At 38.2% G+C, this 72,089-nt stretch overlaps 4 protein-coding genes across 5 annotated transcripts; all 4 read left to right on the top strand.

Moving 5' to 3' along the window:
- Window positions 1-2,800: 2,800 nt before the first annotated feature.
- On the top strand, window positions 2,801-21,165 carry LOC133882009 (UPF0613 protein PB24D3.06c). The gene is made up of 9 exons (XM_062321097.1): window positions 2,801-3,200; window positions 4,649-4,725; window positions 5,048-5,153; window positions 5,735-5,827; window positions 5,941-6,006; window positions 9,519-9,664; window positions 19,774-19,882; window positions 20,251-20,315; window positions 20,601-21,165. The coding sequence occupies exons 1-9, from the start codon at window positions 2,937-2,939 to the stop codon at window positions 20,746-20,748; spliced, it is 1,074 nt and encodes a 357-aa protein (XP_062177081.1). The 5' UTR covers window positions 2,801-2,936; the 3' UTR covers window positions 20,749-21,165.
- Window positions 21,166-24,641: 3,476 nt separating this feature from the next.
- On the top strand, window positions 24,642-27,852 carry LOC133882019 (uncharacterized). Of its 2 annotated transcripts, none has more exons than XM_062321109.1 (2): window positions 24,642-25,248; window positions 25,431-27,852. In XM_062321109.1, exon 2 carries the CDS (start codon window positions 25,515-25,517, stop codon window positions 27,345-27,347), a length of 1,833 nt encoding a protein of 610 aa, XP_062177093.1. In that variant the 5' UTR covers window positions 24,642-25,248; window positions 25,431-25,514; the 3' UTR covers window positions 27,348-27,852. The 2 variants fall into 2 exon arrangements, with proteins under 2 accessions (XP_062177093.1, XP_062177088.1); XM_062321104.1 differs by having other exon boundaries at window positions 24,643-25,248; window positions 25,478-27,852.
- Window positions 27,853-35,321: 7,469 nt separating this feature from the next.
- LOC133882028 (uncharacterized) lies at window positions 35,322-47,385 on the top strand. Its single transcript, XM_062321119.1, has 9 exons — window positions 35,322-35,701; window positions 36,818-36,879; window positions 38,240-38,294; window positions 38,632-38,730; window positions 39,032-39,118; window positions 45,106-45,222; window positions 46,055-46,147; window positions 46,415-46,445; window positions 46,949-47,385. Exons 1-9 carry the CDS (start codon window positions 35,606-35,608, stop codon window positions 47,131-47,133), a joined length of 825 nt encoding a protein of 274 aa, XP_062177103.1. The 5' UTR covers window positions 35,322-35,605; the 3' UTR covers window positions 47,134-47,385.
- Window positions 47,386-48,838: 1,453 nt separating this feature from the next.
- On the top strand, window positions 48,839-49,915 carry LOC133882046 (uncharacterized). Its single transcript, XM_062321141.1, has one exon. The coding sequence runs from the start codon at window positions 49,037-49,039 to the stop codon at window positions 49,538-49,540; it is 504 nt and encodes a 167-aa protein (XP_062177125.1). The 5' UTR covers window positions 48,839-49,036; the 3' UTR covers window positions 49,541-49,915.
- The last annotated feature ends 22,174 nt before the right edge of the window (window positions 49,916-72,089 follow it).

Raw genomic sequence — 72,089 nt, forward strand, 5'->3', positions numbered from 1 at the left:
TTTTCGAGGTTATGGTACAAGATCTTGTAGAGACAATTCATATGTACATTCTTATAATTGTTGTAATTGAGAGATAATGCAATTAGAGGCTCTAGTACTATACTAATGATGCAAGGGTAAATAGTAGTAAGGTCAAATTTTTTATTACATTTCCGCTACATATATTTTGAAATTGTGATAATAAAGATGGCATCTCAGATTAATTAACAATTAATTAATTTATGAGCGTCACACGTTAAGCACATAATCATAATTTATTACAAGCCTTTCTTGTGGGTTCAAAGCACACATACAATTGCTAAAAAAATAAAAAGACAAAAATCACACATACAAAAACACCAAGATCTTCTAATTATTATTATTATTATTATTATAAAAACAAAGAAAATGAGTAGTGATAGTTTTAGTTGGATCAATATTCTAAAATTTTTTTTTTTTGATATTATATCATATAGTTTTTTTAAAAAATCTTATTATTATGTGAGTACTTAATATTTTTAAAACATGATAAAAATATGATAAATATTGATATAAAATACTAGATGGAGAAGTCTTTCGATTTAAAATTAGGGTTAAATATATTTTTCTCCTATGAGTTTTAACTTTTAACAACTTTATGTTGTTATCACCTTAATTTCATTTCGTATCATAAGTGGTACTGGGGGTGTACATGAAAGGAGATATTAACTGCCCGCATCCGCTATCTGTACATGCAAATAAGGTTAGCGAAAATTACTATCCGCATATGCGGACGTAGATACAGTTATTCTGCATACCTTTTATATATAATATATAAGGATCTACATTGAATCTCACATGAATCGCCCCATCTATCCTCCTAAGGAGAAGTTTGGTTTCAAACCCCAGTTCGAACAGGAGAAGTATGCCATGCTAATGTGCCTTGGATGAGCCACATCTCAAGGTCAAGCGCTGACGAGCACATTGAACTATCCATGTGGTTGAGAGCCCTCACAGCCCAAGCACAACAATGCAATTATTAGGGGGCGCTCTCTTTCCCTTTTTTGCCCCCATGTCGCCATAACCTTGGACAGGCGGTGGAAACCACCAAGCTGGAGTATGGTAGGGGCAGAGGGAATTTCCGGTAGAACGGTGAAATGCGTAGAGATCGGAAAGAACACCAACGACAAAAGCACTCTGCTAGACTGACACTAACACTGAGAGACGAAAGCTAAGGGAGTGAATGGGATTAGATACCCCAGTAATCCTAGCCGTAAACGATGGATAGCATCAGGTACATGTATCTTTACCTATTAACCAATTTCTAAATACTGGAGTAGATCCTAAAGAGATTCCACTTCCTCATGAATTTATCTTGAATCAGGATCTTTTGGTTCAACTTTATCCTAGTTTTGCTGAGGGAGCAACCCCATTTTTCACCTTGAATTGGTCAAAATATGCGGAATTTCTTAATTTTCGTAAAAGATTAGATCCAGTAAGTTTTTTATTTCTTATGAAAGAAAGAATTTTTCAAATATTCTATAAAATTTTGTATATGAAACCGAGATAGTTACCTTTTTTAAAATTCTAATGATAGTGAAAGACGAGTCTCCCAGAGCAAATCATAGACAAGCCCCTAAAATGTCAAGATTGGTACGAATTTAACAGAGCATGGTTCAACTAGTGGGCAAGGCACTGGGCCGAACCCCTCACTTCCAGAGAATACAAACACAAGCCTGGGGGATAGTTTGGAGCTGGGCCAGGGACCCAATATCCCAAAACAACAACCCCTCCCAACTAAAACTTAGAAGCAGAGCTTTCAACTTGCGAGGAAGGAAGATGGATTACCACATCAAAGGCATTCCAGCTATGCCAGTGCTTTGCTAAGCCATCATTCTTGCCAGGTAAATCCTTCATGTCATACTTGAGCAAAAAGACGAAAATAATGTGAAATATATTTTCAAAAGATTAGGTTTAAAAAAAATTCAAAACAAGCTCAAAATACTAAAAATTTGTCTAAATTATTTTTTGAAATCATTTAAAATATGCCATAATAGAGACTCAAAGAATGTCTAACAAACTAAAATATCCCAAAAGGCCCATGGCCTAATATGTAGATAATAATTGCATATAATAACTACACGAATATAGTTTATAAAAACATGATTTTGATACGTATATCTAAAAGTGATATCCGCATTTTGCAGATGCAAATGTGAATATTGCAAATAATCATATCTACACCCGCATGTACACCCTTAAGTGGTATCTCATTTATGAGTATATACAGAATACAGAAAGTAGTACCTTCGTCTATCTGTCGTCAAGAAAACTAACGATTTTTCACGTCAAACCAATCAAAACTTATAACGTTATATATGACTCATTAAAAAAAAAAATAGTAAATAAAATTTAAATTTCAAAATCAAGGAAAAAATATAATAATTAAAAAAGATAAAAAATGAAAAATGAAAGGATGGCTCAACCACTCCCATTGGCCAATAGGGGTGGTTGAGCTCATCAACCCCTTCATTTTTTATTTTTTATTTTTATTTTTTTTAGTTATTTCTTTATTATTTCTTGTTGTTAAAGTTTTCATTTTTTTTTTTTTTTTTTAATGTGGCACAACTTATGACAAAGAAAATTTTGATCGGTTTCACGTGAAAATTCGTAATTTTAGTAGATGCAGGAAGATGATTTAACCAAAGTGAGGCAATACTTATGATACAAAATGAAAAAAAAAAAAAAAAAAAAAAAAAAATGTCAAATCTCACTTACTGATAAATGATTTAACCCTTAAAATTATTTTCTTAAAGATTTAAGGAACTTTTTAGAATATTCTCCCAAGTTGTGTAGACACTAGACACTGTGGCTCTATAGTCGATACCATGCCTTTCCTCGTCAGACATCTAATCCTTTGGCCTCTGCAAATCCAAAACAATCTGGACAACAATGGTAGGTGAATCAGAGCCGTTGACATGAATCTCGCACCCACTTCCCCCACTTCTTTGTCGTCCCTATCATCGGCCCACTCTTCTTCTTCTTCGTCTTCGTCGTCCTCGTCCTCGACGACGACGTCGTGGCTCTCCGGCATTGTGCGCGGCCGGACCGAACGGCCGGCAAGCGCCAAGATGGGTAGCAACTCCGCCTCCGGCGGGGGTAGCGGTGACAGCACCGGTCCGGTCGTGCGGAAGAACCAGTGGCGGGGTGTGCTCTTCAAGTACGGCCCCAAGCCCATTCAGGTCCGTGAAAAATCTTTCATTTTCTAATCTAATTACTTGATGGAATGAGAAATTATAAATGTTATTCGATTTCTTTTTGGGTTCAAGTGGATGATTTGCTATGAGACTCGGTCAGTCTTGTTTTTGGCAATTTTGGAATTTGGGGAGTGAAAAAAAATATAGTTTTGTTTTTGATGTGGGCCATTTCCAGCTGAAGGAAAATGGTTGTTGTTGTGGGACGCTTCAAGAATGAAAGAAGTTAGGAACTTTCAAATTTGCACTACCAAGAATGAAAGAAGTTAGGAACTTTCAAATTTGCACTACCAGTCAAATTTACATGGAATTTATTCTTTTTTCTTTAATGGGGTTCTTTGATGGTGATTTGATTTGATTTTAAGTTTAATACATTTTTTCGATAAGATAAGTAATGTATATTCAATCAAAGCACAGGGCGCAACCCTAATACAAATGGGGTATAAAAGAGAATCTCTTAAATATAGAAAATAAGCACATATCTAAAAAACCCCAGAAAAATTAGAGATATGCACACTATTTCATGGCACTTTCCATGTATACAAGGATTGTAGCATCATCTTGATGTTAAGTTTAATACTTGGTGAGAGTTCGAATCTGAAGAGAAAGATGCTTCAAATGTTGTTTATGTGGAGAGATAGAATTAAGTTAATGCATGAATGTTCCTATTTTGATTTCTTAGATAGATGTTCTCTATGTTCTTTACATTAGGGGTTCCTTGTATACATCCTGTGTACTTTGGGTTGCGCCCCTTTGCGCCTTTTGAATATATTTTACTTATCAAAAAAAAAAAATACTTGGTGAGAGAGATATGGATGTTTGGATTCTTACCAATTCTAATTGTGTCTTGTTGGTTATAGTCTTGTCTATTGGAACATATCTTCCTTATCCACAGCAAACAGAATTAGCAAACAGAATTATTGAAGGATCAGTTCAAAGTTTGAACTCAAATATTGTGGATACTTCAATAAGTTGTAGTTAAATTCAATCTGTTTGTAATTATCTACAATGAACTGATAAGATTCATCTTGTAAATGTTTTGTTATAAATACAACTCAAACCCAATGTATTCATTGGGCTGATTACAACATACATTCTGTGTTATTATATTGTCCAAATGCTAATCTTGGAAATTTGGGGGGAAAAATTTTAATTTTGGTTGTCTTCAAACAGTTTTGGGATAATGGAAAATTTAAAAATGGTGCAGAGAGAGGCAGAGAGAGAGAGAGAGCATATCTCGTGGTTCACTGATTTCATGATTTGCATGATGTAAAAAACGTGTTTGCATGTGCATGTGCCCACATTTTTCATCTGTTTTGTGTTGCTATTTGTGGCTCAGTTCCCATGATTGTGCTCCCCAGAAGGAATTAAACTTCTGTGAACTTGCATTTATTTTTCAACACAATGACCTCGTGATAGTTTTCCTTACTGTGCAGGTTGCATTTAAAACAGGTGATTATAAACAACAAGTAATTTTTATTGGTGGATTAACTGATGGTTTTCTGGCAACAGAGTATGTTTTACATAGCTGGTCTAATCCATTGACTTAATTACTTTGATGGAAGTGATATATTTCTGAATACTTTTTTTTAAAAATTTTTTAATTTTAATTTTTATAGATATAAATATATATTTCTGAATACTTAAAGAACTTATGTCTCTCAGTCTTTCTTTGCGGTGAAAATGAGATCTTATCTTCTACAAGATGGTCACTGAGAGCCAGTTCTTCAACTAATTTACAAAGATCCATTCTATTTTTATATGATTTTGAATGCTCAAAACTTAATTTAAAAACATGAAATTCCTGATTTGTCTTTTTATAATGTGATTTGCAGATACTTGGAACCTCTTGCAATTGCATTGGATAAGGAGAAATGGTCACTTGTTCAACTGCTTCTGTCATCCTCATATAGTGGATTTGGCACCTCAAGCTTGCAACAAGTAACTTATCTTATTCTACTTTAATGTTATTGATGTCAGGTCAATTGGATTTCTAATTGTTAGTTCTTATTTCCTGCAGTATGACCTGCTATAGGGTATTACAACTATTCCTATGGACTGATGGGTTATTTTCTTCTATTTGAATTGTAGATCATGCAACTCCGTATATCTCTGGATAATATGCTTTCAGAAGAACTATATATATATATATATTTGGGTTTATGCTGATGTGAAAATTCATGTCAAAAGGATTTTTTACACTATAAATAAAAAGCCACTTGCTCCTCTCTAATTGTTTAATGTATTGTGCTTGTGCAAAAACCCTGAAGTGAGAGGGAGATATGAATTTCCCTTTCATGGTGAGTGTGGACATTTGACATGGATATTTTATATGGTAACATATTATTCCAAATATTCAGATTGTAGATTATTTTGATATTCAGCTGAGTTTTAATTTCAGACTGAGTTAACTCGGAAATTAATGTATTGAACTTGGTCTACCCCCTTTTTATTTTGGGTATGTGCTTTCGAAATTACCTTTTTGCTATTTAATGACGATGTTGCACCATGTACACTTGAAGGATGCGATGGAGCTTGATCAGCTGATCAGTCATTTAATCAACAAAGAAGATTCTGAAGGTGCGGTACTACTGGGGCATAGTACTGGTTGTCAGGTTAGTAGTGGTTGTATTATAAACTGAAGTGGATCTGAATTTTATTTGAACATTCGCCACAAGTGCTTTTTTAAGACTAAGTTAGCCTTCGTCTTCTTTGAATATGAATGTAGGACATTGTGTATTACATGCGTACAAATGCCGCATGCTCGAGAGCAGTCCGTGCTGCCATTTTGCAGGTACTCATCCATTGCGCCGTATAATGTAAAAACTTCAAAGATCTGTCTCTTTCTCTAAAAGTGAGCCATTAGTTGTGGCATCTCGAAACCCGAAGTGGTTGGCTCAAGTGGTAAGAGCCTTGGTCTTGATGGCATTTCCATAAGGTGTAAGGTTCAAATCCTCTTGGGTGCAAATAATTCCTTGGGGCCAGCTCGTTGGCCAAGTCAGAGTATTATCCAATTCGTGTGGAGGAGACACTTTGCACGGGTTCGAGGTTTACCCGAGATGGGTGGGTAAACAAAGTAGCCCTGCCTTAGAAGGGTTCCTCATCATTAAAAAAAAAAAACGTTGTGGCATCTTGATGTTTGTATGAGTTTCTGCAATGAATGAGTAGCTTTTAGCTAATGACAGAGGCTTATTCTTGTTGACCTTGTTTAATCTTTGCATCTAAATCCTGGGTCTGCGCACTTGGTAGCAGTTGCCATTTAGTGGTGCTACTGTGTCACTGCTGCAAGATATTATAGCTATAGGGAAAATTTGCTTAGAACATGTGTATTAATGGAGGTGAGATATAACCTCAAATCAATAATAATATGAACATTTGTAGATCAAATGAAACAGAAGTGGAAGGTTATGAAATGTGAGATGCTAGAAGTGAAATACTTAGTTTGAAATTAAAAAATTGAAGTCTATCTTTTCATCTAAGTGTATGTTTGGCTTCCAACATTTTCTTCTATACTAATCATGAACACCTATCTCAGAACCCAGTATAAGTTTTAAATTAATTTGAAATGTGGTTGTAAAGATATTTTATTTCAAAATAAGAGGTGTCTTCTTGGATAGTTTTGCAAGATATATTTTTATCAAGAGCTAACTCTGATCCTTGCCCAGTTGGCTCTTTTCTGGTGGCAACTTTGGCTCACTTAGTGGAATATTGTGGGATATTGGCAAATAGGTGGTCATTGAGGTACTCGGATGGGGATATTACGTTCCACTAGTTTCAACAATTTATGGCGCTCAATTGAATGCAATGTCGATATAATCTTTAAGTAGCCAACTTGAGATTTTTGAGACTTGAAGGTGCAATGACAATACAAAATTGATGTGCCAAAATTGAATAGTTGAGATGATCTGAGTTAACTTGATCATTGTTTACTTCTTCTAATAAGAAGTGTGGCAGTCCATCTACTTAATTCTTGTCTATAAAATTTTTGCGTGTGTGATATTCTTTTAGAAAGCAAACTTTTCTTTTCCATGATATTCCATTTTGTTGATGTGCATGTGACTTGAACCAACAATTTGGTGGGTCCAGCCACAATTACTTATTGAAGGAGAGGACTTCTCCTTTTTCAACTGACCTTGTTTTTCTATAAAAGCCTCTTTTTCTTTTTTATTTTCATGAGCTGCGTGAAAGAGTCTTTGGATATAAGCGCTGCGGGGGAAATTGAGAGTGTGGAGAGAAAGAGCCCAAGCAGTGCAACAGTGAGAGAGAACAAGAGAGGCCAGCCGCCTTTTGTCCCAGCAAAAGAGACGTTTATTTTTTTTTGTTTTCTTGTTTGGGGAGGAATCTCTTTTATGTAATAGTGAGATTTTGGTGCATCAGGGCTTTGGGTTCTGAGTGGTTTCGTCTTTGCTATTTGTATTCCATCTTTGTTAGCGAATTTCTTCGTAATTGCCTCCGCCTTTGGACATACCTTACATTGAGGGAACCACGTAAAATTTTGGTGTTCCTGTACTTGATTGTTTTATCTTATTTACCGTAATTGTGGTCTTTTGCACAACACATTTTATGTGTCCAACTGTCCATTGGTTTGTGGATAGTGCCTTATTGCCTAGTGGGTGCCTTGTTCGCAGCGGATGATGAAATTTGTGATGAGTATGACCTTTTTCTACCACCTTACTGGTACACAGGAAGAATTGGTTCTTTTTTATATAGGTAGAGAAAAGAGTATACTCTCTCTGTAGCAGGTAGGCTACATAATAAGAATGGGGTGTTATATATGGACTGAGAAGAACAATTATCTTGTTGGGCGTTAGCCAAAGTTATAAGAATGACAGTTCATTGGCCAGGCTAAATGCAAAATTTCCTGCTGGGAACAATCCATTTGTAATTTGAAGGACATATGCATGAAGATTGATGTGAGTCCAAGGAGATTGTGAAATTGACATGATAATATCCAAAAATTATTTGGTTATTTTTTAAGACTTATCATTTATGCATGCACATTGAAGGAAGGGGTGGAGTTTGTTTTGTAGTCATACAAGATTTATTTTGGGAAATGGGTATAGGATAAGATTTTGGGATGATGTGTGGTGTGCAGAGATGTCCCTCAAGGAAGCTTTCCCAGTTTTGTATGGCATAGCTCGTGATAAGGATGCGCTCATTGCAGCTCACTTGATTTCGGAGAGTGGTTCCTTTAAGTGGGATGTTAGCTTTATTCGAGCGGCCCACGACTGGGAGGTAGACGTATTGGCTTCCTTCTTCACCTTGTTGTATTCCTTTAGAGTGGGAAGTGAAGGGGAAGACTAGCTTTGGTGGTCTCCTTCTCACAAAGGGAACTTTGTTGTTAGATCTTTCTATAAGGTCTTTACTTGCAAAGAGGTAGTTCATTTCCCCTAGAAAAGTATTTGGCGAACCAAGGTTTCTTTAAAAGTGGTTTTTTTTCGCTTGGTCAGCGGCGCTAGGGAAGATCTTTACCTTGAATAATCTTAGAAAGAGGCATGTCATTGTGATTGATAAGTTTTGTTGTGCAAAATGAATGGGGAGTCTATGGATTACCTTCTTCTCCATTGTGAGGTTGCACGTGATTTTTAATAAAACAGTTCTTACTTATATAAAAAAAAAAAAAAAAGGTTGCACACGCTTTATGAAATGCTATCTTCTGCTGCTTCAGTCTGCCTTGGGTTATGCCTTTTCGGGTGGTAGATTTATTTGCTTGCTGGTGAACGAGTGGTCGCTCTCGGAGTGCTATTGTGTGGAAGATGGTTCCTTCTTGCCTTTTTTGGTGCTTGTGGAGGGACGAAATGATAGAAATTTCGAGGACAAAGAAATGACGATTGAGGAGCTCATTACTTTCTTTCTTTTTTCTTTGTTCTCTTGGACCTGCTACGTTCCTAGCTCCATTAGTGATTAGCTTTAATGATTTTATTTTCTTTTTTTCCTCTCCTTCTTAGACGCTTCTCTTGTATACTCCTTGTGTACTTGACTGTGCTTTGCATTTTTCTAATGATATTACTCTTATAAAAAAAGATCTCTCGTCTCTAGGTGGGGGATGTCTTAGTTATTGATGGTGATGCCATTTGAGAGGAGGTTTTAAAGACTATTCTTAGTTGTACAGGGAATGGCACACATTCAGGCCAAAGCTGGATGGCTTTAATAGGCTTCTGCTTGTACAGACCCTTCACTTTTGATGTCTGATGATTGATGTGTGAAGTTACTTATTCTTGCCTTTATCAGTGTTTTATTTCTTGCATTGTCTACAAGTTGTGCATTTAAATGCAGCCTTTGTCATAATGGCAATTGGATGTTCAGGCTCCAGTCAGTGATCGGGAATATAGAGCAACTCTTCCAGAAACAGCTGCTATGATTGACTTGGCTTCTACCATGATAAGTGAAGGCCGGGGGTCAGAATTACTGCCAAGGGAAGCAGACTCAACTGCCCCAATCACTGCTTCTAGGTTGGTATATGACCATATTATTGCTTTTTGGACTAACGAGATACAATTGGAATTGGTTATTGTTAGATAGCGCTGATGCTTATCTTCATAATATATTCTTTTTCTTTATTACTATTTCAGTCCAAAATGTGAATCCCTTCAATTGAAATTTTAGCACGAGTCATCTATTAGTGATCATGTTTGCAGTATTTGGTTTGTCTTCTTGATTCTTGCATTTGATTGTGTTCATATTTGTGATGTTGAACTGAACTGAACTGAGCCAAGCTAGTTTTATTTTTGGCTTTGTGGACCCTTTTCTGGAAATCTTCATATTTACTTAAGATTTTAAACTTCAAAGCTCTTTTTGTTTCCTTTTCAGTTTTTAAATTTGCAGAGGCTTTGAACTGTCTAAGACATTTGATGGGGTTCCAATCAAAGTAAACCAGCGAAACTCAAGAATGAGCAAAAAACAGAGAGAAACAGATAAGCAACGAGTGTTAGAAATAACTCCTCTTGGGGCAGGAGTATACCACAACACAGTCCAAAAAACAATATGCGTCACAAAATAACTCCTATTCCTCCTATTCCACTCAACTATATACAATAGCAGTTTTCCACAAATTACTCACGATGCTCATAACTTCTCCTTTCTGTTTAGGCGCACATCTGCTCGTGTAACCACCTCGTCATCTCCATGTACCATGTTCATTGTAGTGGATGCAAGCTCCATCATTACATCACATACTTTGGGTTGAGTTTTACGTGTGTTGTGGCCTATCAACCTTATTGAGGGTATTCCTCACAGTACACATGACATTAGGTTAGTTAGAACTTATAAACAAAACACAATATACTTTACATTTTGGGCTTCATATGTAGAGTAATTCATTAGAGCATCTCCAGCAAATTAGGTAGAGAGTAGGTAAAATGCAATTTGTGCTACATGAATAGCAACCTCTGGCTATTCACTGCTGCACACTAGATAAATATTTTATTGTTTCTCAATGTTACTTTTTAGTTGTTTATTGTTTCTCAATTTGTGAAACTTTTCCTCTAGCTGTTTTCCTATCGCCTATGCCACAATACACTGAACAAGGAGAGTGAGAAATTAGGGCAACACAAACACACACGCACACACAAAGAAAGATTGGTAATTGAGCACCTGAAGGGGACTATATTAGGAATTTTTTTGATAAGGAAATTGAGAGAGGAAGGCGAAGAAGAGAGTGATGTGCTGAGGGATTCAGATTTAGAGAGAGAGAGAGAGAGCACGGGCTAGGCTTCGCACTGTCTTTACTGGCGAAGCAGAGCACGGGCTAGGATTCGTTGTTTTGTCGTCGGTGTAGAGATGGAGTTTGGTGACTGAGGAAGGTGGAGTGAAGTGGTTGTTATGGAGGCATCAGAAGCTTGGATGAAAATGATGGGATTGAGTATTTGAAGTGGTGGTAGTAGATGATGAAGATGGTGCAGTGGCTGACCATGGGGCTGATTTGAAAATGGTGGCGTTTGAGGTTGGGTCTAAATGGGAATATTGGACCATGGGCTGAAAGTGAGGTGAAAATGGTGATGATGGTTGTGTATGGGGAGTCTTTGGTTGTGAAATTGGCCATAGGTATTATATAAAAATAGAAATAGGAAACTAAAAAATTGAATGGTTGATGAAGCCAGATTAAAGGAAAGGTGTGTTCGTGGTCGTAGGAGGTTGAGAATGGGATTCTCGAGCAGCTGGTCGGTGGAAGCTAAAGACTTTGAAGTGGTGGTAGTAGGAGGAGAATCAGGGGTTCGAATTAAGGAGAGTTGTAAGGGCAGACAAAGGTCGAAATTGTTGGATAGAACGGAGTTAGCCTGGCTGCTTAAAATCCTCGAGTCCCTGGTGTGCGTGACAGACTCTTGAGTGTTTTGGGATCAGTCTCGGCATGGATTTCCGCGGATCATTGCACAACGGCAATTCAACAGACATGGAGGATTCATGGTTATAGAAGAATTTAATGGGTATCGAAGGAAGGACTCGATCTTCATCCCGGAGGGAAGGGCCGGGAAAGGCTGGATAAGCTTTCGAGAGGAATTACGCCTGGTTTCTGAGTATCTAAGAGCCGGTGCCAGAGCCAGGAAGGATGATTCGGAGGTTCGCGCGTTACATAGAGGGAGGAGGAGTTATGCTGAGGTTTTGGCCTTGAATGCATCCTCGCTGGAAGCACCTTTTGGAGAGATTAACGGCCCTGTAGCTAGAGTGCCGAGATGGGTAAGCGAAAGCTCTGTGGGGATGAAGGGTGGTCATTACCCGGCAAAGAGTGATGCTTTTTGTCTGGCGAAAGAGCATCACACTCTGGAGTCTATTCCGGCGAAGCGGATATGTACTGAGGAAAAGATCTCCCATGCATGGGCTCCTGTGAATCGGCAACGTGTGCCCATGCAGACGATTCCGAAGGACATGGCGAGGAAAGGAGCAGCGGCGGGTGAGACAGCGCCGGTTCCGGTTACGGCTCCGTTTGCGACACCGGCTCAGGCTAGACCCTCTGTGGCGTTGGGAAGGTCGTCTGACATTAGGCATGGTGCAGCTGAAGCTACGGTTCTCCCTGCAGCACGCTATAGCCATTCTGGTGTAAGTCTCGATGTGGGTGCCCTCAGAGAGTCGTTAGAAAGGATGCAAAAGGAGATTGACTTTTGTCTGAAGGGTTTGGCCTTGGTTGATGGAGATGGTCTGGGTCGTGCAGCTTCTTCTAGGGCCCGAGTGGTGGGTTTCAGAGTGGCTCGGCCCAAATCCAAACTGATGCCCAAAGCGAATACCAGTGCAGTATCCAAATCAGCCGGGGCCTCCAAAGGAAAAGGAATCTTGGAATGTCCAGACCAGGCTATGGAGTGGAGGGCTAAGGTGGTTCCAGGCTCCCGCCCCCCTTGGGCCCATGCGAGTTCGGTGCTTCTTCATGGGGCTGCTTCGACTCAGGGCTTGGAAGCCGGGACCTTCACGCCAGGGGCTTCGTCCTCTACGTGGGCTCCGGCTCTGGAACATGTCGCCGCCAATTCCTCTCTCGACGGCCAACAGCGTTCACCGGTGAGGGAGTCTTCTGCGCTGGTGTCGGTAGTCACAGAGCCAGACGCACAGGGGATTGGTTCTCTGATCAGTCCTCAGAGACTAGTCGCTGACTCTCCGATATCGAATCCATCTCCGGGTGTAGGTGCAGAGCAGCTTCAAGGACAGCCTAGGCTCTTGGATAGTTGCTTCTTGCCCCTCTGAAGCTCTGAGGTGCAGGAGGAGGCAGAGGCGGTGCAGATGGAGGGGCCGGGTCAGCGGAGGGAGGGGGAGATGACAGTTGGGTTCGGTGCAGTAGGGAAGAAGTCTTTTCCGTAGCAGGAGCAGGTGAAAGGCAGTGATGTCCCTGTCTTGTGTCTAGAGGGTGGTCTGGTGAGGGTGAAGGACTCGACATCTTCGCAGCTGAGGAGTGTGAATTTGCTGAGCGTGTCTCGGGAGTTGACAGGGGATGTGTTTGGGCATGAAACGGTGGATATGGAGATTGTTCCATGCCCTGGCAGTGCTGGAGGGGAAGGTTGTGAGTGGATGGGGGGGGCCAGTGGTGGACTCAGTGTCCCCTGGTCTGCAGGTTGGAGTGGTGGGTGAGGACTCTAGCAGCTTTACTCCAGGGGGTGCTGGTTGGGTGGAGTTCAAGGAGGGGGGAGGGGCTGGTGATGTGGTTTCTCCTCTCAATGCCTACTCTCTAGACTTGGGTGGCTTGGGGTACTCGGACTGGGTGATGCAGAGTGCTAACGAAATTTACCCCATTGTTGGGATGACGTACGTGGGGCATAAATTGCAATTGTTAGCTTTCCTTACTTGTATAGAAGAGGAGAGGAAAGAGGAGCGTCGCTTGGGTAAAGGACGCACGAAAGGTAAGAGGGAGATTAAAAATTTGGAGAGCTCTATTAACTATGATGCTAAAGGTTCCGGTTTGGTTAGCGGCAAGAGGAGGGCAAGGGGGCTAGTAGTAGTGTCATGAAGCCGAAGATTCTTTCTTGGAACGTAAGGGGGCTGAATAATAGGAGTAAACGCTTAAGGATTTGTAATTTGCTCAGAGATTGGAAGGTGGATCTTGTTTGCCTCCAAGAAACAAAAGTTAAGGATCCTTCTAGGAAATTTGTGCGTAGTCTCTGGGGGTGTAATTATGTGGATTGGTGTTGGTTGGATGCTAGTGGGGCTTCAGGGGGTATCCTTATCATGTGGGATAAGAGGGTGGTGGAAAAGGTGGATGTGTGCGTGGGGAGCTTCACACTTGCAGTTTCTTTCAGGAATGTTGATGATCACTTTGAGTGGGGTTTTGTGGGCGTGTATGGTCCGAATTGCAGGGTTGATCGGAGGGGTCTTTGAGAGGAGCTGGCTGGGATCATGAGTTGGTGGAGTTTGCCTTGGTGTATAGGGGGAGATTTCAATATTACTAGGTTCCCTAGCGAAAGATCTGGAGATGGTAGTGTGTCTGCCATGAGGGACTTTTGTGATTTTATCTCTGACCAGGGCCTTATGGATTTTCCGCTCGTTGGAGGTTCTTTTACGTGGTTGATTTCCTGTGATCCTCCTGTTTGGTCCAGAATTGATCGTTTTCTTGTCTCTCCTGGTTGGGAAGATAGGTTTCCTGAGGCGTCTCAAAAGAGGCTTCCCCGCCTTTTCTCTGACCATTTTCCTATTCTCCTCGATTGTGCTCACTCTTCTGCAAGAAGGAGGCCGTTCAAGTTTGAGAATATGTGGCTCAAGGTGGATGGTTTTGTGGGGTTGGTGAAACAATGGTGGGATTCATTCTCTTTTCATGGCTCTCCTAGCTTTGTGCTTGCTTGTAAACTAAAGGCCCTCAAATCGAATTTGAAGACTTGGAATGTAGAGGTCTTTGGTAATGTGGAGAGGAACAAGAGAAAGCTTCTTGAGGAGCTTTAGGCGGTTGAGACAGTGGAAGACAGTAGGGCTTTGGTTGAGGAGGAAATTCAAAAGAAGCTGGAGATTGTCAGTGAGTTAGAGAGATGCTTACTGTTGGAGGAGGTATGCTGGAGGCAAAAGTCCAGGGTGAGGTGGTTGAAAGAAGGAGATAAATGCACAAAATTCTTCCATTCTATAGCCAATTCAAACAGGAGGTATAATTCTATTGATTCCTTATTGATTGGAGATTCCATTTCTTCTAATCCGGCAGAGATAGGGGAGCATGTGGTTCAATTCTATCAAGATCTCTTCTCTGAGAAGCACAGTTGGAGGCCGCGGTTGGATGATCTTTCCTTTGATGCCATTTTAGAGTCAGAAGCTAGGTGGTTGGAGAGAGACTTTGAGGAGGAGGAAGTTAGAAAGGTAGTGTTTGCTTTGAATGGCGACAAAGCGCCGGGTCCGGATGGCTTCACAATGGCTTTTTTCCAAGCTTGTTGGGAGGTGGTGCGATTGGACATTATGGAGGTTTTTTCTGAGTTTCATGCTAGAGAAGTTTTTGAGAAGAGTTTGAATGCTTCTTTTATTTCTCTTATTCCTAAGACTCCAGGAGCCTTGTCTCTCAAAGATTTCCGGCCTATTAGCCTTGTAGGAGGTATCTACAAGATTATTGCTAAAGTCTTGGCCAACAGATTGAAGACGGTCATGGATAAGGTTATCTCCAAATCCCAGAGTGCGTTCATCAAAGGGAGGCAGATTCTTGATCCAATCCTTATTGCAAATGAATGCCTTGATAGTCGTATTAAATCAAGGGAGCCGGGAGTCGTTTGCAAAATGGATTTAGAAAAAGCTTATGATCACGTCAATTGGGATTTTCTGTTGTATATGTTGAGGAGATGCGGCTTTGGGGGTAAGTGGTGTTCGTGGATAGCTCGGTGCATTTCTTCTGCAAAGTTTTCGGTGCTAGTTAATGGCTCACCATATGGCTTTTTCAGCAGCTCGCGTGGCCTTAGGCAAGGAGACCCTTTGTCCCCCCTGTTGTTTGTGTTTGTTATGGAGGCGTTGAGTCGGATGATTACTGCGGCAGTGAGTGGGGGTGTGTTGGATGGTTTCAGAGTGGGCGATGCTTCTTTTTCCCACCTTTTGTTCGCTGATAACACTTTGATTTTCTGTGATGCAAGCTCCTCAAAGATTCGGTCTTTGCGAGGTCTCTTGCTCTTATTTGAGGCTGTATCGGGTCTTAAGGTTAACTTGGCCAAATCCAGCATTATTCCAGTGGGGAATGTCGCTCATGTGGGAAGGTTAGCCGAGATTTTAGAGTGTGAAGTTGCTCATTTGCCTGTGATGTATCTGGGTCTTCCATTGGGGGCTCCTTACAAGTCTATTCGTATCTGGGATGGAGTTATTGAGAAGGTTGAAAAACGGTTGGCTAGTTGGAAAAGGTTATACCTCTCTAAGGGAGGGAGAGTGACCCTTATCAAGAGTACACTCTCTAACTTGCCTACGTACTACATGTCTTTGTTCCCTATACCGGTGAGTGTTGCTTCTCGCATTGAGAAGTTGCAACGCGATTTTCTTTGGGGTGGAATGGGTGAAGATTTTAAATACCATTTGGTGAGTTGGGAGAAGGTTTGCACTCCTATTTCGAATGGGGGGCTGGGCATTAGGAAGTTGGTTCAGTTCAATCGAGCATTGCTAGGTAAATGGTTATGGCGTTTTGGCATGGATAGAGATGCTTGGTGGAGAGTCGCGGTGGATTCCAAATATGGAAGTTTGTGGGGTGGGTGGTGCTCTCGAGAGGTTGCTGGGGCGTTTGGAGTAGGGTTGTGGAAGTTTATAAGGAAAGGATGGGAGAATTTCTCCAAATTCCTTAGATTTGAGGTGGGGGATGGGAGCAGGATTAGATTTTGGCATGACTTGTGGTGTGGAGATTCGATTCTGAAAGAAGTGTTTCCTGATCTCTTTGGCATTGCTCGGGTGAAGGATGCGTCAGTGGCTGATAATTTGGAGAGTTTGGGTGGGTCCATTCAATGGAACGTGAGCTTTATTAGAGAGGCTCATGATTGGGAAGTCGATGTTTTTGCCTCTTTCTTCCAGGTGCTGGGCGCTACCAAGGTGAACTTTGAGAGGGCTGATTGTCTCAAATGGGTCCCGTCCAAGAAAGGTGTGTTCGGGGTGAAGTCATATTTTGGTTCTATGATGGGTTCTGGAGGTACGTGGTTCCCATGGAAGTGTGTGTGGCGGTCTCAGGCTCCCCCGAGGGCAGCCTTCTTCACTTGGTCTGCAACTCTAGGTAGAATTCTTACCTTGGACAATCTTAGGAAGAGGCACATAATTATTGTGGATAGATGTTGTCTTTGCAAGCGGGATGGGGAATCAGTGGACCATATCCTTCTGCATTGCGATCTAGCCTCAACTCTTTGGAACAACATTTTCTCCCGCTTTGGTATTTCGTGGGTCATGCCTAGGAGTGTGCTTGACTTAGTTGCTTGTTGGTGGAAGTCTGGGAGATCTGGGAGCGCTACTTCATGGAAGATGGTGCCTATTTGCCTTTTTTGGTGTATTTGGAGAGAGAGAAACCTTAGGTATTTTGAGAATTTAGAGAGCTCCCTAGAGGAGGTGCTAGAGTTGTTTCTCCATACCTTGTATGTCTGGTCGATGGCTTATTTGTACCCTTTATCTATCAGCTTTGCTGAATTTCTTGCTTCTTTTTCGCTTTCTAGTTAGGTGTTTCCTGTTGTATACTTCTAGTGTACGTAGGGGCGCCTTACGCTTTCAATAAAACTATCATTACTTATAAAAAAAAAAAAATAGAAATTAATAATAAAAAAAGAATGAGAAATAATATTTAAAAGAAAGTAGAGAAGAGAATAGAGAATTTGTTGGAGTATGTAAAGAAAAAAATTAGCTAAAGTAAATAATTGCTCTTTTTGAATAGGTATTTTACCTAATACTGCTAGAGATGCTCTAAGGCCACTTCTATTTGGAATGGAATTATTGAAAAAATGGAACGTTGGTTGTCTGGATGGAAGAAACTTTATCTATCTAAAGGTGGTAGATTGACTTTGATCAAGAATACTCTATCCAATCTACCTATATATTACATGTCTCTTTCCCCTATTCCAGTGGGAGTGGCCAACAGGCTTCAAAGGGATTTTTTTATGGAGTGGTATTGGGGATGAGTTTAAATTCCATTTAGTGAATTGGGCAAGGATTTGCACTCCAATAAAATCAGGTGGGTTGGGAGTTAGAAATTTTATTCAATTCAATCAAGCCTTTTTAGGAAAGTGGCTGTGGCGGTATGCTATGGATAGAGAGGCATTGTGGAGATTGATGATAGAAACTAAATATGATAGCATATTGGGAGGTTGGTGCTCTAAGGAGGTAACATAGACATTTGGAGTGGGAGTTAGGAAACATATTAGAAGGGTTGGGAAAAGTTTTCTGAATTTGTTAGATTTGAGGTGGGGGATGGGTCAAAGGTTAGTTTTTGGCATGATGTGGTGTGAGGATAGTCCGTTGAAGATATCTTATCCGGCCTTGTTTAGTATTGCTCAAAGAAATGATGCGTGTGTGGCGCATAACATGCAGTTTCGAGAAGGGATTATTCAGTGGAATGCAATTTTTACTAGGCCAGTTTAGGATTGAGAGGTGGAGGTGGTAGTATATTTCTTTGAGAGGTTGTATTCTTTCAAACTAAGATGAGGAGAGGAGGATAGAATAGGACGGAGTCTATCTAAATGGAGAAAGTTTGAAATGAAGTCATTTTTATCAAGTGTTTAACTAGCAAGAATGGATCCTCTTTTCCTTGGAAGAGTATATTTAGAGTCAAGGCTCCTCGAGTGGCATTTTTTGTGTACAACATGAGGGAAAATATTGACGCTTGATAATTTGAGAAAGAGGAATGTTGTGGTGGTTGAGTGGTGTTGCATGCGCAAGTATAGTGGTGAATCCATTGATCACTTACTGATTCATTGTGAAGTAGCAAGGGATTTATGGAGTTCCATTCTTAACTTGGTTGGTGTAGAGTGGGTTTAGTCTAGACGGGTGATCGATTTGTTTGTCAGTTGGGGAGGACAAGTTGGACGTGGTACAGTTATAGAAGTATGGAGGTTGGCTCCATTGTGTTTGATGTGATGTATTTGGCGCGAGAGGAATGCTTGGAGCTTTGAAGATGTAGAGACTTCGGAGACAGAGTTACGGAAGATTATGGTCAACACTTTTTATACTTGGATATCTGCCCATCATAAGTTGCTTGTTTCTAGTATTGCAGATTCTTGGAGTTTTTGTTCTTCTTTTTCTTCAGATTAGGAGTTCTCTTGTATACTCCCTGTGTATTAGGGTTGTGTTCATTTGTGCTTAATTAATGATAATAATAGGACTTATCATTTTTTTTTTTTGAACTACAAGTATCAAAAGCTTCATGGATAGCATTTCCTGCGGATCATGATTTAAAAACCTAAGCAAATTTCTTATATCAATTGGCTAAATTTTAGCAGCACCATAGATGATCTTAATATGGAAAAAATTGGACCAGACTTTATCTATAAGCTTCTAAAAATTTTCAGAATGAAGAAAGAGAACACAATCATGATTCCTGATTCTAGTTAGGTGGAAGAGCACTCCTGATTTTGCAATAATGAAACCATGGCTGTTCTGTGGTTGGCAACCCAGCTCTACTGTGTGACAAAGTCTGCATGAAATAGTGTTTGGAGAATCTGAGCCTAAGTAGGTAAGAATTAAGATGTCTATACCTTTGTACAATCCCATCAGTTTGTTCTGACACAACATATATATCTCATTGTACTTATTCTCTCCTGATTATCAATTTTGGAAGGTGAATGCTAGAGTCCCTGAACCTGCATGAACCTACCTGTTACATACTAACCGTTTGCTGCTCTATTACTACAATTGTCCAAATCTGCGGGTTAGTTTAGATATCATCGTGGGTAGTATTTATTGATAAGATAAAAAAATATTTGTAGATTGGCTTAAACAGAATACAAGTAGTTGGGAATCTAGTCATGATTTGCCTCATGTATCGTGAGTAAAAATCCCGAGTATTGGAGGCAACAAGAATAGTAAAACACAGAAAATTTCGCAAGTTGTAATCACTCTTTTGATGTGTCTGCAATTTCTACTGCCTCATAAGGTAATCGGCACAATACACTGCTACTGCATACGTGTGATTTTAAATGATACTGCTCCCTTTTCTAAAATGCAAATTACGCTATAGGTATCACTCCCTTTGTGCATATATGGGGGACGATGACATGTTCAGTTCTGACCTTAGCGATGACCAGCTGCGAATGAGACTCGGCCACATGTCCAACACACCTTGCCAGGTATGGATTTGCCTTCTTGAATTCTCTTGTTAGATGCAGTATAAATTTATAACCAATATGAAGAGAAACTTCATCCAATATTTTCATGAATTAAATAAATGAACTGTTTGGTTGTATTTGGGATAAAACATTTTCTTTTTGCAATTAGTCGATCTATATTTTGGGGATAGATACCACACCAAAATAAATAAATGTATAGGAATGTATCTTAAGAAATCAACTTAGTAACTATAGACTATATAATCAGCGTCCTTACCTCTTGCAACATGCAAGCATTTTGTTTGCCTTAAAACCAGAAGGATGCCATGTCCTTGTATAGTGCATGGTATTATCCTGTTCAATTTAGTTTTCTCATTGGTTTTCTGCAGGTGATCTATTCCATGGCCGATGAATACGTGCCGGAGTATGTTGACAAGAAGGCATTGGTTGAAAGGTAAGACTGAAACTCTTGCTGCCGTTTACTTTTTTGCTCACGATTTTGTTAATATCTTTTTCACTTTGAAAATTTTGCAAGTTGGTCGTTGAGACATTGACGGTTGGTCTCAGTTGATGACATACTTGTCTGAAACAGTACCATTGTCACTACTATAATGTGTGCGGGTGTGCGTACGGATGTGTGATGTGAGAGAGAGAGAGAGAGAGAGAGAGAGAGAGAGAGAGAGAGAGAGATCTTTGATTTGATCAAATGCACTTGTCATTAACTTTTGAACTCATGCAGATTGTGCAGAGCAATGGGTGGGGCAGAGAAAGTTGAAATCGAACATGGGAATCACTCCCTCTCTAACAGAATCGATGAAGCTGTCCTGGCCATAATTGATTTTGTTAAAAGAGATGGACCTAAAGGCTGGGATGATCCATGGAACTAATGTGGTGCCTTTTCAGTCCTCTTTATGATCGCCATTTTCTTCTCTTTTTTTCCCGTTTATTCTCATATATTTCCTCTTTCAGCTGCGGCTCAGCTTTTTCAGTTTCATTTTTCTCTATTAAAGGGTGAGGGAATCTTAATCTTATTCTATTTAATGAAGGTATGATTTTAGTTTGCATTAGTAGACTTGGTCAAGGGAGAGAACTTTGTGTTGGCATTAATTCATCAGAGAAAATTTTGCCTCTTGTCCACCATTCCTATGTTCTGGGCATTGTTTGTTGTCTCACTTGTCTGTATATCCAATTGGTTCTTTGTAATACCCATTAAAGTCTTTTGCTTTAACCCTTGCCAGCCTACACCAACTGTAAATGGTAAATTGTTATGAGTGGACATAACATATTCGACATCTTTTGGGAAATTGTGCTCTCTCTCTCCCTCTCTCTTTTTTTTTCTTTCTCCATTACTGCTCGGCCTTGTGGAAATGAAATCCTCTGATAGGAACCGATCCTTAGGGTTTGGTAGATTATGATTATTAATTGATGCGAGATTTCTAATTGGATGTATAAAAAATAGGGATGAATGTAGAAATGGAATGGAAAGATGATAGTGAACTCCAATTAATGGCTGGAGACAGACCCCAAGTGAATTCAATTAAGGCTGGAATCAAACCACAAGACAAAAGTCTATATCAATTCTTTTCTTCCACAAGTTTTTGAACGTCAGTTTCCAGCTTTTCGATTCGGTCCTTTTGGGTCGACATGGCTCTGATACCAATTGATGACTCCTTAATTGAACTTGCAATACTCTCCAATGCTTTGTCCACATCTGCAAACCTTTTGGTATTTTCTTCCACAAGTTTCTGAACGTCAGTTTCCAGCTTTTCGATTTGGTCCTTTTGGGTCGACATGGCTCTGATACCAATTGATGCGAGATTTCTAATTGGATGTATAAAAAATAGGGATGAATGTAGAAATGGAATGGAAAGATGATAGTGAACTCCAATTAATGGCTGGAGACAGACCCCAAGTGAATCCAATTAAGGTTGGAATTAAACCACAAGACAAAAGTCTATATCAATTCTTTTTTTTCACAAGTTTCTGAACGTCAGTTTCCAGTTAATTTATGAGGCTCTTGTCTAGACTTGCAGATGAATCAACTTGCAACGAATTGGAATCTACTCAAATTATTTGTCCAATAGAATTTGGTTAGGTGATTGTAAAAGATCACTTATAGGACCTATCTGATCAAATAAAAATTAGGTTGTCAAATCACTTATCCGGTCAGGTGGATCTTATAAGTGGTCTTTCACAGTCACTTGTTTTTTCAAATAATTAAAAAGAATTCTCATTTGTCTTGTGTATTTTGTAATTGACGTCTTACGTCATCCGTTTTATATGGAACGGTGGTAAAAGCAAAAGCTTATTTTCAAGCATCTTATGATATGAACTCTGACAAATACGAGGAGGAGCCAGTTTTGACAATTTTTGTTCAGACTTGTAGCAAAGAAGCGTCGAGACATTGAAGACGTTTCGTCGTTTGACACTTTGATCCATGAACGGTTGAACCTTCTCCTCTCAACAGGTAGAAATGCATGGTTAGTTGTGTTGGCTGGTGGAGTCGGTGCCAACCCAATAACACTTGAGATTTTTTCATGGGAGAAAGCCAAATTCCACAGCAACGTTAACAATAACCAAAGACAGAAATCATATGGGGTTTTGAAAAAAGAAACCTAACAGCTGTCTTCTAAGCGAAAGTACTTTTAGATCTTTACACACACTTCAACATCACTTTTTCTCGAGGGGCCACACCTCCACCATCCATCTCCATTCATTTCCTTTCAACAACCAGTGCATTTGAGTGCAGTGCATGGCATGGTTGCTTTCATTCCGATCTGCCCTCCCTATAATGGGTATATCTTAAAAAATGCAAATTTATCTTAAAAAATGTAAATTTTTAAATTATGTTAATTTATGCCATTTCATGTATAGAACGGCATAAAAAATGTTATATATTAAAAATATGACATTTTAATAATGAGAATTGAGTATATTTTTATAGATTCTTATATTTTATATTGTATAAAAGCTTATAGCAAAAAATTGTTTTTGGTTTAATAAGGAAAAAAACATCTTTTTTAAAGTGAGAAAAGTTTCAATAACATATCATATATTTAATATGTAGTATTTTTCACATTATTTAATGTAAAAAAATATATTAATTCACATAATTTGACAATCTAATTTTTTTTAAAAAAAATTATAAAGGATCTTAACCCACTTCTTTGCCCTGCAAATTCAAATAAGCCAATCATTTACCATATCAACTGACGGTCAATTTTCTTAACGTTTATCTCAAAAATTTATAAGGCCTTGTCTTTCATCTGACACATTCTCTTTTAATTTGTGTTTACTTCCATTAAATAGGCTGTTTTAAGACTTGTTTTTTTTTTTTTTTAAGTTCTGGAGCTCTTTTTATATGTTTATTAATGTAATTTTCATCCCAATTACTGTCTGTGGTTTGTAATCTCAAAAAATAAAAAAATAAAAAATCTACATAAGCCCATCTTGTCAATTAATGATAGTTTTCCTCGGTTGTGTAGTTGTTGGTAGGTGAGGTGGCATTTAATTTTTGTCGACAAGCTTGAAAGCAGTACTGTCACAAGTACGAATATGCACCCCCTGTAAATATAAAATATGCACCTCTCATCTCTCTCCTCCAAAAACTTGAAAAGCTTTAATTTTTTATTTTTTTATTTATTATATTTTATCAGGGTATACATTGTTATTATATATATCTTTATCACATCCCGATCAACATTCTCCATTGAAATTTCTTCATCTTTATCTTCGTCAATCTTCATCTTTGAATTATTTCGGTTCTGATAGGCTTATCAATTATCTTCCAGGTGGAATAAAAAATGAAAAAAAATAAAAATAAAGAATATGTCCATCTCAGCAGAGCACCACATCGTAGCACACGTACGGTCCTTGATTCGTGACATTCCTCAACATTAGCAGCATGTAAAATTGACATTAACACCATGAAATAATTAAAAATTAGCAGATATAATGAACAATGATTTGCATTGAAATAGCCATGAAAACTGCTTAATTAAGCTTTTATGTCCCTTTCTCTAGCTAGCAGCAACTATAATAATATTATTATTTACAGGTTTGGCGACGGGTACAAAGCAAATTCTTTCAGTTCACATCCTTTCACATATCTAATAATCTAATCTACCTAATTATCAAGAAAAAAATACACCAACTCTCATCAATATATATATATTATTAAATATGTAAATTCTAATATAATTGATGAGGACAAAATCCTAAATTTTGATTGGTTACTATTGCTTATTAGCTTGCATGAGCCTAAACCAAAGGCTTAAGTAAGGTCACCTAAGACAATACTATTCCAACTATTTACTAATTTTCTTATGGATATAAATTTCTTACACTTTTTCATTGCACGTGAGAAATAAATATTTTTTAATTATATATATTTTTTTAATAGCTTAAATAACATGTCGTTTTCAGAATCTGATTTGTATAAATTTCCTCCAAAAATTTCTCATTTGATTTTTCGTGTCTATTATTCAAACTTGGTAACTAAAAAAAAAAGATTTAGGGAATATAAGTCAAAGTTAGAATTCAGCTAAAATTTCAGGAAAAATGTGTTGCCAAACATTCCCTTTGGTATTTCTGCACAAAATTGTTCATGCATTATCTGGTCTACAAAAATAAATATTGATATTTTCTGACCACATGAACAGAAGCAATGCTTTCTCAGAACCATTCTGATGGGTTTTCTTGTCGTTTTCTTAATTTATTGTCGCGTTTGGACCCCATGCAAAGGCCACCCGTTGGGAAGCTTTAATTAAGCATTGTCATCGGCCAGGCAGATCGATCAGACACCGCACGTGAAACATGGTGGCGCTGAGCTTTCGCCGAGCCACCATGCACATGCACAGAGCCCAACAATAATGCTAAGACATAAATGCCCCCACCGCTATCACCGACGCCTCTCTGATCAACGCGCCAGTAACGAATGTCAGTCCCTCCATTATTCAAGGGTATTCCCGTCCCAAGCGTCCCAGTTCTCTTCTACTTCTAGGGCTTTGTTCCCAAAATATATATAGGATTCCACGTTCCTCCGTGACTCTTCTCTCTTTTGCTAAAAATACACAACCATTTTTCTTTTGCTATTTTTTTTTTTAAAAAAAAAAAATTCAGAAAGCAAGTCTAATATTCATTTACAAGTAAACACAACTTTTCTAATAGGAAAGAAAGAGTAGAAGAGAAAGGAAGAAAAATCTCTCCGTCTCTCCCTCCCTCTCCGTCTCTCTTTCTCTTGTTGAGATATACCACTGGAACGAAAAAGGAGGACAAAAAGTCAAGATTTGAGTGTTGCACCGTCCTTCTCTTACTTTCTCGGACCGATTTTCGCTCTCATATACAGTTTTGAAGAAGCAAAAGTATCCTACCTTGAACCGTATCTTGTAAGTAAAATTCCATTTCTTCTTCTTTTTCTTTCTTTCTTCTATTTTCCTAGTAAAAATAAGAACTTGTTCTTTACCCCAAGAAAAAGAAAGGGATTCTTTTTTCTTTGTTTTTGGTTTCTGGGAATGTGCCTGTTTTCAATTTTCTGGAGAAATTAATTTTTTGTTTGTTTTTCTGCAAGAAAAACTGTTAAGCTGGTTTTTTGGTTCTCTTTCTGGGTTTGTATAGTTTGTTGTCGTTGTGGTGGTGGGAGTGGTGGTTAGAGATGCCGGAGAAGGCAGTGAATTCGCTTTCTTTCAATCCATTGATACCAAGGTCGAGTCCGTTGCTTCATTGGCGTTTTGGGGTGCTGACGGCTCTGGTTTTTGTTGGGATGGTCGTTGTTTGGAGCGTAGATGGGTGCACCATAAAGAGCTTTCTCGAAGCTTGGAAGTTCAGGCAAGATTACATTATCATGAAGCTAAACACTCGCCCGGTTAATCTCACCCAAACCTATCAGATTTTGCCACTTAACACCTCGAACAACCTAGCTAATCCGACTCAGAAACAGAACGATACGACCCACCTTGATTTTCCCCCTTTTCAACCGCTTCCTGTTCAGAATCCAGTTGGTATTCCTCAAAAACCAGCCCCGAATCCAATGCAGCACATAGCTTTGCGAAATTTGAGCTGGGTTTCAGCTGAATTGGAGCGCAACTTGACCTCCAATCTTCTCGCCAGGTGGTTAGCTCCAGGAGGTGAACCTTGTAGGGATTCCAAGACAGTGCAGATTGCTATTCCTGGTTTGGATGGTGGGAACTTGATCGATTTGTCAGCTGGTGAAATCCATGAATTTGGTTTTCAATCGCTGGATGAGTCTGGGAATCCTCGCTGTTTAGGTGGGGATTACTTTGAGACTGATCTTTCAGGGGATTCTTGGAAATCAAGGCCATTAGTCAAAGATTTTGGTAATGGATCTTATTCTATTTCGCTTCAGGTTCATCCGGATTTTTCTGGGGAATACAATCTCACGCTGATCCTGCTCTACAGGCACTTTGAGGGTCTAAAGTTTTCGCCTTGGCGGTTTGCATTTGACCGAGAGCTTCGCAAGATTCCAATCAGGTTTTACAAAGCGTCAGGAAAGTTGCATGAGCTACAAACTTGTAAAGAATCTGATTTTAGCAGGGAAATTTGGTCTGGGAGGTGGACTCGGCTTGATAAGAATGATGATTGCCAAATTGGTAACGATGGTCGGTACCGGTGCCTAGCGCCTGACTTTCCATGCCGGAGTCCATGGTGTAGCGGGTCATTGGGACTGTTAGAGAGTAATGGTTGGGTCTACTCGGCACATTGTACGTTTAGATTGTTTTTTGCTGATTCTGCTTGGAATTGCTTGAACAATCGCTGGATTTTCTTCTGGGGCGATTCCAATCACGTTGACACAATAAGAAACATGCTCAATTTTGTTTTAGATTTGCCTGCGATTCCGTCAGTTCCAAGGCGGTTTGATATGAACTTCTCCAACCCGAAAGACCCAACTCAATCAGTTAGAATAACTAGCATTTTCAATGGGCATTGGAATGAGACGGGGAATTATGAAGGTTTGAATTCGTTGCAGGATGAAGGATTTAGGAATTTGTTACAAAAGTACTTTTCAGAAGACACGGTTCCAGACTCTGTGATCATGAACTCTGGATTACATGACGGTGTGAAATGGAGAAATTTAAGAGCATTCTCTGCTGGGGCAGATTATGCAGCTTCGTTTTGGGCAGGGGTTATGGAGTCGGTGAAGCGGAGGGGGTTGGCTGCGCCGAAGGTTTTTTACAGGACCACTGTGGCGACCGGCGGATATGCTCGGTCATTGGCATTTAATCCCAATAAGATGGAGACGTTTAATTGGGTATTGTTGGAGAAATTAAAGAAAGCTGGGGTGGTTTCTGGCGTGATTGATAACTTTGATATGACTTTTCCTTGGCATTTTGATAACCGGTGCAATGATGGTGTGCATTATGGCCGCGCTCCGGCAAAGATGAAGTGGAGGGATGGCCAAATTGGGCACCAGTATTTTGTAGACCTCATGTTAGGCCATGTGTTGCTTAATGCACTTTGCACAGGATAGCCAGTTATAGAAAGGTTTGTGTTGACATGTGCAGTGGATGAATTTTGCCGCTCTTCCTTGGGAGGTGGAGCTCCGGACAGTGGTGGATAGAGAGAGTGCGAATTTCCGGTGGTTTATATCTTTGAGCAAAAGGAAAAATGGATTGGAGGCCATCATTGCTGCTAGAATGCAGATATGCAATTTCGCTGGTGCTTGGAGGAAAAAGTATGAGGTAGTGAGTTCTATATATTGCTTCATATATTTCATTAGATTAGATGGCATTCTTTATTTGTTTATAAACTTCCATTTGAATTTAGATAACATATGGTTGCCAGGCTTGTAGAGTTTGAGGGATCCTTGAGTGTCAGGATTAGAAAATATCAGTGTTGGTAATATCACAAGGTATAGCACATTTCTGGTGCCTGCTTTGCCTTTTCTCTTACCTTATTATCTGCTTGAACTGCATCAAAACTAGCATAATTTATGCTGGTTTTTTTTTTATCGATAAATATATAGTTGGGGGCAATTTGCTATGTGATTAATTTACAAAGTATTTTATGATGATGAACTGATTACATAAGGTCATCCAATGCTTTCTGTTCTTGGAACCCTTTTTGAGCCGGAGTTGTTTGTGGCTGTCAGATGATTAAGTATTGCAAAAGGTCTGCTAGTTCATATTAGTTCCGGCTACTGACAAAATTTATGGTATCGGTCAAAACGGTGACGGTGACGGTAGGGTGTATTCCGCCCACCGTCCTGCCAAGGTCAGTGAAGTCTGTAATTTCAACCTTATAGGTTATTGTTATTGTTATTGAGATATCAGATAATGATCAACCTTCAACTAACTCAATCAAGCTAAGCAAGCTTCAGTCAAATGGAGAGATAAGGATAATCATACTCAACCACAGGAAGATAAAATAACCAAACCAAATATTATTATATATACAACTTACTGCCTCTCGGATCGAGTCAAGAGAGGGCATTCCAAACTTCTCAATTTCATCACTTCACATAGATTTCCATATGTTTCATTAAATTTAGACATTATGCTTTTAATAACATCAATGGATTCTCTTTGTTAGTTGTGTAAACATTTGTCTCTCGGGGTCGCCTACAAATGGGGTATGCTCGCATTTTTTTTTTTTTGTCGAGATTCAAATCCCTTGACTTACCCCAACTATGAGGATGAGGAACAATTCAAGTGTTTGGGCAGGAAAAAAGAAAAAACCCAAAAAATCAAAATAAGTTTAGTAGCTGACCACCCTATAAGAGGGCTACTGGGGGTGGGTCAACTATTTCAATGACAGTGGCCGAACGCCCCCTCAAAGGGTCAATCGTGGCTGAACACTCCCTTACCCTTTGAAGGGTGGTCGGCTGGTTGTCACGCCCCAAAAATATGATCAGGGTGGGCCGACCACTCCCGGATCCAATCACCTCTTCTTCACCCTTTTTATTCTGATTTTTTTTTCTTCCTTTTCAATCTGTTAATGAATGCGGTTGGCATGGTCATTATGGTCTTGGATTGTGGAAGGGAGAGGTACAACTCTCATTAACGTGGGCATAGTGACTAGGCGTGTCGCGGTTGTTTTACGGTGCGATGAACCTCAGTATCAAATCTGGTCGTAAACGACAATCAAAATCATGTCATTTTGTGGTACTGGTGAAGAAGAAGGATGCCGTTCAAAATCCAAAAACAAAAGAAAACGTAAAATCAATCATTCAATTGCAAAGGGAGAAAAGAATTTGTCGTTCTTCATTGTAATAAACGGCAACGTAAAATCTTGTTGTTTTGCGCCGTAGAGAGAGCAACCAAAATGGGTGTAGCTTGTACTCTGTAATGTGACAAACGAAATAACAGGGCATTATTTCTCTTTGGACAGAAACTTTACGGGGTTGGAGGAAATTTCATATAAATTATATGGCATATGAGACGGTGAGAAGTGCACTTACATGCTTTTTTAATAGCATTAATAAGAAAATATGTGCTTCTTATGTGTTTAAAGAATACATGTCATTTTTATACATGAGTTATATAAAATTTTTTACAAACCAGTTTGTAGAAAATTTCTGTAATTTTTCTACATAGTGAAATACACCAAGTGTTGTTATAGTCGGTGGCGGAGTCAGGATTCTCACTCACGAGTCAAAGATTTTTTATTTTTATATATTTTTATGAAAGAAAAAAAGAATAAAGTTAAATAAAAATCAATTAAAAATATTAAAAAAATATAACTAAAAAAATTCAATTATTGTTTAAAACATATAAATATAACATACAATTTATTATGTCACGTATAGTCTTGCCTGTTACTTTATTCAATTATCTTTGACTAGTCTTCATAATTGGTTGACAAGGTTTTGTTTTTTTTTTTTTTTTTTTTTTTTAAAAAAAATGTCATTTGAATTTAGTTTCTATTACTAGGATGATAATAAAAAAAAATTCTTAAGCAAATGTATGTTTTTATATTTGTTAAATCTACTTCGGCTTGAGCTGATTTAGAATTTGAATGGAGTATAATGAAATCATTGTTGTTCTTTATAATTTCAGGTAACTACTATTATATATTTCATACAATTAAAATATGAAGGAAAATATATATATATAACAATTAATTTAATTGAGCAATCTAAATTTAAAAGCTTAATCAAAATTAAAGTTTGATTACATACTTGAAATTTTTTAAGAAATGAGAAATTTTAGAAAAACAATTGATTTAAATTGTTAAAGGCTTGAATAAAAAAGAATCGGCAAACTAAAAGAAAAACTTTAGAATTTCCAAAAAGTATAAACCGTAATTCTCAATTTGCAAATCTGTTTTTCACTGTCAATTACCATGTCTCTTGCTCAGCATTTCCTTTTAGATTTGGGCCTTAATATACTATTTGCTTTTTTCTTTTTTTCTTTTTAATTTTTTTTCTTTTTTTAAGTCAGCAGGACCTATATTTGAGGCTTTATTTATTTTTATTTTTTTGTAAGCATATCTTTAGAGTTTAGACACCATTGTTTTGTGCTTTTTGTTTTTAAAAAGTCAGCACGACCCATTGGCCCACCCCACCGACGTTTTTTTTTTTTCCCCTAAGCCCACTAACTCAACTTACAAAAAAATAAAATAAACAAAAGAAAGAAAGAAGCTGGCTAAGGGAGTGGCCCACAGGGCCACAAGGACACAAACAAAACAATCCAACGAATTTATTAAAACGGTATGGTTAAGGAGCATTATGATTCTCATCATCTTCTTCTCCATTTTCATCTGGTTCTAACTAAAATTCAAAAAAAAATTCAAGACATTCCCGCAACTGAAGTTTGCTCCTAAAGTTTGGTGACTGAGTTTTGATTGTCCTTGATTTTACAGTTGAGGGTGGACAAAAATGACATCTAGAAGATTTTTTATCATGAATAAGAAATATTTTTGGAGGTCGAGGGGAGGGGAGGCATGTGTACCCTCTCGACCCCCCTGAATCCGCCCCTAGTTATAATAAGTAAAAAAGACGGCATCTTTTCCCTCGTTGTTTAAGTGAATTTTGTACTTTTATGTGGCGCCAAGCATATATAACAAAGGAGTAATGCTTATCTTATTTTTATCCTCTTAAAGTTGATGTAGCTTTTAAATTTTTTATTTAGTCAAAATTCAATAATGATCAATCTCAAAGTCGATAGTGGTTTAAAACCACGTCAACTTTAAGATAATAAAAAGATGACAAAAGAAAATAAAAAAAAAAAAGTTTCTAACCTTACTTATATTTATATGAGTATATATTTGCCCAAATAACTTGTTTTATGTATATATATATATATATATATATATATATATATATATATATATATATATATTAGTAAATACTTGTTAGATATATTGGGTCCACCCCCAAGAGAGGAAGTTTCCGTGAGCCACACCAGCATTTTTTTATAAAAAATAAATAAATAAATAAATGAAAAGAGCATTATTTTTCATATCGTTTTTTGTCATTTATTTGAGGAAAAATAATGGCTAAAGGTCTTAAATTTAAAATCTTCGAAAACTTAGGTATTAAATTAGACAAATTGAAAACTATAAAAGGTAAAATCCGAAAAAGCAATAGGGGGTTTTGAAATATTTTCCCTTATAAAAAATTTGGAACATGAGGTGCAATTAATTTATTTTTAATTTTCTTTTGTGGGTGTATCTAGATTAAAAAATAATTTCTTAATAAATTAACGTATTGAGTAGAGTAATGCTAGTGACATTTTTTTTTATTCTTATTTTTTTTTTAAAAGTTGATGTAATTTTTAAAATCATCAAATATTGATTACTTCCAAATTCATAAAAAGATCAAAAAAATGGTCACTAACATTATTCACTAATGCTCCGTTTGTTTCGACGAAAGATTATTTCGACGAAATCATTTTTCAGAAAAAATGATTTTCTCGAAAATATTTTTCGGTGTTTGGCTCGCACGAAAAAATTACAAAATGCAAAAATAAGAATTTGGCAAATGTCGCCGGAATCCGGCAACGCCCGATCGCCGTTGCCAGATTACGACGAAAAAGTTTGACCGGATCCCAGCCGTTTTGGCCAAATTCGGCAAGAGCCGGCCGGATTCCTGCCATTTTGTCCAAATCTGGCCAGCTTGGGCGGAATCCGACAATATTCTGGCCGAAATCTGGTGGCCGGGTTCCGGCACGGTTGGATTCCGACAATCGACAATTGCTAAATTCTGACAATCGGATATCAAACGTGCGTGTAAAAACGAAAAGTTTAATTTCGGAAAACAATTTATGGTTTTAAAAATCGTAAATCGTTTTCTAAAAATTAAAGAAGCTTTTACGGTCAAACTGAAAACGATTTTCGTTGACCATTATTTTCGCCCTTACCAAACACCGTAAAATGCCAAAATCATTTTTTATAAATCATTTTACGTCGAAACAAACGGAGCATAAGTTTATGACTTTATTCCTGCTTGTAAATAGTAAATACCAGTTATTTTGTTTTCTTTGGGCCATGTATCGCTTGGACTACTTGATGGCACCCTGACAAGTTTGGGGTGTTTCTTGCATATTGAAATGAGAAAGAGGTTCATGAAGGCTTCAATATCAAACCGGCCCATGAACAATTCTTTAAAACATGCATTTATAATGATACAATATACAATTAAAAATTGGGTAAGTATAAAATAAATTTTTGAGTAAACGCGTTATTACAATTAACCAGAGATGGTTGCTAACAGTAGACCAGGTTGAACAGTGGCTAGCGGCGGACTAGGACCGGTTGGGTTTGGCAGTTGGCAAGGTCAGTGCTAGGCTTGGTCAGGTGGGCTTGGGCCAAGTAGTGAGCTCTAATATGGTGGTTGCAACCACTAGATCAGGTGGGCCGACCAGGCTTGCGTGATGGTTAGAGGTGACGCCAACCAAGAAGAGGGGGTGCTATTATGTATTATTTTTATAACTAACGGTATTTTTGAAAATTAATGCTCTGTTTGTTTCGGCGTAAAATGATTTATGGAAAATGGTTTCGGTATTTTTCTGGTGTTTGGTAGGGGCGAAAATAATGGTCAACCGAAAAATGATTTCCGTTTGACAAAAAATGCTTAATAAATTTCGGAAAATGATTTACGCTTTTTAAATGCGTAAATCATTTTCCGTAGATGGTAGATGTAGTCGACTCTTTTTTAAACAATGCAGTCGACCTTTACGTTCAAGCAATTGACTATTGCCGAATTTTGACAAGTCAGATTCTGAATCCAATAGGTGTAAGAATTCGACAAATTAAGCCTGAATCCGGCGACGTCCGGCAGATGTTGCTCGGATTCCGGAGATACCATGCTAGATTCCGGCCAGACTGGCCGGATCTCCTGCTATCTCGCCGGATTCGGCTAGAACGCCGGAGATCCGGCCATCTGTCTAGAATCCTGGACGGGCCGGGATACTAGCCGGAGAGGCCAGATCCGGCTAGAACGCCGGATCACCAGCTATCTGGCCGGGATCCTGGACGGATCCGGCCTGGATCTGGCCAGAACGGCCGGACCCCCGGCATCTGGCCAAATTCGGTTGTTCTGGCTGAATCTCCGCCAGCTGGCCGGAAACTGGCCAAGACGGCCGGCTTCTGGTCAATTGGCCGGATTCCGGCAACTTCTGCCAGAATATGTATATGCCAAATATAAAAAAATATTTTTATATTATTTTATATTAATATTTTTTATTTTGTGAATAAAATTTAATTTTTTAAAATTAATATGATTAAATTAAAATGTAAAAAATATTTGTAATTTTTCATACGCGCCAAACACCGAAAAGTGATTTTGACGAAAAATATTTTTCTGAAAAATGACTTCCCTGAAACTATTTTATGACGGAAACCATTTTACACCAAAACAAACGAAGGATTAGACGAAATCTAATTTCATTATGGTTGGGAAATTCGGTTATTTATGTATTGCAACCAAATATGAATTGTCATTATATTCGAGCTTCTTGTATTCTTAGTAGAATTCATTCATAATTTAAAGTAATTATCATGCTAATTAAATAACCATGAATTTTTTTCAAGCAGAGTGCTTTTCAATTTTTTCATGTAAATATGCTACAATTCAATTTGTAAATTGTTTGACTCATAAATTACAAAGAGTAATATTATATACTATATTCTTATCTAATAAGATGACGTGCCAATCCTAATAAACTCTTACATCAGTATTGTTAACAATGTGAATTTGTTTTTGAACGAAATATCTAAGTATTTCATTAATTAAAGACCATGAATATAAAGCTCTTACATCACAGAGTATAAAGCTTTGCAAAATTATAGCGATATACTATGATGTTACAAAGTTATAGATACAAACAAAATTCTTACAATAAAGTACTATCTATGACTTTTATTTTTCGCTAACCCATATACAAAAATAATTAAATAGCAAATCTGCTCCGAACAAACTAAATCTAAGACAATGGTAGCCAAATATCCTAGAAAAATTTATTTAAACCGGCCGTGAGAGATAACCCCTCACACCGAACGATCCAGGCTGTGAGGGATAACCCCTCACACCTGACTAACATTCATCCCATATATCGTCAATGATGGCAGATCTATGAAGAAGAAAACTCTTATTCAAGATAAAAACACAATAAGCAAACAGCAGCAGCGGCTATAAAGGAGATGATCGACACAATATAGAGGTAGATGGAAAGATACATAGTGGAGAGATCAAAATTGCTGACCTGATCAGAAAACAGCTGCAAATAAAAGAAAAAACTAGAATGGGAGGAGAATGGTAGGAGCGGGAAGGGAGTAGAAAGGAAAAAAGGAAAAAGGAGAAGAGGAGGAAGCAAGCAGATCTATTTTCTGAGATTTTTTTTTCTCAATGGTAGTTAACAATGTCATTTATAACATTACTCAATTACAAAATGAAATATTCTTTCTATCCATTTTTTTTTTATTTTAATATTTATTTAAATGGGAAAGAGCGGACTTGCAAGTCAAGCATAAGTTTCACGCGCAAGGTAGTTGAACAGACTGCTTATAAATCCCACGTCACAATTAACTTTACCAAAACGCCCATTTGGATCATTTTTATCTGAACTTAAATTACTTTAGGGTACCAATTTTTTTTTTTTTCTTTTAAAAAATTACTTTAGGGTGTGTTTAGAATTGAAATTTCGTAAAGAAAAATTGTGATTTTAAACTAAATCACAAAAAATGAACCGTTTGAAAACTACGTTTTTAAAAAATTGCAATTTGAAAACGCAGAAAAATGCTTATTCAAATCGCAGGCAATATAGTGCTTATTTGAAAAAGTAGTATTTTAAAAGGCTAACCTGTAATTTTAAAGGTCAAATTGTAATTTTGTCAAACGCTTAATTGTATTTTTAAAAATTACTTTTTTTAAATCTTACATTTTAAAATTGGACTTTTTAAAATCCCAAATCCATACTAAGCCTTACTAATTAAAAAGAAAGGAAAAAAAAAAAATCCGTAAAGAGAGATGAAAGAGCTGTGTTTATAAGGCGAACTTTTCACGTTTTCGTTTTTAAGCAGCAAATTATCACAGACACGCAAAGAGTGAGATAGACAAGAGAGTACTCGTTGAGGTCTTATCGTTATTGGGTTATTAATGGGATGATTGTGTTAAGCAAAATCATCGACGGTGCATTTTGATTCGTTTGGTGCCCAAACGCCAAAGAAAACGAAACAAGAAATCTGGCAAATCTTGGCGGATTGAGGGCTCGCTTGTCGTTGAAGCAAACAATTTCCGACTACAACGACGACGACGAGGAGTGCAGGCCTTGGCGTCGCAGGCTTTTCATGGCATTCACGTGGGGCTCCGCGCTCAGGATCACCCTCCTCCTCTTACTCCTCGCCGCCGTGGTCGTCGCTTGCTTCACTCTCCCCGTCGAAAAGGTTTTGTTTTTTTCATCTGGGTCTGTGTTAGTTTCGCTTTTTGATCGCTCATTTGGTTTGTCTAACTGCCTTTTGTTTTATGTTTTGTGGTTTTTTGAGCTGGGGTTTGTGTTTGTGTCGGATTGGGTGAATTGTTTTTTTTTTTTTGAAAGGGGGTGAATTGTTAATTGGGTTCTTTTGTTTAATTTTTTTTTTTTTTTTTTTTTTTTTAGGATGAATAACATTTTTTCATTCCGCACAAAGATTTACAAAAATCACTCCAGCGAGAGAAAGGACCCAAGCTGGAACACAGTTGCTTAGCAACTTACAAAGACTACACAACAGATACACACAATCCCTCCTATACACACAGACTAGCTCTACTATACAAGCCTCAAAGACCTTCTTTTGTTTAATTTTGTTGTTTGTGACATTTTTTAGGGGTTTTTGAGTTGGTTGTATGTTTTTTTTTTTGATTGCATTAATGGGTCGTTATTTTTTTTGGACTTTGGGTTAGGATATGTTGGGTTTTCAGATCAATTACAAGAGTTTTTAGTTTTTGTTAACAGTTTGCTGGAATTGGTTAGTAATCTGAGCTTAGGTTTATGCGCCTGACGTGCTTCTGGCACCGGTCAGTTTTTGATAGTCACTGGAAAGTAAATTAGAACTGAAAGAAAGAAAACGAAACCCAATTTTATGGGGCATTATTCACTTTGAAGTTGCTGAACAATGTTTGATTTTTTTTTTTTTTAATTGCAAAAAGTTCATTTTCCATCATAAAACTGGCAAGGCACTACGTTTTTCAGGGTGCGATCAGAAAAGATAGTAAGATACGAGTTTCAACTACTCCCGCTTCATACTCTTATACTAATTTCAGTTCCTAAGTTTAATCTTATTTACATACCGGAAATCTATTGTGCTTAGGTACATGGAACTCTTTATTTCCTACAAATTCAGTCTTGCATTTTAAAATGTTAGGTGACTGTGTAGTATGTTTTCTCCTCTATAGCATTAGTTCTTATAGTTTGTTGGTTGCAACAAGAGGGTCCTCTTGTGGATCTCTTCCTTGAAAAACATTATATCAAGTTTATTTCAAAAGCTTACATGTGTGTTTATAAAATCATCTGGTTCCTGCAGATTCTGAAGGACTTCTTATTATGGGTTGAGCAGGATCTTGGACCTTGGGGTCCACTTATGCTGTAAGTCAATTGCTACTTTCTAAGGCTTAGTGATTTATAATCTACCTTTCGATTGTAGTCATTGCTTTAGTGGGAATACTTTAAGCCAAAATCCATGTCATAGATGACGCATTTTTAGAAGGGTTGTTTGCAGAGTTCATTTAATGACTGGCCTGGAGTATATTCTTCGTATTTTTTTGTCCTTAACAGTCACTACATGCAGGCTTTGTAATCCTGTTTTGAAGTTTTTGTTGATATTTCAGTAGTCTAATCTGGCCAGCCAAACAATAGTTTATATAGAATACAGTGCACTTGCACATTTGCAACATTTGAAAGGGTTGATTAACCAATACTGCTTTCCTCCCCCACAATTGTCATGGATCTTTGTGCAAATTCATAGTCAATAGTAACGAGTTTTTGGATCATGTACTAGTTAGATAACATGCATTACTATATGACAAAATGTACCAAACTGAAGCTGACCACTTCTATAGATTGTTTGACTTGAACCATGCTGCTGATTTCATTATGCTGGAAGGTAGAAAAGTATAGTACACCCAGAATATCTTTGCAGATTTTAAACTTCATTTATTAATTTTGTTGGACATGTTCAGAACACTAGCTTGAATCTATTCTCTTTTATTGGCAATTGTGTAGAACAAAATGAAGCTACTCTAAGTTTTGCATAATTAGATTTTTTTTAGGTGACTGGTCTGGAGAGTAGTACTAGGATAGGTGATCTCTTGAGAAATCCAGGTGTTGCACCCCTTCCTATTTCTTTCTTTTCTTTTCTTTTCTTTTTCTTCTTCTTTCTTCTTCTTTCTCTCTCTCTCTCTCTCTCTCTCTCTCTCTCTCTCTCAAAAAGGAAAGACAGAAAGAATATTTTGAGTGACTGGTTCTTTTTATTAAGAAAAATGGTTAAGCTCAAGTTTTATGAGTACATTTCCTTGGACAAGTCTGAGTTTGAACGAGTTTCCATCTTAGTTCAATAGGTTTGTGAACTTGAGGTTTATATGGGCTGGATATAAGTCAGTGGTTTTTCATTTGTTTCATTGATCATTGATTTTGCTTCTAGATTTTTCTGGATTGAATGAGAGAGCCACGAATTTTGTGTTATTTGCATTATTTATATAGAAGGCATGAAGTAAAGAGACCTATTGTTGAGGTCTGTATGCAATAACCATATTTTGAAATGGTAAGATGCACAATTTTCATGCGAAAGCTGATTTATTTCTGAGCCCTTTAGTCAATTAGGAACATATTTAGGTATGGCCAGTTGCTTCTTTTAAACATTAAACTGGTTATCTAAATAATAAATAACTTACGCTGAACATTAATTTTTGTTTGCCATTTAACTCATATTTATTTGGATAATATGCAGGGCTGTTGCCTACATTCCTCTGACAGTCTTGGCAGTTCCAGCATCAGTATTAACTGTAAGCATATATGCAATTGCAACGCTCCAGTAAACCTTTTTACCCATCTTGGATGATTATAATTACTTGATTTTTTGTTTATTGAAGTTAGCATTAAGATTTCTTTTGAATAAATTGCATATGCTAAATGTTGATACTTATTTTTCTCATAAGAATTTCCATTTGCTGGATCATGTATTTTCTGTTAATTTCTGACTGGTTCTTACTGTAAAATGCATTTCTTGAGACAGCATCCCCGCTCCCTCTTTCTTTTTTCCTTTCTTTTCCATGTGAAACACAAAAGAAAAGGACCCCAATTTAAGTTCAGCCTTTTATGACCTTGCTCTTCATACTTCAGCTTGGTGGTGGTTATCTTTTCGGGTTGCCTGTGGGTTTTGTTGCCGATTCTATTGGTGCTAGCATTGGTGCAGGGGCTGCATTCCTTCTCGGCAGAACAGTAAGTCTCTGAACTGTCACGTGGTGTGTACTTCCCGGAATTTCAGTTCCACTGAATGGTAGATTGTGCATACTACGAGAGAGAGCACCTCATATATTAAAATCACATATATTATTTGTCGATACTACAAGTTCAAATCAAAGGATCTTGCCAAATTGTTTCAGCATGTTTCTTTCCTCTAATGTTCAGATTTTTCTGCTGTGATGTTTTATTCCCTTTCCAGTTGGTATATAATTTATTTTAAACTTATTTGTTTAATTATGCATATGCGTTACATACATTTATCTTGATTCCTGTACAGATAGGGAAACCATTTGTTGTTTCCAAGTTGAAGGATTATCCACAGTTCCGGTCAGTTGCGATTGCAATTAATAGATCTGGATTTAAGGTTTGTAACATTCAAATTTCTCCTTGAAAAACCGATTTCCCCCCCCACCCCCCCCCCCCCCCCCCCCTACATCTACCATTCTTCCCTATGCTTGAGAGTTCATTGGTTTTTAATAATAGATCTTAATTTATTGTTTCGCAAATAGTGAAAAGCTTAAGAGTTCTGAGAGTTCACACCGAGGCAAGCGGGGATTGGAATTTTATATGTTTAATGACTATGAAGTGCAATGATTAATGTACAAGATAATAAGATTAGGGAGATTGAACTGATGCAACACACCTTGGCTTTGTTACCAACTGATGCAACGTAGGCATAGTGGATCGCAAAACTTACAATACTAGACTCGCAACTTTTCCCAAAATCAAGGATTTGAGGTAGGATAAATAGAAAACCACTCCTTTGAGTGTTTATTATTGAAAACCAATGAATAATAAACAAAAGCTATGGCAAAGGCCGTTTATGACAAGTATTTATAGTATCTAAACTTCTAACACAAACACTGAAATAAGTTAGTTCTGTTGATCTGATGTGATCTTATCAGGACGGGGACACTTTTCTAGACGACGCGATCTCATCCTGACGCCTTTTTGATGAGCATCTTGGATCTCCCACGAATTCCTCCTCGTCCTAACGCCTTCCTAACAAGGCTCTCGGTTACTGTTTTTGTCCTTCTCGTGACGGCCTGTTTTGACCTAGTACACGTTGGAATTAATTAATTTTTTTTTTCATGAAATATGCGTTTTTTGCCCTTTGAATAAGCTTTCCAATGCCACCAAGTTTGGCTCCATTCGATGTTGGAATCACAAGATATGGACTTTTTTTTTTTAGACTAATATGATTGAAAACTGGTATGCATCATCCTCATCGGGTTGGAAAGAATTCGTCCTCAAATTCTGATTGTCTTTTCCTCGATCTTTCAGATGCCCAATCAATCTCTTTTATCCCATTCTTCTCAAGATCAAAACAACTTGATCCCCACCCCCCACCCCCCCTCCCCCCCACAAAAAAAAAAAAAAAAACTGTGCAACTTATCACAACAAGGCTTCGAATAATAGTTTGGAAACTCTCCACACTAAATTGAGATAATTCAACACTTCCTTTATTTATCTTCTTTAATTCATGCTCCATAAAAATCTACCAAAAAGGATCAATTATTTCTCTTCTTCTAAAATTCAAATTGTCCTCCAACATAAGGAAACCAAACATCAAAGTTTTGATAAGGAGAATTTGGTAGAAAATTGTCAACAAAATTAATTTTTTCAATACCCAACTTAGGTACTTCACTCTTTGGGCTTTCATCAAACATATGATAGTCATCACTCTCATCAACAAAATTTTCTATGTCAACCAAAAGACTTACCTCCTCCAATAGTCAAGGCAGCGCACAGCTGATCCTGTGCATCAAACATTACCTCCTGTTAAAATCGTGCCTCTTTAACGGTAAACTCGTCACCCTTCTCAGCTAAACATGGATTTGGTTGATGACAACTGTTAGCACCACCCATGGCGGAAAATTGTTCGGTTAGCGCCTCAAGTTATGCAACAATTTGATCTCCAAACAGCTCCAACTAATCATCTAATCAATCAACTCGCTCCTCCAATCGTTGCAAACAAGTCGTCAATTGCTCATCACACATTGCTTCTTCTCTCTTGTGCACATCAGCAATCTCTGCAAAATGGTCTCCCTTTCCGCGTCCCCTTCACGTCATAGAAAGTAAACATGGTCTCTGATACTAATTGATGCAGCGTAGGTGTAGTGGATTGCAAAAACAGCAATACTAGACTCATAACTCTTCCCAAAACCAAGAACAAATCAAGGATTTGAGGTAGGATAGATAGAAAACCACTCATTGAGTGTTTCTTATTGAAAGCCAATAAATAATAAATAAAAGCTATGGACAAAGCCATTTGTAACAAGTATTTATAGTATCTTAGCTTTTAACCCTACTAAAAGCACTGAAATAATTAGATTATGTCGATCTGATTTGATATTGTCAGGATGAGTAAGTATCCCCGTCCTAATGACTTGTTCTCGTCCTAACACCTTCCTGACAAGCGTCTCTGATCTCCCATGCATTTGTCCTCGCCTGACGAGGCTTTCGTTGTCCTTCTCTTGATGGCCCATTTAATCCGGCTGCGCTGTTAGTGAGTTCGGAATTTTCCAGTAGCTCGTGTGGTTCAGGGCCTTCCGTCTCTGCTACTGCTCCTCTCTCAGGGGCTTCTAAGCTGGGAGTGAAAATTCGTTCTTCCTCCCCCTTGCTGCAAATTCAACCTTTTCAGCATTATATCAAGAGGGCTAGGGAGTTTAGGGTAGGTCACTCAGTGCAATGGAATGATGAGTTATTATCGAACTCTCTGGAAGCTTCGAAGTTGTCTGCTAGCCTTGTTGTCAATAAGGTGTTGATGCTAGAGCCTCCTGCGGTTAAGGTTGTAAAGCCTCCAGTGAAGCAGGGTATTCTTAAGAAGGGGTTTCTCAACCCTCGCCCGATTTTTTTAGCCCCTTCCGCTTCGCCTCCGGAAGTCATCGATGTCGGGGTGGTAAGACCTTCCTCCCCTCCGAGTGGTTGCATCATTCCTTTTTCTGTGGAGGGAAATAGATTCTCCCAATCCAAGAATTGGCCTGTTGGTTTTGATCATAACGGGGAGATTGTGGTTTTGGAGGAGGAAGATGATTTTTGGGATGGTTTGCCCTTGGATTGGGTGTTGGATGGGGATTTTGCGTTGGATAGGGACTTTGGGGAGGAGGCTATGGCAATTCGAGATGCCATGGAAGAAGAATTTCAGCGGGATAAGATGATTGTGCGCCAGAAGTCCAAAGGAAAGAGAGAGCTCCTGAATCTGCATAGCTCCATTAATTATGGCGATGATTTAATTCCTTTTAGGCGTAGGAAAGGCAAGGCTCACGTGACATAGGTCTTGGCGGGTTGTGGGTTGTTTTTCCGTTGTTTTTTGGGTTTGCTTTGTAGTCCGGCCTCGGTCGGCTTGGATTTTGGGTCTCTTGTGGTTTCAGTCGGCTTCAGTAGGCTTGGTCTTTGGGTGCCTCTGGATTTTGGTTGTAGTGGGTGTCTTTTTTGTTTTTTTGGCGTTTCGGGTTTTGTGGGTGTTGTTGGGGCTTTTTGCTGTTTTTGGGCATGTTATTGGGTTTTGGGTTTGTAAGTGCTCGTCGTATACTGCCTGTGTACTGGGGCGCCTTATGCTTTCTAAATAAAATTGTTGTTTACTTATCAAAAAAAAAAAATGGAAAATTTTCATGAAGTATTAATTTTTAGGCCTTTGAATAAGCTTTCTAATGCCACAGAGTTTGCCTCCATCCGATGTTGGAATCACAAGATATGACCATTTTATTGAGACTGGTCTGCATCATCCTCCCCGGGTTAGAGAGAATTCATCCTCGAATTTTGATTGTCTTTGACTCGATCCTTTGGATGCCCAAACAATCTATTCCATCCCATTCTTCTCAAGATCAAAACAACTTGATACCCAAAAAGGGCCGGAACATTTTCAGTTCCTCTGGAATCTGAAAACTCACCATTCCCTCTTGGTTACTTTGTTACTCTTCTCATTGGTGCTACTTTTTTCAGATTTGGGTTATTGTTGGGGAACCCACCCCCTGCTTTCATTTTTGTATCCTTTCCAGTTGAATGAAAAATCCGTACTTACAAAAAAAAGAAAAAAAAGAAATACCATGCAACTAATCACAACAAGGCTCCGAATAGTAGTTTGGAAACTCCATAATTTTATTTCCACGCATCCTTTATTTATCTTCTCCAATTCACGCTCCATAAAAACCTACCAAAAAGGATCAATTATTTATCTTTTAAAATTCAAATTGTCCTCCAACATAACAAAAGCAAGATCAAAATTTTTATCAAAAGAACTTGGTAGAATTTTTTTTTTTAGACGAAAAACCCCTTCAAGGGCAAGGCATCCTTGTTGGGTAAACCTCGGACCCGTGTAAAGCGCCCCCTCCATACGGATCGAGTAATACTATTGCTTCGCTGGTGGACTGGCTTCAAGGAATTGTTGGCATCCAAGGGGATTCAACCCATAGACTTTATGAAAATGTTACCAAGACGAAGACCCTTACCAATCCCAAGAAAATCAACAAAACTATTTTTTTCAATACCCAACTCAAATACTTCATTCTTTGGGCTTTCATCAAACATATAATATACATCAGTCTCATCAACAAAATTTTCTGTATCAACCAAAAGACTTACCTCCTCCAATAGATCATATTTTTCAGGATAGATGTCATAGATCGGTGGAAAGGCCCAATTTGCTGAAAAATCTTCTTCCTCTACATAAGATGGATTTGAGGCTTGCTAACAACAGTCAAGACGGTGTGATGCTGATCCTGCGCATCAAACCTTGCCTCATTCCGTTGAAATCGCACCTTTTTAATGGTAAACCCATCTTCGTCCTCAACGAAACGCAGATTTGGTTGATAGAGACAACCATTAGCACCACCCATGGTGGCAAATTGTTTGGTTAACGCCTCAAGTTGTGCAACAATTTGATCTCCAAACCGCTCCAACTGACATCAAATTGGTCAACTCGCTGCTCCAATCATTGCAAACATGTTGTCAATTTCTTATCACGCATTGCTTCTTTGCGCTCATGCACGTCACTAGTCACTGCAAAACGGTTTCCCCTTCAGCGTCCCTTTTGCGCCATGGAAAGTGAATGTTGTCTCTGATACCTACAGCGTAGGTGTAGTGGATTGCAAAAACAACAATACTAGACTCAACTCTTCCCAAATCCAAGAACAAATCAAGAATTTGAGGTAGGATAGATAGAAAACCACTCATTGAGTGTTTCTTATTGAAAACCAATGAATAATAAACAAAAGCTACGGCCTTGTCTTTCTCTTGACAGCCTGTTTTGACCCAATAATCGTTGGAATTGGAAAATTTTTATGAAATATGAACTTTTAGCCATTTGAATAAGCTTTCCAACGCTACCAAGTTTGCCTCCATCCAATTTTGGAATCACAAGATATGGCCTTTTTATTGAGACTGGTCTGATTGAAAACTGGTCTGCATCAAAATCAATGGCTAATACTGTAAATATTAGAACTATGCTGTTATCTTATTTACCTGCTACATGCTAAGCATGTCACTTGTTTCATAGAAATCTCTTGGTTCTAGGAATGAGTATGCTGTTTGAGGCATGTTTTCCAAAGTCTAAATGTTGAATCTATAAACAGCTGAGCATACAAAAAACTGCCAGGCATTAGTACCTGTGTGCAAGTGTGTATGTACTATACTTGTATATTTATATAGAAAAATCTTTTAACGGGCACTGACCTGTCGTTTGAATATTGCTTTTCCACTTTTTACACAGAATGATTGTCTATATAAAGTAGTTTAGATCTTTCAATTTGTTGAGGACGCCAATCAAGTGGTAGTGGTTACAAATTTCATTGTAATAATTCTTTCGCTGTGATAGATGCGTCTTTTACAGTATCTGGGGGTGGTTTGTTCCTTTTTTTCTTATTTCCACTCTTCTTGTTGTTGGTGGCGGGGGTATGGATTGTGTGGATGATAAAAGATGTGGAGGCCTAATGGTCATTGCATCAACTGTAACTGTGTGTGCATGATGATTATAATTTTTTCGAAAAAAAATGATTCAATTTTTAGAATCTTATTCTTCCAGTTTTGAATTCCAGATATAGCTGCTGAACTGTCTCTGTTTTACAAAGAGTGTGTCATTTACCTATTCTTGGATACTCAAACCCTTCATGGAGAAGGAGTAAATTTTAGTCTGAAGTAAATCGAACAATATGCTGTTTTAGTTGGGAAAAACTCTTTTTTAAATCCTAATATGGTGGTAATATATACCGCAGACTAGAAGGTCTGGTTCATGATTGATAAATAACATTCCACTCTTGGCCTAAAATAACTCATTTCCTGAGTTACTCGTTATTCTACACTTTATTAGAAATGCTCCTGTGTATTCCTGAATGTTCTTTTCTTACTCAACAGATTGTTTTGCTGCTTCGGCTTGTTCCCTTACTGCCATTTAACATGTTGAATTATCTCCTATCTGTGACTCCTGTTCCAATTGGGGAATACATGCTGGCTTCCTGGTTGGGAATGATGGTATCTTCTTTGCACTTGAACTGTTACTTCTCACTTTTCAGTGACTTGAACCCAAATGATCTTTATGTGTTAACCATGGTTTATGGTTATCAGAAGTTCTGAATATAACATTGATCCTGTTATTGTTTGTCATCATTTAGCTTAATATATAGTGACAGATTATTTATCACAATCAAGGGACAGTTTATAAGTATATGTTGGTGGTGGGGAGATAATCTTTTAAGGGGTTTAAGTAGACGTTTGTGAAATAAAACAAAAATTTTGGTTGGGGGAGAGGAGGAGTGTTGCTTTATCTGGATCTGTTTCTTATCTGTGTGTGCATGTGTGTGCATGTGTGTGTGCGGGTGCGGATGAATATTTTGCGTGGGGCAAGCTTTTTCTCTGAGGCAATGCAGCCTCTCCCCATTGATTGTCCTCCTGGTACTGTCTGAATCAACTGCTGTGATGCATGGATGAGGATGGTATTCGGCATGAGGACAATCAAAGAGACCTAAAGCTGCCTCTTCTGAAGAGGTGGACCCAAATGCATGCCACATGTCAATCAACTAAATGATGCATATACAGGCTTTCCTATGTCTGAAACAAACTTTCTTCTGTTTAGTATCTGAATAAATTTGGATCACATGCATTAGTATGTTCTTTTTATTTCATCTGCAGAAACTAAGATTTTATTATTGAGTCTTGGTTTTTGGAGTGTCTGTACAAAAATGAAACAGTGAGACGTGTGTACATGAATACTGGGGCAGAGGGGGAGAGCTTGTATGTCCTGATATTGAAGAATACTATCCAGTTTAAATGGTTTGTTAATGTTTCAAGATGGTTTCTGTTACAGCCAATAACACTTGCATTAGTTTATGTTGGAACAACTCTCAAGGATCTTTCTGATGTGACACATGGATGGAGTGAGTTTTCAAAGACTCGTTGGGTAAGAGCCTCGTCATCTTTTTCTCTGTTTAGGCATGTTAAGTGTTTCTTAGTTTCTCAAATCATCCACCAAATCACATGGCTGCTGAATTAAACTAAACCATGGGCCAATGCCCTACTCGTAACTCAGGTATATGTTCATTATGAGCATTGAAAGGAATTGCAGTGCAGATTTTATATATGTTTAATGAGGTTTAGGGCACTGATGTGTGCTTTAGCTCTTTCTTCATCGCCCATTCTAATACATCTTCACCCTTTATTCATGCAGGCATTCATCATATTGGGCCTTGCAGTATCTGGTAAGTTGCAATTATCAAAACACATGCATATGCACATACATGCCAGGGATATCCTTTCTATTGGGCATTCGTCACTGGAAAATGTTGTTTGCCTCTTACTTGCATCATGTTTATGAAAGAGCACTCACCTTCACACTTGTCAAGTAGCACATGGAAACAATTCCAAATAAAATCATCAACTTGTTTTTCTAGTGACTATGGTGCTTGAGAAAAGAGGGTTTCAAGATACTAGTGTAAGAAATACGATCTGCAACATGAATAATCTATGACCATTCTGAAGTTATGTCTTTTCCTAGTAAATGTGTAGTGGGGAGCGCAAAGCCAGTGGGTCCACATGTGCTCACATCAAGCATTTACCAGCACTGATGGGCCCGCACATGTACATGACAGGAGGACTAACCTGAATTGCGGAGCCTCCTTGTTTGTTTGAATTAAAAAATAAAATAAAAAAGTTGAATTTGAATCTTCCCAATATTCATCCATTTCTTTTGGCTTGTCTGCAGTGGTTCTGATGATTTGTGTTACAAAAGTTGCCAAGGCTGCTTTGGAAAAAGCTTTGGCTGAAAATGAGGATATTGAAGGTGTGTTAGCATCGCCCCAGCTGCCCGTTGTGGCTGAACCACCTGTGGATCTCAACCAGCCTCTCATAATCAAGATAGACCCTTCTGAAGACGATTGTGGAAAATGAAATAAATGTTGTGTGTAAATTCTTCCCCTACCTTCTTTTAAAGGTCATTATCTGTTTTTATTTTCGTCATTTGATGCTTTCAGTGCTTTTTACTCGTGATCTGTACAGTTCTTGTTCTAGCAATTCAGTTTTGGACAGAAATGACTGATTTTAAGATTAAGAATGCATAATTTAAGTGTAGTTCATGCCTTGGAACTGGAAAGTAGAGATTGAAGGAATCAATAAATTTTTTAGCTTTTAACCTTGATGTAATTTGGTTTTGGTTTTGTTTTCGTTTTGATGACTCTTTTTCTCTCTCTCTAACGTACTTGTATAACATTAATGAAACCGTGCAATTGTAAATACACCACAGCAGACCAGTCCCAGAAGAACACATCTGCTCTGGTCAGCCTGAAAGGAGCAGGTTCTGCAATTGGCCATCATTGTAAACTATGTTTATATTTTGTATATATAAACTGAGTAGAAATTCAAATTTCTCATTATAAGATCAAACAAACAATATGTTAGCTGTCCTTAATAAGAGTCTAGATATAAATCAGGCGCAAGCACAAACTTGACTCTGCAGCTTAAAAATTTACAACTATAGCAAGCTTTCTGTTTTATATAGCAACAGTATTCTGGATTGAGATCCTAAACAGATCCGAATAATATTTTGTTAACTTATTTATGATCTAATGTTATAGAAGGAAGTCTTCTGCAATCGTTAGCCAGATCAGGGTCTACATCAATTATTTGTTTGAATTTGTAGCAATTTAGGCAGTTAATGTGGGAGACCCTAGATGGGACTTACCTGCTTAGGTAAGTAGACGAATAGTCTAAAATTTATTTGAGTAGATGGGTTCTATATTGGGTCTCTCGCATTACGTGCTCAAATTGTTAATAATTCGAACATATAATTGTTGTAGATTCCAATCCTGGTTAGCCACTTGCTTTTTCGTAGATTGACCTTCCAGTCATCAAATTAACTTCCCTGATCAAAGTGGATCGCAACTTTCGCGCTAAATTAGTGGGACTATTGGATACGAGCAGACATGTAATGATGGAGGAGGATTGCAATGTTGACAGCCTGATAATTTAACATTTGGTGGACTGTAAATGCAGGTGTTTTAATATTTCTTTTGACAAACAAAAGGAGTTGATGGGTATGTTTGAGAGGAGTCATGATTGGCTGTATTCAATGTTTTGGGGGATAACAAAAAGCACCACTTGAGATGGACATTGTGTTGACAAAAACTGTTACCTTTTTATACCACTTGGTTCCATGTTTTCAGTGTCACAAGACTCACAGGGAGATAGGGTTTGCATCAACCGCGTCCGTATGTTCATAATCCATCAGGGTGGTCCAAATCATGGACCTAGTGACCATGGTTCACTTGCTTGATGGTGGATGGTGCGGTCCAAATTGCAGACACTTTAATGCTGTAGCAATGGTTATGGGGAGGAGGGAAAAGTCGTCCATTTTCAAAGTTTGGGTTGGAGTAAATCAAAAGCAACCTTAATGATGAAAGGTGAAGCAATATCATATGGTGCCTCATCATGAACCTTTGAATTGCGAAGGGGTTACTGTTGGTTTCTGATGCCTTTCCCTTCCCAAAGAAACAACAGAAAAGCCACTCTTTATGTATTTTTATAAATTTTTGCTACAACATGTTATCTTTCCCATAGTCCTCTTGTGTCCATTTTTGGGGGTCTGGGGACCCTACCAATTTCTTAGAGGAAGGGCTAACAATATTCCAAAGTTTCCATGCTACAACTCTATGTATCATCTCTATCTACCCTAATTTGATCAGAACCGCAAAACTTAAAGATCTCAGCCGTTGGTACATGAATAATAGTACAAACACTGAACTTTATGGGTGTAGGCCTTATATATAGACTACAATTAGTGAAATGAAACACAAATATGCATGTTGTTTCAAAGTTAAAGCTAGCCAAAAAATTCAAGGCCCTCGGTAGAAAAATGCTAGGATTCAGCATTTTTCCACTTGGTGGGTGCTTCGACGGATGCCGTGACCACACTCAGGCGTCGGGATTTGGTACAAGGATCTGGAACCTAAGCGACCGGCCGGTGGAGCTGCAAATAAGAGTGGGATCAATATTGAAGAAGGTTCATACTTTAAAGCCAGGGTCTTCAAAGAGACTGAAATGCAAGAGCATATACAAGGCTTATATGCCTGGAAAAAGTGGGAGTGGGGGTGGAGGAATGAAGAGCTTGCTGTATTACTATGATGAGACATGCCACCCTTATGTTTGGATAAATGAAACTGGGGGTGATTCCTTAAGGATGGTCAAGCAGCAGTATATTAGTCTTGAAGACCTGAGAGATTGCTCTGAGATCAGAATCTTAAGGGACCATCAGAGAGGCTGCATATCCGTTCGCAAGAAACCTAGGCCAGATTTTTGCTAAGCGTTTTCTCGACTAATCATCGTAAGTTTGAATGTTATATGTTGGTAATGACAGCGAAGATGTTTCTTTGTTCTTTGATTCTAATTATTATTATTATTTTTTTTTTGTTTTTTGGATCTTCTCTTGCTTCCTTTGTGAATGTATTGGAAGAACTCAGAATGCACAAAGTATTCTACTGAATGTAATAGTGCAACTGTTGGATCTGGTTTTCTTATCAATTTAGTTTGATCCCAAAACTTAAAAGTGTTCCTTTTTTGCTCTTTTGTGGTTGAGAAATGGAGAAAATACAAACACACAATAGGAACTCGCAAAAGCAGCACTTGTAATATGTTATGTGAGATGTTGCATTGGCCAAAATAATGTTTGAACCAAACATTTGTGAATTGCTGAGATCTGTCTGGCATGTTTAGTATGAATTCAATGCTCTTTGATTTGACCAAAAAATATCCATGGCAGGCACCATAGTTGACCGAATATTGAACTTGAGGTATTGTTGAGGAGGGTCTCAGGTTAATGAACAATGGAGGAGAGCCATAGAGAGATAGGCTGCATGTTGCTTAACATATAAGCCACCTCCGTTCATGAGCTGCTAATAATAATCATACATTCCTGTTTTATGCTGGAAATAATGATAGAAAATGGCCAATGGAATAATTGATGGCAAGTTGGGATGATAATTAATGGTGTTGCTTAGCCAATCTGGTGCTGGTTGAATTTGTTTGCTACCGAGGTAAATCCAGTGCTTCCACGGAAGCTGCCATCCAAGTGATCCTGTTAACCAAGAGTTCATCATGAAGCTGATTACAATGTGGTTTGAGTGTGTGAGACTTGACGTGGAAAATAATTCTTCCTCTCTATGAATCTTTGAGAGGTTTGTATTTTATATATAAATAATCACGTTTACAACAGATGGAAGAGTTTACATGCAATTGAAATGTTACAAAACAGAGTTCTAAAGAATTACAACTTCTGGAGATTGACTTATCCTATGTAGTAGCTTGAGTTCTTGACGCCGGAACAGAATAGCGATTATTCTGCAGGCTAATCAACAAGTAGTTTGCAAGGAAGAAAGCAAGAAATTCACCCCAAAAACAGAGACAAACTTTGAATTCGATAAAATTATCAATAAACAACAACTATCGAAAAACGCTCACAAGCCGGGCTAATATAGCTGAAAAATTATCAAAAATAGCAAAATCCCGAAAAAGCCTAATAAATCTCCTAAGACTTGAAATAAATACAAATAAGCATATTATGGAAATACTTGGTGCCAAAGAATATCTCCAAATTAATGGGAAATACTTGGTGCCAAAGAATTACCATATTAGAGAAAATATAATAACTATAATATTACTTGACGACAACGTAAATATAAATATGGAAATTCTTTAAAAGATAAATCAAGAGATTTGTCGATAGTCTCTTCTTTCCTTCTTGGTCTTTCTCTTGATGGATGTTGACAACTCGGTAGAAAATATCTTCTAAATCACAATTGCCAAAGGTCTCTTCTTTCCTTCTTGAGTAGTTGACCCTTTCCTTTCTTACCTAAGCTAAATGAATCTCATCGCCACATCATAGACCAATTAATTCTATAGTTGTATCTGATTTCCTCATGCATCAGTCTCGCCGGGTTGGAAAGAATTCGTCCTCGAATTCGAATCTTCTTTACCTCGATCTTTTGGATGGCCGATCAATTCATTCCATTCTGTATTTCTCAATATCAAACTAACTTGAAACCAGAAGATAAATAAATTGCAACCCATCACAACGACTAGCCTCACACTAAATTGAAATAATTCAATCTTCTCACGTCTTTTATTTATTTTCTCCAATTCACGCTCCATAAAAGTCTTCAAAGAATTATCAATTCTTTCTTGACCGCAAAAATTAAAATTGTCATCCATCTCGCCAAAACCAACATTCAAATTATTACTAGAAGAACTTGATAGAAAATTTTCGATCCTAAGAAAATCAACATAACTAATTTCCTCATTATTCAACTGAAATCCCTCGTTATGTGGACTTTCATCAAACACATGGTAGTCATTATTTTCTTCAATAAATCTTATTGCATCACCCACAAAACTTACCTTTTTCAATAAATTTTCTTCTTCATGATAGACATCATAAATTGGGGAAGAATTCCAATCCACAAATCCTTGTGAAGGATTTTCAACATCTTCATGTTCAACATCATCATGAACATCTCCATGTATGAACTCCTCATCAACGAACTCATCTTCTTGGAACTCTTCATCAACAATTTCTTCATCCCGACCACGTTGTTCCCGGTATGGAGCAGGATTGTGATACGGGTTGTCAAAGGTGGAATTGGAATCGGAGTTCATCTCACGATTGCCGAATTCCTGCACCGCTAGGCGCTGGGCTAACTCTGCAACTTGCCTCTGCAAATCCTCAATCATCATATCCTGAACGTTACGATCATGGTGCGGAACTTCCTCATTCGGAACCTGCTCACGACGACCACCACGACTACGACCACCAACCATCGAAACTGATGAAGAACGATCATGGTGCGGAGCTTCCTCATTTGGAACCTGCTCACGACGACCACCATGACTACGACCACCAACCATCAAAATTGATGAAGAACTCGTCTCAGGAAAGTGCTGAAGCTCTGATACCAATTGACGCCGGAACAGAATAGCGATTATTCTGTAGGCTAATCAACAAGTAGTTTGCAAGGAAGAAATCAAGAAATTCACCCCAAAAACAGAGACAAACTCTGAATTCGATAAAATTCTCAATAAATAACAACTATCGAAAAACGCCCACAAGCCGGGCTAATATAGCTGAAAAATTACCAAAAATAGCAAAATCCCGAAAAAGCCTAATAAATCTCCTAAGACTTGAAATAAATACAAATAAGCATATTATGGAAATACTTGGTGCCAAAGAATATCTCCAAATTAATGGGAAATACTTGATGCCAAAGAATTACCATATTAGAGAAAATATAATAACTATAATATTACTTGACGACAACGTAAATATAAATATGGAAATTCTTTAAAAGATAAATCAAGAGATTTGTCGATAGTCTCTTCTTTTCTTCTTGGTCTTTCTCTTGATGGATGTTGACAACTCGGTAGAAAATATCTTCTAAATCACAATTGCCAAAGGTCTCTTCTTTCCTTCTTGAGTAGTTGACCATTTCCTTTCTTACCTAAGCTAAATGAATCTCATCGCCACATCATAGACCAATTAATTCTATAGTTGTATCTAATTTCCTCCTGCATCAGTTCTTCCTTGAATGAAAGTGATCGATCACCCAATGCACTGAGAATTTTGACCGCAGTAAAGGTCTCACTCCTAAATGCATCAAAGTAACCTTTACTTGATATCTGAGTTCATAATTCTCTCAAGATTTAGAATCAATATCATAAAAACTTTCGGGAGTTATAGTTATTCTGTTTGACAATATTTTAAGAAAAAACAACTCCTATGGTCCATTCAGCGCATTACACCTACACATCAACCTAAAGCATCACACTTCACTTGATCAAGATAAATCATCATAATTGACATGTAAGAGTCTTCGCAAACTGAATGTCCAATTCTATTACCGATTGCGAATATAAAAATGTTTAAGACTACAAGGTTTATGGCCTAAGACCTTGTGTGCAAATTTCTTTACTCACACCATAGACCATATTCAATGTAATTTAAGAACCATTTACATGCATAACGTAAGAAATGCAATAAGCATGTAAAAAGGATCAAATTTCATATGCTTAATTAAATAGATCAGTGAATAATAACTTTATTCAATATAAACTAAAATGTCCTACAAAATAATTGGAGTTTTAGGGCACTATCACCAACATTGCTTATTGTCTCACGTTCCTCCCTTTCGTTCTAGAGGTGGTCTTTTGTTAGCATGGAGACTTGGTGTATATCTAGAATGCTTTAATTACTCTACTAATAATATTAGTGCTTGGTGTTACTTTGACCTCCTGAGTCAGCCCTAGCTCCTCTCTTGTGTGTATGGTCCCCTTGTAGGAAGAATAAATTTAACTTCTGGGACTCCCTATCGAAGGTTGGCTTTGCGTGGGTGATTTCAACGACATTTTAGACCTAAAGGACAAACTTGGTGGGAAAACCTTCTCGAGTTCCTGAAATGATGTGTTTAGGAATTTCCTCAACCAATTTGGTATGGTCGACCTGGGTTTCAGCGGAAACCTAATCACTCGGTCAAACAATTGACAAAGAAAAAAAATGATCCCTCATGTGGACTTGTCATTGCTGGAGCCTAGAACATTGGTACCTCTAGGTTTCCTTCCTATTACTTGTTAAAAAAAAATAAAAAAAATAAAAAATGGAACATATACCATTTTGGAAATAAACATAGTAAAATCAATTTTGTCCTCGACCAGATTGATTTGATCCAGCATTCTCCTCCTTTCGACAAATCTCTCTCTAGAATTACAACTCAAAATGGAACTCAGTGAACTATTGAAAAAAGAAGAGCTGCTCAGAAAAAATAGATCACGAGAAAGTTGGCTAACTGTCTGAGCTCAAAGGCACGAGAGATCTTGAATAAAGAAACTTGTAAAGACCTCAATACTAGATTTTTTACACCTCCACCTGTGACGCCTTGAGAAATTAATTAACTTCACGGTTCGTCTCTCAGTCTCATTCTACAAGGAATAAGACTCAGGGATTTTCTACTCAAAAGAGAATACTATGTAGCGAAAGCATAAAAGATTCTACCAACATTAATTACAACCAAAGCATCTATCAAGAGTCATCACATTAACTAAAATCACACTATACATATCATCCATATAAAAGACCAATACTAAACCTTAATACACAATCAAGCCTAAAATGCTAAGCTTACAACATCACAATAAAGTACTAATTACCATGAGTGATTTTCATAATCCTGCAATCAGTCCTTAAGCATAACTGGATCGATATCACTACGCCAAACTGCTGCATTAGCCTCGAAGTCCATCTCAAATCAAACATCTAAAGGTAGTCCAACTATAAAACATCACATGTTTCATAGGTAGAAAATATACAAGCATAAGTCCATGACTTAGTGGGTAATAATATACATGGTGACAAGTTATCATGTAGTAAATCCAGTTATTTATAAATCACATGTAGCAATGCAAGATTACAGTTCATCATTTGACAATGTCATCATGGATGCAACATAGATATAATATATGTTGTAATAAGAGAATCATGTTATAGTTCAACTCTATATAGTCTACCCAGGATATTAACCCCTTCCCGATAGGGTTGGCATTGTCCTGAGGGACCTGTAATACAATATCAGTACCTCGAGTATGTACGTTATCGTCTATCATTAAAACCCTGGCCGAGTTTAACCTCGTGTGGCTCACACTGCTAATAATGTTCGTAACCGTGACTCCAATTCAAGCATGGTACACCGGTCACAAAACAACCATTAGATTCAAGGCCAAACATAAAAATAAATAAACATTTGACCATAGGGTTAATCTGTATAGTAAGCTCATGGTCGTTATCCCACACGCACCAATGTACCATGTCATACAATGCAATTTAATATTCATCGTCTTTTGCATGCATGCTTTTATAAATTCAATATTTTCATTATCTTGTTATTCATCACTCATTTTCACAAAAAATAGAATTCACAGTAATAAAAGGTGTATTTAATGTTAGTTGTAAACATGCATATTTGATACACAAAATAATAATGTTATGCGAGAAAAATAATAAAAAGTATTCATGTAAGTTTTTATTCACTTGTGTCTTAAGGCTCCACCGTAAAGTTATCTTCAGGCTCTACAACCTCGAAATTTGAGAAAAACCTATCATCAATTCTAATCTCGAGCTAAAACTAATTCTATGCTCTAATAAGGTCAAAATAGGTATTTTGCCTGCACCACGATCGTTTGGGACACAAGGATCGAACGTTCGAGATACGATGCTCGAACGTTTGCTACACAAGGAACGATCGTCCAAATCAAGGGATCGAACGTTCAGCCAAGGGAATCAAACATTTGATTCTGACAGAAACCCATTTCGAACCAAAACTCAATCAAACTACTTCTAACACGCTTCTAAGCCATAATAACACATCATGCTAGAATCACAACATCTAAACCATCAAGATACTAAACCTATTATCAAGCTAGTATTAAGATCAAAACAATGACGAGAGGATTAAGCCTATGATTAAAGTTATAAAGATAAACTGACAGCATACCGGCTACAAAAGAACAGGATTAAGGTATGAGTATCACCTCCTCAAGGGGAAATGCTTTCCTCACACCGATACCATTTCACACACTCTCAACAGAGTAACACCCAACTCCAAGGGTTGGAAATACACAAAATAAATGGAGGGCAATGAGTATTTATAGGGAAAAAAAATCATGGAAGATAAGGATGAGCTGATTTGTCACATGTCGAATGTTCAATACCCAAGCTCGAACGTTCGTATACTATTGTAAAAGTTCGTTGTATGGTCCTCGAATGTTCTTATACTATTTGTAATTCATACTAACGGCGTGGGATGTACCTTCTGACACACAGTACAACATGTTATCAAACGTTCATGGTGGGAAAATCGATCATTCGTAGTTGGAACTTCGATCATTCGCGATGGGAACTTCGAACGTTCTCGTTTAGGGGCAAACATTCGGTCAACGCAAAAAGTAAAAAATGTCCAATTTTAAATTAAGACCCAATTAACCCTAAAGATAATATGGGGCACTACACCACACTTATTAGAAGGAGGTACAATGCAGTGAATCTTCTGAAGCACAATTCTGTCTCTTAGATCTCAGTTAGACATGCTATTGGTGCTTGTTATGAAAACATGGTTTAGGTTTGTAACAATAAATCACATGGCAATATTCCATAATTTCAGATCTTTTCATTTCTTGTTGCAGTAGAGCACTACCATTTCAAATATCTCTTCTCTTCAAATCTAGCCATTAATGAGGAATTCCTCAACCTTTTCGCATGTTCTGTCACTGTTGAAGAAAACTCCACCCTCTACTCAGTCCCCACTGAACTATAAATTTTTCAAACCTATCTAGCCTTGGTTCTACAAAATCTCCAGGCCTAGATGGTTTTACTACCCTCTTCTTCAAAAGCTACTAGAGCTCGGTCAAACATGATGTCCTAAGCTGCATCTAGGATTTCTTTAGGGGCAATCACCTTCTCAAAGAGCAAAATTACTCTTTTATTGCTCTTGTTCCAAAACAACTTAGTCCATTCGCAATCCACAACTTCAGGCCCATCAACCTATGCTATATTATCTACAAAATCATCACCAAAATCTTGTCTAACCGATTGAAAATCTTGTCCAAATTGACGTGGAAAAGGTATTTGACAAAATGGAAGAGAAATTTCTATTAGCCATCATGGATTAGATGAGGTTTTATCACACTTGAATCAACTGGATTCGTTTTTGTATATCCTCTCCATCCTCATCAACAACAAACCAATTTGGTCTTTTCTCTCCTACTAGAGAGCTCAAACAGGGGGATTGTTTTCTCTCATTCTTATTCGTCCTTGGTTTTGAAGTTTTATTGAGGCTTCTTATTAAGGAAGAAGCTCTTGGAACCTAAAATGTATCAAACTAGCCAAGAATTGCCCACTATGGCTTATCTTTTTTTCACAAATGACTTGATTATCTTTGCCAAATCTACATCTATTGAAGTTGCTACTATCAGGAAATGCCTTGACTCTTACTACAAGTGGTCTGGTTAAGCTATCAACACTAGGAAATCTTCAATCCACTTTAGAAAAAATACAAATACCCCCATTACTATGGAAAACACAAATACCTCCACTGCTCTGGCTATACATAACTTTCTTCCCTACAAAAGAACACCCCTCAATTCTAAATATTTGGGGCTCCGCAATCTTTTTGACAAATCCAAAAAAGCTGCTTTCCAAGACATCATTAACAAGGTTCAAATTAAAATAGAAGGTTGGAGAGCTGAAATTCTCTCCTAAGCTGGCAGATCTTTCTTGATAAAACTTGTGGCCTTGGCTTTCCCATCCTATGCAATGAGTAGTTTCACACTTGCCTTCAGCCTTAGAAACAAGCTCGATAAACTCTTTACAGATTTATGGTGGGATTTCCTTAAGGGAAAATCTAGGAACCTCTAAAGTCCTAGAGCTCCATATGCCTCCCTCGTTCTCATGGAGGTCTAGGGTTTAGAAAAATGAAACATGTTAACAAGGCTCTTGTATTTAAGCTTGGCTAAAAGCTTTTGACAAACCATGACTGCCTCTGCGTCACTCAGTTGAAAGCCAAATACCTAAAATCAAGTACATTTCTTTCTCCTCCCTCGAGAAGTTCTTGGCTTTGGAATTGTATTTTGAAGACTAAGTATTTGATTGAAGCTAGGGCTTGTGATACAATCCACTGCAGCTCACCCTCCCCTATTTGGTCCTCCATTTGGATTTCAACATTCTCATCCTTCAAATCTACTCTAAAAAACCTCAATAACCTCACCCACCATTCCCTGACTATTAATGACCTTCTAAACCCTTCCATAACTTCCCGGATAACCCCCCTAATTCACTCTCTTTGAACCCTATGTGCTTAAGATATTTTAAGAATCTATCCCCACTAGCAAACTCCTTTGGACCCTTTCCACTTCTGGAAGATTTTCCTCACAGTCAACCTACCTCCTCCAAGCCAACAGTAGACTCTCCCCACCTTCTCATCTCACTACAATTCCTAGCATGCCTTTTGGAAACTCAATCTTAGTGACTCACCAAGGACCGCATCTCATCCCTCTTCTCTCTCTCCTCCATTGATTTACACTACCCTCTCTACAAATATGATGTTGATTCCTTGCCCCATCTTTTTTTCAAAAGAATTTTTGCACGGTGGTTTGGAGAGAATCCTTTTAGCCTCTCGACCCCCTTGCCCTGAACATCAATAACATGGATGATTGGATCAATTCCCAAAAATATCCCTCAGTATCTATAGTGCCTAGATAAGTATCAAGAATAATTAGGTCTTAAATGAGGATTTGAAATCTTTGATCTTTTGAGTTTGAAAAAATAAGTGACTTCTAATTTAATGTGCGTGTGTGTATCATGTAACAAAATATTATAAAAGCGGAATTTAAATGACACAAATATTTTGTTAATGAAGTGGAAACTCAATTAAGAGAATAATCACTCTGAGGCAGCCAAACCCAGGATATCCACTATTCAGAAGACAAAGCTAGTTACAAAGCAGTAGCACTCACATACCGTTATGCAGTAGTCGTACATTGAACTCTGCGCCCAACGAATAAAAGTTACTCTAGGGATAACAGGCTAAACTTTGCGCCCAAGAGCTCACATCAACGGGAAAGTTTGGCATCTTGATGTCAGCTCTTCGTCACCTGGATGGTAACCCAACGTGAACGCCTTCCAACCAAGTCACCTACTTGAAGTGGTCTTTAATGGAATCCTTTACCTTAGGGCTCCTCCCTAAGATAAACTTCACACAAACACAGTAATGGCACTTGGCAACGACTAGAGAGCAAGCAGATCAGCACAACAACTCTTAAAATAAACTATCTAAGCACTACGAAATTCAGTACTGAATTCTTACAATTTACATGCCTATGGGCCTCTATTTATAGGCTACAGAAGACCAAAATTGAGTCTGATACAATTTTCCTAAGTGGTGTCCTGACGGTAGCTGAGGGCGTCCGGACGAACAACTATGCAATCGGCTTTCCAAAATAGCGTTGAGATTCTTTCTTGAAAAGGGCCTCGTCCGGACGGTTGCACTTCTGCTGCACGCAATTTCCATAATAAGGTCTGAGCATATGGATAGTGGAGACTGACGTCCGGAAAGCTGAACGTCTTCTGCACAACTTGCCTTATCAAGGATAGTGTCCAGACGATTTGCAACTGTCTTTCCATATCTGTGTTTCGGAATGAAATCATTTTACTTGTTGAACACTGAAGGTCGTCCGGACGAATTGCTAAGACGACTGGACGTATGCAACCTGGAACAGTTCGAAGCTTCTGGACATAGAAGGGAGTCCGAACGAAAAGTTCTTATCGTCTGGACGGATGATGCTTGACAGATGAGCGTCTGGACGGAATACGACATTGTTCGAACGGATGCAAGGGACTTGAAATTCACTGTCTTGAATTCTGCACAGTCTTCTTGAAGTATGAAACCGAGATGTAGACTTTGAATGTAATAGCATCCCTGATTAATAAGCATCATTACATAGAAGTGATTTTGTCCAAAAGAATGCAGCTAATCACAAACTATCAAACTCCCCCTTTGGCCATTTTGGGACAAAAATCATTTGACCGGTTAAAAAATACAATCCCGGTCCAAATCAAAAAAATACTCCCCCCTTTTTGTCTCAAAATGACAAAGGGTAAAACAGAGTATGAGAAAAACCACAGTATAATTACTCCCCCACAATGTCATAGCAGGACAAGGGTAAATAGAGTAAAAATAATCCAAGAGTTATAAAGTGTTTACAGATTATCCAAAACAAAATAATAAAATGTCTCAAAATCAATCAAAACACCAAATAAAATCAATCATCCTCAGCCATGGGTGGATGATCCTCGTCATCAATGCTAGACGGATGATGGTGCTGGAGACAATCCTGGATGTCTAGTTGGCATTGCTCCACACGGAGATTGATAGAGTGAATCTCCTACTGCATAGAACTCATACCCCCTTGTAGAGATTCCAAGGCAGCTAAAATCTGAGCATAACCTGCATCATGCTGTGGAGGCGGAGGAGTAGTCTGTGAAGATGATGCTATATTAGGCATCTCAACATGAATAGGAGAAGGCTGAGGAGCTTCATCCTGATCTTCACCCCTCAGTTGGGTATTGGACTTCATCAGGGTCTGTTTGCTTATGGGGTCCTGAATTTTTATCTTGGGTTCTCCAGAAACATCTATGCCAGATTGTAGAATAATCTGAGTGATCAAGCAGCCGAAAGGAAGACCAATATTATTCTCATCTCGGGCCTCCAACATAACATCAAGAATATGCTTACACAAGCAGAAAGGTAATCTCAGACAGATGGCATACAAGAACTAAGCCCTCTTCAGAATTAGATCACTTCTCCTAATAGTAGGCCAGAGGTTGTGCTGGATAATCTTCGCAAGCAGGCGATGCCGGGGAGACAAAGCACCGATTCTGATAGTAGTAGTTCGCTCCTCGCCCTGTGGAACAGTATGAAAGAACTCCTAAAGATCATTCAAGGAGGGAGCAACCACGACCTCATTAAAAGGGTTGGCTGGAATTCGAAACACTGGCACCCCAATGATCTGGCTGATGACGTGAGGATCAACCATAATAACATGCCGCTCAATAGTAGACTGAAGAACAATGCCACTGTCCTCATTCTACACAACCTCTAGATGAGTATAGAATTCTCTGACCAGTCTGGTGAGTATGATGTAAGCGCAATTGTGGAGGTAGCCCCAGTTATATGTCTGAAGAATCTCACTGATAACATCCAAGGGAGCTACCCAAATATCAACCCTGACTACATTCCATTCTGGAGTGACCGGTCTGTTGGCAATTTTGGCTCTGGAAGCTGCAATGCCTTCCTCTGTCCTCTGTCGGACTCTGCGCTGAGAGCTGTTGGCAAAAATGATTCTACAAAAAACAACAACAAATATTTACCAAATATAACCTCAAAGATATTAGGCAAAAAAAAAATCGGCAATATAACGGCAGTAAAATGGACTTCCCAAAAATTACTAACAAGCAAATCCAACACATTCCAATTAAATGCCATAACAAATAAACCCAACTCAGCAGCATATATCACAAAACAAATATGCAGACTTTATCTCAAGAATATTCCATGAAAATATCTTATCAATTAAAATAATTGAAAAGAAGATAAAGTATAGAGCAATGTACTTGGAAATGAGATAAAGGGCAGAAAAGGACAAAAATAAGCCGAGAATATGCGAGAAAATCGCAACAAAACAACAAAAAAGAAGAAGAGAAAAGCGAAATGGGGTGCGGCGGCTAGGGGAGAAAATGATACTTAACCCTGTACGGTACCCGTCTAGATGCATCACTAACCCGTACGGACGCGGGATGCCACATAGGCATTCGGCATAACTGCGCATGTCTGGACGTTTTACCTAACTGTCAGGCCGTTTGATCTGCACCTGTCCAAAACGCAAGAGGAGACCGTCCGGACGCTTCACACTGAAAAATAGAAATTGAATGAAAATTTGCAGAAAAATTATTTTCTCTAAAGTCAGCTTCAAAACACACATGTATAATCAACTGATATAGCAGTCAGATAACATCTCAAAAATACGCACATATATAAAAGAGAGTTAAGAGCTCAATCAGCACAATAATTCCCTGTAGATAGAAATTTTAAATAGATTCCTCAACTCATGCAATGCGTGTGTGTGAAGACTTTCTCAATAAGGTATGAAGTTCATTGATATGACTTAAAGCAACTGAATTTTCTAAACAAGAGAGAAAATTAATGAAGATCAGTCAAAAGTCAAACCTTATTTTACTAGGGCCTAACAACCCTCATTTGATACATTTTCCCTAAGATGCCGCACTTTTCTTTTACTTAGTCCTTTAGTGACCGTCTGTTTTCGTAATGATTTGGTCACTGACTGTTTCTTTAGGGACAAGTTCAAGAACAGATTTATCCATATTAATTTCTTAATAGCATGCTTTTTATCACTTGGTGCTGCAACCTAGAGAGAATGTTAGAATTTTTAAGTTCTAGGTTCAACTAGCGAGTTGGTCAATTTGACCATCTTACAAAAAAATCTCTCTCATCAGAATTTCCAGAAACAAAAAGTCAGAGAAAAAAAATGTACTTTAAGGGAGTCTTGGATAGTGCACAAAATCATCGCATGAGAAGAGTAACTATCTTGTATTTAGATACACAGGAAAAACTTGGCATATATTAGGCATAAACTTTCAATCATATATAAGCATATCCAATTAATGTGCAATGAACTGAGATATCAGGCAAAAATACATGTAATATCTGAAATACCAAGAAAAAATAAAATTCCTACAACTTCTCCCCCAAATTTATTTATTTATTTTTATGAAAAACAATAAAAATATGTTATAAAGGTAAACAACCATAAGACTACCATGTAAGGCAAGATCAAACTTGTGAAGGATCAAAATTACCAATACAGAAAAACAGTCACCCGATATGCTTTTTCTGTCTTCCCCAAATAGTACCTACAAAGTTCTCTTAAGAGCAACAAGAGAAATAGGGGGCAAATAGCAGTGGTTCCTAAATTGCAAAGTAACCAAAAATATAACAAGTAGAAAATCATTTAATGCAATCAAACCTAATGTTCTAGGATTAGGAACCAAATCCTAGGCATGTGTACTCTTACCAACTAGGTGAGTCCATTCCCTCTCAAGGGGTGAATGTCTGCCTCCTTTTTGACCCATGCCTGCCTTCCTTTTGGTGGTTGTTGATAGAACTTCATCTGATGATCTATCCACTGTATCATACTCTGCATCCAAATAGGTAGCTCTCTATAGAATTGATCATCCTCCATCTTTTGCGGCTTCTTCATGAAGTGCCTTGATTTGTTAGCCTTGGGTTTGCCATTCTGATTGGCAGGAACAAATCTCTGCTGAGACTGCTGATGCTGGGGAGCTTGGCGCTGTGGGGCGTGATGCCTTGGAGCTTGATGCCATGGAGCTTGATATTGGGGGGCCTGATGCCTTGGAGCCTTTTGCTAGAGGTCTTGTGCCAAAATTTGCTTATCTGGGCACCTCTTTCTTGACCTTTTATCTTTGAGCCTTGAGAAGGGAACACTGGGGTTGGACATGCTTGCTTAGGCCGCAGTGATGGGATATGGGAGGTCGTCTAATGGTGGGAAGCTTCTAAGTGACTGAAATATCTCCACTAATTATGTCCTTCCCTTTGTCCATGATTGTGAGTGGAGGCTCGGGGATTGTGGGCTTGACAAAGATAGTCCTAGAAGTAGAGGGAATGTCAGAGGGAGGAGTTACATACCCGAGTACGGTCTTGTCTGTTGGGCTTTTCGGGATTGACAGCATATGGGTCAACTTCTTATCGGTGACCCTCTCCAATTGAAAGAAGCCTCTCTTTTAGATCATTTATCTTTATCAACATAGTGGTTGTTAGTTTTTGTATTGGCTGCATTCTGTTGGACAAAATTACTTCTATGTAATGTTGCTGCTTTCACAGGGATGCTGTTTTATTTAGAGTTTATACTTCAGTTATGAGCTTCAAGAAGACTTTGTAAAGAATTCAAATCAGTCAGTTTAGTTCCCTTGCATCCATTCGGATGACGTGGTATTTCGTCCGAACGCTCATCAGTCAGCAACATCTGTCCAGACAACGAGAACTTTCCGTCCGGACGCCCATCAGTGTTTAGAAACTTCGAACAGTTCAAGGTTGCATCAGTCCGTACGTAATGGCAAATTGTCCGGCCGCTTTTCAGAGTTCGAGAAGATCCCAGTGTTCCAGTGAATCCGTCCGGACGACGTGGCTATACTGTCCGGACGCCATTCAGTGTTTGACAAGCATTAGGGTTTCTGCTTCAAGACACAGTTATGGGAAGACGGCTGAAACCGTCTGAACGATGTGTCATCCCGTCCGGACGATGTCCTCCATAAGGCAAGTCGTGCATATAAGATTCAACCATCCAGACGTCAGTCTTCATGGTCCAGACGATCAAGCATCATATATGGAAATTGCGTGCACCAGTTCAACCGTCCGGACATCAGCCTTCAGGGTCCGGACACTCAAAGCCTTATTATGGTAATTACTTGCAGCCGAAGTGCAATCGTCCGGACGTTAGGGCAACACCGTCCGGACGTGGCCTTGTTATGGAAGCTTTCAACGCTATTTTGGAAAGGCAGTTTGGTAGCACGCCAAGCGGCTACGTGGATTTTAAATTTATAAGTTTACCACTCGCAATAGTACGTATCGATTGTACTATAGTAAGGGTGATCGAACCACAGAGATTATTGGATGTTTTGCGTAATGGAATATCTCAAGAGCGTATCTAACTTAATTTATCAACAAAAGTAAAAACAAAAGTTGTAGAATTGAAGCTACAACGACAAGGTGAAAGAAATGAAAACGGAAATGAAATTAACTTAAAAGAAAACTTAGAGTGTTGATCCTATCCAATCCTCAACCTATGCAATGCTTAAAGTCTATATGGATCTTCCTAACATGCTTGATATGAGCGCGTAATGGGCGTCAACCATTACGACGACATCGACGTGAAAACACTCTAGTTAAGACGGAATCATAAAGCACCTAGGTTTACATTAATCAACTCCACGTAAAGACTAAACTATAATTGAAAAGACATTTACTCTACCTAAGGTGTGGAGTGACTAATATTCCCTAGCTTACTACTCTATAACACATCCTAGTGAGTATACACAATACATGAAAACCCTAACTAGGCCACAATGACAAAATATCTAGTTTTATACCAAATCATTCCGCATAAAGTTAAACTACAATTGAAAGACAATTAGACTACCAAAGGGGTGAAATGATTGGTGTTCCCTAGCATACCCTATAAGGTGACTCTAATGAGAAATCATACATCATGTCAAATAGCACCATTGAAAAAGACATCATTCTTGTTTCCAAGAATGTTGATTTTACTCAAGACTTCAAGAAAAACTCATAGACAAGTTAAACTCTTTTTCATGAATAAATTTGATTGGAATCTTGATACCAAAACCTTTTAGCATGGGTTTTGATATCCTCTAGCCCTCAGCAATCATCAAACATCTAAAGAGAATCCTAAAAACCTCAAGAACACTTCATGGTTTTTGGATTGGATTTGGATCAAACCCTAAGACTAAATTAGCTAGACATGAATTTAAACTAATCTAAGCATGGAAATGAATGAAAACAGTAAAGGAACAAAGGAGAAATGAATTGAAATCAACTATATTAAACTTAAAGAAATTCGGATTACAAAAGAGGAAGAAAATGAAGAACAAGCTAAGCTAGAACTTGAAATTAAGGAAAGGAAATTGTTCTCTGGAATTAAGCCTAGAAAACGTGCATCAAAGTAAACTAAAACATGAAGAATTAAAGTGATACACCTAAGAAAATCCGAACAAACCCCAAAAGATGCATCATCTAACCTAAAACCCTAATCTCATATATATAGAGAATTGGATTTACAAAAGAACATCAAGAGCTAATCCTAGCCACACAAACAGAGCTGGTCGGTGTCCATTTCTGTCCACAAAATCCAACTTATGATTTGAATTGCATAAAGAATGCAAAGATCTGAAAATATCTGATTTTCTGGAAGTCGGCGAATTCGATCGATCGAAAATATGTTGATTGATCTAAGAGTCGATCGATCGAATTATTGCTGTACAAATAATCGATCGATCGAAATGCCTTGGCCGATTCTTCATCTTCTCAGGATCTGCCTCGAGCTCTGGAAGTGACCAAAATGCCCTTGATGTATTTCCAGGTCTAATTCAAGAGTTTTGAATTAGATTTCAACTAAGACCTGAAAATAAGATAAAACACAAAAACTACAACAAAAAGTTATATATACAATACGAACTAGGTCTAACAAATGCAAATTAAGGGGTCTTGAATCGAATAATTCAAGACTTATCACAGTTGCAACTTACCGTCCGGACGCTCGGTCAAGCCATCTGGACACCCTCTGATAATTTTGTCATAACTTTTTACTTAAATGTTGGATTAGGATGAAATCTACGTCGTTGGAAAGCTAACAAAAAATGCAGTAAATCGATGGTCCGGATTGCCATTAGAATTGTCCGGAAGGTACCCGTCTGAACAGAAACATCAAGCGTCCGGACGACCCTCAAGAATTTTTTAGAATTGCTTTTCGGACACAGGAACAGTAGCCCGTCCGGATGGCCAAGACTACCGTTTGGACGCACGTGCCAGAGACTCCATTTTTCACTCGAATTAGGGCTTCTAAAGCCTATAAATAAAGGGTTCTAGGCAACCATTCGTCATAGAATTCAGTGGTGAATTCCTTATAGCTTAGAGAGGGTGTTTATGGAGATATTGAAGATCTGCTAGCTCTCTAGCTTTTGCCAGTGTGTGATTTGATCAGCTGTGAAGTCTATCTTAGGGGTTGGCCATAAGGTAAAGGATTCCATTGAAGACCCCTTCAAGTAGAAGACCTGGTTGGGATGCGTTTGTGTTGGGTTACACGTTAGAGTTCAAGGTACGACCACTGCATCAGGGGTATGTGAGTGCTACTGCTTTGTAACTAGCTTTGTCTTCTGAATAGTGGATATCTTGGGTTTGGCTTCCCCGAAGTGGTTTTTCTCTTAATTGAGTTTCCACTTTGTCAACAAAATATTTGTCTCCTTTAATTTCCGCATTTAATATTTTGTTGCACACTATTCACACACACTTGTTAAAATTAGAAGTCCATTTAATTTTTTAGTGGTCTTCTTAGTCCTTAGGCTGTTTAGCTCTTGCACTTGATGTTTGTATTTTTCCCTCATCTTTAAGAATTCTATGTATTGAAGCTCATAGGTTGCCTTCATATCTTCTTCATCACTGGGCTCGGAGTGGTAGGATTGAGAATCCTCATTTTCTTCACAAGGGGCCACGAAGGCTAGGAACTTTTCTTTCTCAAGAGTTTCTTCTTCTTTCTCAAACTCATCACTAAGAGTAGCATTAAATGCATTCCTCTTTTATTTTCTTCAGATTTGCACATTCAGACTTAATGTGCCTGAAGCTTGAGCATTCATAGCATTTGGGACCCCTTGGATCCTTCTTCTCAGCTTCTTCCGGCTCAGCTGTTTAGGGAGCATTCTTTAGTCTGTCTGAGAACTTCTTCTTGAACTTATCATTTTTCATGAATGGCTTGAAGTTCTTGGCTAACATTGCCACAGCATCTTCATTAATGTCAGAGTATTCGTCAAATGAGACTCTGGTCTTCTTCTTGGATGCCTTGAGGGCAATGGTTTTTGCCTTTCTAACTAGAGGCAAGGAATATTCATATGTTTGAAGAGATCCTACCAGCTCTTCAATTTTCATCTCCTCCAAATCTTTGATTTCTTCTATGGTAGTCACCTTAATCCTTAAATGCTCAGGCAAAGATCTTAGTATCTTTCGGATGAGTTTTACATCCGAGATTGACTTCCTAAGACTCACCATCGTGTTTCTTAGGTCGCTAATCTTGGTGTAAAACTCTCCAAATGTCTCTTCTTCGAGCATCTTAATTTTTTCAAATTTAGAAATCAACATTTGAAGCTTGACAAATTTAACAAGTTTCGTGCCTTTATATGTTGTTTCTAGAATTTGCCATGCATCTTTAGCAGATTCACAATTTGAAATTCTTGCGAATTCAGATGGTGAAGGTGCTTGACATAAAGCATGGAGGGCTTTATCATTGGAGAGCCGTGCACTTGTTTGGGCTATAGTAATTTCGTCTGCTGCATTCTCTGGTTTAATCCAGCTAGTTTCAATAATTTTTCAGACGTCAATTGATTTTAAAAAGAAGTGCATGCGGGCTTTCCAATAGCCATAGTTCGTCCCATCAAAGGGCGAAACAGAATTAAGATTTTGAGACATGATAGAAATAAAAGGAGAAAAGTAGAAGTCAAGAGATCACACTCAAGAATTAAATCTTAACAGAGTGTACCAAAATATAATAAAGCAGAATTTAAATGACATAAATATTTTGTTAACGAAGTAAAAACTCAATTAAGAAAAAAATCACTCTAGGACAGCCAAACCCAGGATATCCACCATTCAAAAGACAAAGCTAGTTACAAAGCAGTAGCACTCACATACCCTTATGCAGTGGTCGTACCTTGAACTCTGACGTGTAACCTAACACAAACGCTTCCCAACCAAGTCACCTACTTTTGGGGTCTTCAATTGAATCCTTTACCTTAGGGCTCCTTCCTAAGATAGACTTCACACGAACACAGCAACTGCACTTGGCAACGACTAGAGAGCAAGCGGATGAGCACAACAACTCCTAAAATAAACTCTCTAAGCACTACGGAATTCAATATTGAATTCTTACAATTTACATACCTAGGGGCCTCTATTTATAGGCTACAGAAGACCAAAACCAAGTTCAATACGATTTTCCTAGGCGGCATCCGGATGGTAGCTGAGGGTGTTCGGATGGACAATTGTGGAACCGACTTTCCAAAATAGCACTGAGATTCTTTCCTGAATAGGGCCACGTCTGGACGGTATTGCCTTAGTGTCCGGACGGTTGCATTTCTACTACACGCAATTTCCATAATAAGGTCTGAGCATTCAGATAGTGGAGACTGACGTCCAGATGGTTGAACATCTTCTGCAAGACTTGCCTTATCAAATATAGTGTCCGGAAGGTGTAGACCTGACGTCCGGGACGTCCGGACGATTTGCAGCTGTCTGTCTTCCCATATCTGTGTTTTGGAAAGAAATCCTTTTACTTGTTGAACATTGAAGGTCGTTCAGATATGTTACTGAGACGTCCAGACGTATGCAACCTGGAATAGTTATAAGCTTCTAGACACAGAAGGGAGTCCGGACGGAAAGTTCTCGTCGTCTGGACGGATGATACTTGACAAATGAGCATCTAGACAGAATACCACATCGTCCGCGGACTTGAAATTCACTATCTTGAATTCTGCACAGAGTCTTCTTGAAGTACGAAACCGAGATGTAGACACTAGATGTAATAGCATCCCTGATTAATAAGCATCATTACATAGAAGTGATTCTGTCCAACAGAATGTAGCCAATCACAGATTAACAAAGTTGACCAAACCAAGTGCATTCACACTTTTTTCCCTTACGAATGATCGTGGTCCCCACCATTAACGATCTTTGACGTGTTGTACTATGTGACGGAAAGTACATCCCACTTCTTCAGCGTGTGTGTCAAATCGTACTATGAACGATCGTGGTCGTACACCGAATGATCGTCTAACCCTAGGTTTTCACAAACGTTCACGATACGTTTGGCAAATGTTTGCGAAAAGATAGATCAGTTGATTCTTATCCACTTTGACCTCTCTACCTATAAATACCCCCCACTCTCGCTCTCTTCACCTCATTTCTGGCCATTTCAGTTGGTAAACCCTTAAGTGAGAGTGAGAGAATGTTTTGGAGGAGTTTTTGAGAGAAAGAATGAACTTTATTGGTCTTTCACCTTCAAGAGAGGTAACCTCCTTAACTTAACTCGTTTCTTAGTGATTCTTGCTTTGTTTAGTTAGTTTTCATAGCCTAATTTACTGTTTTGGTATATTTCTAGCTAGTTTTACATCTTTACTTAGTTTTTGGTTTTAATGCTATATTAGTGTTTGATTATTAGATTTGACATACTTAGTACTGCATGGTGTTGTTATTGAGGTTAGGGAACTGTTAGAGATCATGTTAAGACCCGAAGACTTGCTTAGAACCAGCTTTATGACTTTTAGGTTCAAATATGGGATTTTACCAAAGCGACGAACAATCACTCTTCATTGGACAAACGAACGGCGTCTGAGACGAACGTTCACCATTCGTTGGATGAACGATTGTCAGACGGACATAAATCCTAATTTGAGCTGTTTAGGATTTTAGACCTGCTTTAGCTCAAGTTTAAGGCTAATGTTAGGTTTTTCTCAAATTTCAAGGTGTTAGTTTTTGTGTTGGCTATATTCTGTTTGACAAAATCACTATTATGTAATGTTGCTGTTTTCAGGGGGGATGCAGTATATTTCAGAATCTTCACAGTAATTAGAGTTTATTTCTCTAAATATGGAAAGAGCTTTATTTTGACAAGATCAGTGTCACAAGCTTCAAGAAGGCTATTTCGAGTGTTCAAGGAAGATTCTGTGCAGATTCCAACTCAGAGAAGTCGGATCCCAAGTTTCCATCTGGATGGCCCAGTATAATCTAGACGCTCATTAGTCAACAACATCCATCCGAACGACGTAGCAATACTGTCCGGACACCCATCAATGTCTAAAAGCTTCGAATTGTTCAAGGTTGCATTTGTCCGGACGTAATGGCAAATCGTCTGGCCGCTCTTCAAAGTTTCAGAAGAATCTAGCGTTCAAGTACATCAATAAAAACGTCTACACGACCTTTAGTGTTCGACAAGTAAAAGGATTTCCTTCGCAGACACAGATATGGGAAGACAGTTGCAACCGTCCTGACGACATTGTATTCTGTTCGGATGCTATCCTTGATAAGGCAAGTCGTGCAAAAGACGTTCAATCGTCCGAACATCAGACTCCATGGTCCAGACGCTCAGGCCTTAATATGGAAATTGCTTGCAGCAAAAGTGCAACCATTCAGACGTTAGGCCAACTCCGTCCGGACGCGGCCCTATTCAAGAAAGAATCTTAGCGCTTTTTTGGAAAGCCGGTTGCACTGTGAGCCGTCCGGACCCCACCTAGAGAAAACCGAATCATAGTTGATTTAGGTTTTCTGTAGCCTATAAATAGAGGTCTCTAGGCATGTATTATTGACAGAATTTGGTATTGAATTCTCTATAGCTTATAGAGGGTGTTTAGGGAGATATTGAAGATTTGCTAGCTCTCTAGCTGTTGCCAGTGTGTGATTTGATCAGTTGCGAAATCTATTTTAAGGGTTGGCCCTAAGGTAAAGGATTCTATTGAAGACCTTTTCAGGTAGGAGACCTGATTGGGAGGCGTTCATGTTGGGTTACACGTCAGAGTTCAAGGTATGACCACTGCATCAGGGGTATGTGAGTGCTACTGTTTTGTAACTAGCTTTGTCTTTTGAATAATAGATATCCTGGGTTTGGCTGCCCCGATGTGGTTTTTCTCTTAATTGAGTTTCCACTTTGTCAACAAAATATTTATCTCCTTTAAATTTCACATTTAATATTTTGTTGCACACTGTTCACACACAGTTAATTAGAAGTCACTTTATTTTTCAATTGGTATCAAAGCGGGTATACTCCGTTTAAAGGATTTATTTCCTAAGTGTGATCCTTATCTTTTTTGACTTCTATTTTTTTATTACACATTTTATCATGAATTCTTCTCAGTTATTCAAAGAAAATTATAATATTGAGCTCTCTAAAGTTTTTGCTAAATTGGATAAAATGGTTTCTCTAAAAGAGCTCAAAAAGGTAAAGCGAGAAAAAGAATCTTTGATTATACAATTGTCTGAATCACATGTTTTGATTGACTCTTTGAAATTTGAGAATATCATGTTGCTTAATACTATTAATGAACTTGAGAATAAATTGGAAAAATTCTCAAGTGATAATTTGAAAAGCATGCTTTGTATTCACTCAGATGTTTCTAACAAGCCTGACTTAACCGTTGATGATTTAAGTACTTCTACTTCACGTGCTTCTGATTCTGAATTAAATTCTATTGATATTAAGCTTGTCATATAAGATACAGCTTGTTTAGATAATTCTTGCTTAACTAATCATGTGATGCCTAAATCCAAGGAATTAGGAATACAAAGTAAGTTTATTCCTAAGTGTCATAATTGTGGGAAAATTGGTCATGTTAGACCAAATTGTTATTTGTTGAAATCCCACAGGCCTTGGATTAAGCAGAATGCTTTAAG

The sequence above is a fragment of the Alnus glutinosa genome, chromosome 1 (assembly GCF_958979055.1).
Source record: "Alnus glutinosa chromosome 1, dhAlnGlut1.1, whole genome shotgun sequence".
NCBI lineage: Eukaryota > Viridiplantae > Streptophyta > Magnoliopsida > Fagales > Betulaceae > Alnus > Alnus glutinosa.

Excerpts from the sequence above, each read along its gene's own strand:
- LOC133882028 (XM_062321119.1), top strand. The coding sequence starts at position 35,606 with ATGGCATTCACGTGGGGCTCCGCGCTCAGGATCACCCTCCTCCTCTTA. Across the intron at positions 38,731-39,031 it reads CATTCCTTCTCGGCAGAACA|ATAGGGAAACCATTTGTTGT; the intron begins GTAAGTCTCTGA and ends ATTCCTGTACAG. Across the intron at positions 45,223-46,054 it reads CTTCCTGGTTGGGAATGATG|CCAATAACACTTGCATTAGT; the intron begins GTATCTTCTTTG and ends TTTCTGTTACAG.
- LOC133882009 (XM_062321097.1), top strand. The coding sequence starts at position 2,937 with ATGAATCTCGCACCCACTTCCCCCACTTCTTTGTCGTCCCTATCATCG. Across the intron at positions 4,726-5,047 it reads GATGGTTTTCTGGCAACAGA|ATACTTGGAACCTCTTGCAA; the intron begins GTATGTTTTACA and ends TGTGATTTGCAG. Across the intron at positions 6,007-9,518 it reads TCCGTGCTGCCATTTTGCAG|GCTCCAGTCAGTGATCGGGA; the intron begins GTACTCATCCAT and ends TTGGATGTTCAG.
- LOC133882019 (XM_062321109.1), top strand. The coding sequence starts at position 25,515 with ATGCCGGAGAAGGCAGTGAATTCGCTTTCTTTCAATCCATTGATACCA.
- LOC133882046 (XM_062321141.1), top strand. The coding sequence starts at position 49,037 with ATGCATGTTGTTTCAAAGTTAAAGCTAGCCAAAAAATTCAAGGCCCTC.